Raw genomic sequence first — 69,775 nt, 5'->3', positions numbered from 1 at the left:
AAGTGCTGTAGAGACATTAGCTATGATTATCTCAGCCACGCTGGGAGCCCCTGGCAAGGGGGACTGGAAGAGAAACAGAGGGGGGCAAGTGGCCCTCCGAAGAGCTTGTGTTATCTGGCTCCATTTGAGGCCTTTGTGGGAGTGACTCAGGCTGGAGGCCTCCCAGCTGTCTTGGGACATTCTGGCCTTCCCTTCCAGCATGAAGAACCCCTGTTGTTTTAGGTTCTTCACTTTCCATCTGGGAGGTTCAATGAAATTTACCTCCGTCCTAACCTTGGGGGCTGGAGGGTGGGGCACACGACCAAGGCTTGCCAATCAATGTTCCATCGCCGTAGCAACAGTGATGGGTCTAAAGATGGACACACAACCTGGGGAGTTTCAGCAATGAGGCCAGGGTTTTTCTGGGAATTACTTGGAAAGAGACATCCTTTCTGCAGGATAGCAAAACAATGTAGCTATAAGACCAAAACTAAGGTTAGGCATTTTGCTACCTCACGGAGAGAGTAAACCTGAGAATGAAGCCAACTTAGAGGAAAGTCAGGCCAGGAGATGGAGAGGGCAGCCTCCTGATAATGGTTGAGCTCCTGGATCTAGCCATGCCTGAGGCATGTTAAAAAAAATTTACTTCTGGACTTTTCTGTTACATTAGCTAATAAATTCCCTTTCTTTATTTAAGCCAATTTGGGTTTGGTTTCTGTTACTTAACAACTGAGGATCCTGGGTATGCCCCATTTCCTTCAGGAGAGACTGCATGGAGATTCAGGGTAACTCTGTGTGTGTGTGTGTTTGTCCATGTGTGGTGCCCGTCAGAGTGTGTAGCTATGTATCTCCAGGGGAAATCTGTAAGCACACCTGTGGCTGTGTCTGACTGTAGGCAGGTATGTTTATATCCCCTTCATCCCTCACCCTACCCTCAGCCCACCTGTCCAAGCAGAGCTCAAAGCCTCTCTCCTGCGTCCCAGAGCTCAGGCCTGGTAGCAATTCTCTGGGCATCTTAGTCCCAGAGCTTAGCTTTTTGGGGGCTGTCTTCCTGCCCCAGGGCCCAGAAGTCATCCCACCCGTCCATCCCTCTCCAGTCCCATAGTCCATTCTTCATCTTCTTTAAGTCCCTCCCCCAGCCTGGCTCTGGAGGTGCCCCCAAGCCTAAGCATGGTCACTGCTGCCCCCTGCAGGTCCCAGATGGAAACAGGTGAGGCATGACAAAGGCCTCGAGTCCTCAGTGCTTCCAGCCTCATCAGGGAGAGTTGGGGACATCACCTACTGCTACCCTCCTTAACCTCTTTCCTCCAGGGACGATTCTGGATTAATGCCCAAGCTCAGAGGAGCTGTTGGGGGTGATGGGGAGCTGCTCCATGTCCTGATCCCCTATAAGAGGGTCACAGGTCTCCCTCTCTGCAGCCCCCATCCAACATCTCAATAGAATTTCTCTCTGGGTCCAATACCAACTCCTTACAGTATAGATGGGGAAACGGAGGTCTGAGGGAATGTCCTTCCCAAGTCAGGGGCAGACCCCAGGCTTGAGGTCCCGGCCCAGGTCTCTGCCCCTCTCCACTGAACAGCCCAGCATCAGCATGTCTGCTAGGAGGCAGGAGAGTGGAGCCACACCACGGCTGTGTGCAGGGGCTGATACAGTCACTCTCGGCTATGCCCGCCCTCGTGGACTGTCAATCCTGGGGGTAAAATGGTAAAGTCAATCTGACATCAATGACCTCGGTTCTGATAATAATGGGTTAACCGTGGCATCAGCCCCCCGCACCCATGCTTACCTTGACCTGGCCTAGCTGTCACCATCAAGGGGGTCTGATGTCAAAGACATGAACATCTTCAGAAGTCCCTCCTTTTCCAGACATTATCTTTCTCATTCTTTCCACCTCATCCTCAGCAATACCCTGTCCTGAGTCTTTTCTCCGACAGCCCCTCATGGAAGACGGCACAGAGCGGACTGGCCAAGAAGGACTGGCCAAGTGCCCCCCCTACCCTCATCCCCACCCCCACCCCCAGGGAATAGGAGCCAAGATTAGGGTATCGGCACTGCTGCTTGGCAGCTGTGTGACTTTAGCCTCACCAGGCTAAGGACAAAACCTCTCTGAGTCCTGGCTTTCTCAGTAAAACAGAGTTGATGGCACCTACCTCAAAAATGCTGTTCATTCAACAAATATGAGCAAGGCCCTACCATGCACTCAACTGTGGGCTGGGCCCCAGGAAGAAAACAAGTCTAGGTGACTAGGGGATGTTCTCATGAGTTCTCTTTAAGGAAATGACCATGCAGTAGGCATGTGATAAATAATTCCCTTATTTTCACTGTCTCGAGTCAGTGATTTCTCTCTAAATGTCCATCTGCCCCCATGGCCCTGGCTGCCATCCTCAGCCCAGACAGAACCTCGTGCGAGCTGTCACAGATACATTGTGTCCCCAGATTTTTATCCCTACTTCTGCACCTCTCCTGAGAGATCTAATTCCACACATTCATTTAGTGATTCAACAAATACTTATTTGTTATTTATTCACTGTTCTAGGCACTAAAAATACAGAAGTGAACAAAACAAACCAAAATTCTGCACTCAAGGAACTTACATACATGTCTACATGGCCCACTGCTTTGTGACACACATTCCTTCCCTGTTTCTTGGTCCCTCACCCCAGATATCACACAGGCACCTCAAACTCAAACTCAACCCTTTGCAAAACAGGCTGGCAGTTCCTCAAAAAGTTAAACATGGAATTACCCTTGACTCAGCAATCCCACCCCTAGGTATGTGCCCAACAGAACTGAAAATATGTCTGTATGAGCACTTGTATACAAGTGTTCACAGCAACATTATTCATAAGAGGCAAAAGCGGAAACAACCCACATGACCATACACTGATGAATGAACAAACCAAATGGGGTATGTCCATACAGTGGAATATTATTCAGCCAGAAAAAGGAATGAGCTACTGATACATGTTACAACCAACATGGATGAACCTAGTAAATATTATGTTAAGTGAAAGAAGCCAGACAGGAAAGGCCACATATTATATGATTTTATTTATATGAAATGTCCGGAGTAGGCAAAATAGGCTGTAGAGAGAGAAAGAATGGAGGGTGATTGCTAAGAAGTGTAGGCTTTCTTTTTTGGACTCGTGAATATTTTGTGGACCTAGATAGTGGTGGTTGTACAACTGTGTGATTATACTAAAACCACGGGGTTGTATATTTTTAAAGGGTGAATGTTATGGCATTTGACTTCTATCTCAAAACAAAAATTCAGTGGGACCAACCTGAATGCCTCATGTCCCCACCGAACTTGCCCCTCTGGTGCCTTCATCTTGGAAGATGACACCATACCTACTGTATCCCCCTCAAAGCCCAGGTATCATCCTCACACCCTCGTTCTCCATTATCCCCACATTCTTTGGGGCAGATGCCAAGGGAACTTGGGCATGGGACGGGAGGGTAGGTTGTGGCTGGTGGGACACAAGGTGTACCCATGGACTGTAGGCAGCAGTTGACCAGCCCAGGCACATGCTATGGGGCACAGAAGCCTTGGGGAGGGCTAAGACCAGACTCCAGGCATGAGAAGGACTGAATTCACAGCTGGGACCCATGCTGAGTGTTCAGAGGTTAATCAATCTGCAGTCTGCAGATAAGTCAGGCTGACAATTTGTGTTTTTAAACATTTTTAATGAGGCATTTTTAATGCCTCTTCACAGCTGCCCACTTCTGGCCTCCACCCCCACCCCAACACCTGCCTGCCCTGGGCCTTCCCCTGATAGACATCCTTCTATGGCTCCCCACTACCCTCTATGGCTCCCCATGTTCCTCAGCCTGGCGTTCAGAGGTCTGGATCAGTGGCTGTTCTCACCCTCCACTTCCTTTCCCTTCAGTTCTCTCATTATCCATAGCCTAATCCTAGTGACTCTTTTGCTGTTCCTTTCCTGCCCCAGGACCTTTGACCATACCTTGCTTTCCAGCATGAGTGCCTGGACCATGTAGTCACACAACCAGACTCTACTAATCAAAGTATCTCATTTCTTTGACCATAACAATTGGTTTTGTGGTAGGCCCTTGACCTAACCCCTGCCAGTAAGAGTTGGATCTGGGACTTTTGCTGGAACTCTGGAAAATGATACAGTCTTATGCCCCAGGGATGGCTAAGCTGGTGGGACATCAGCCTGGAGTTGCTGGGGGACATTTTGCCACCATGAGGACAGAGAGACTGCCTAAGAATGAAGCCCAGAGGATGGCAGAGTGGGGAAGGGGAGAAGATCCTGGCTTCTTTGGAGAACCTAAGTGGGACCAACCTGAACTCCCCACCATTTCCCTGTGGAACTTTCTCTTCCTGTGCTCTCATCATGGAGGATCCAGCCAGGCCTAAAGCCTGCTTTGATTTTTTTTTTTTCCAATTATATAAACCACTCAATAGCCCCACCCTTCACTAGGAACCAAAGAAGTCCTGGCCAACTCATTCTTCACTCCTCATTTTTCCTTTGCCTACCCTGTACCCCACCTTTTTCTCATGGAGCCCAACACAGAAATAGGCACAGAGAAGATGCTGTAGAAATGTCCCTGAATGCATTTTTCCCAGCAATAATTTGTATCTATCCTAATCCCTGATTGGTGTGTTCCAGGATTCATATGAAAATCTTAGAAGCATGTGAAATTATCAAGCACTCTGTGTGGAGGTGCACAGGGGGTTAGGAAAGCCAAGAACAGGCTTTCCTGGACTATAGCCCCTAGGCTTCTTTGCTCAAGGTGGTTCTACCACTGTGTTGCCTCTTTCAGGAAGCCTTCCCACACTCCTCTTACCAAGCAGCATTCACAAATCCCACTGGGACTCTCCTGTGAGCTGCAGCCAGACCTCTCTCTTCTCCAAACCAGAGCCCTCCAGGCAGGGACATATCCCAGTACACTCTTGTATGGGCCTGATAGGTCATAGATGACAGCCCACAGCCTATATGCTGAGTTCCAGAGAGCGCATCACCACCCAGGAGATAGTTCTAACTGCAAATTAACCATTTAAAAATATTTTAATGTTTATTTATTTACTTTGTGTGTGTGTGTGTGTGTGTGTGTGTGTGTGTGTTTGAGAGAGAGAGAGAGAGAGGGAGAGGGAGAGAGAGAGAGAGAGAGAGAGAGACCACAGCAGGGGAGGGGCAGAGAGACAGGGAGAGAGAGAATCCCAAGCAGGCTCCACACTCAGTGCAGAGACCAACTCGGGGCTTGATCTCAGACTGCAAGATCATGACCTGAGTCAAAATCAAGAGTTGGATGCTTAACCAACTAAGTCACCCAGGCGCCCCACAAATTAACCATTTTAATTTGAGCCCAAAAGAGTAACAGCTTAGCTCAGCCCACTGGGGCCTCAGGCCCACTTGCTCGCTCCACTTGCCATGGATTTCCCAGAAGAGTGTGACTGATAGAGAACACAGCCTCAGTTTCCCTCCTCAGAGTCTGTTCGGGTTCTCAGCATCTCAGCCTCTCTGCCTCCATCTCAGTAATTCTCCATCTCTAAGTCTCAGGACCTGTCTCTTCATCGGAATGGTTGTGCTCCAATGTCTGTCCCTCTGTCCAGTTCTGTCTCTCTGTCCGTCCATCCCCCATCTTGTTTGTGCCCTTGTCTCTGGAATGCAGGAGTCTGGCTCTTCTCCCATGCTCCCTTTTGTACCCTGCAGCAACCACAGGACCAGACAGACAGCGGCCTTGGGAAGGGGTGGTGGTGGGGGGGTAAGTAAAGAAAGGCCATTCCTCCTCAGGAATGTGCCTGTGTACAATATCTTTAGAGGGGATCTCCCCGCCCTTGTTTTGTGGAACAGCTGGGAACTTGAAACCTGAGATAGTAAGACCAAGTCCAGGCTGGTTTCCATCTCCAGCTGAGTGGTTAGCAAAGCAGTGGGCAGTGGCCAGATGAGGGTGCCAGAGACAGCAGGAGTTGGACGTCTGGGCTTGTGGGTGGGGTTGTGGGGGGGTGGGTATCGTAGGACACCCTGCCTTCCTCTCTCTGCTATACGCTTGGGCAAGTCGGTACCCCTCTCTGAGGATGTTTCCTTTCCAGGATCTCAAGGCCAACTTTGGAAACTTGCAGCTGGATTCAGAGCTGGTTCAGCCTCTTTCTAGTTGTGAGATCCACACTAAATCACTCACTGTCTCTGAGCATCACCAACACTGAGGAGGCCACATCCATTTGGAAACTGAGTAGACTGTCCTTGGGAGGGAGGAAAGGAAGGAGGGAAGTAGGCAGGTCCCTGTTACTGGAAGTATGTGTTCAGGACTGAATGGTGGCTTGGGGCATATGGTGCAGCTAGGGGTGGGGTGGTGGGAGGGGAGGACTGTCCCTTTCCCTCTGACAGGCTGTGACCAACACACAAGAGGGTCCTGGTGCTGGTCCCAGTGCTGACCTGAAAGCAGAAATAGGGAGCCACGGGGGTCACAGTGAGGACAACTGTCTCCCATCTCTTTGGGTGAAGGATGGGCTGGGCCTGGGTGGGCAACCTCTCTTTTCCCTGGAGGATCAGGAGCGCAGCTAAGGATGAACTTTTAAGCCTGTCCTGTGCCTGGCATCATAGCATCAGTGCCTCACTGCAAAGTTCTCAGAGCCCGTGTGAGGTGGGAAAGGAGAAGGCAGCACCAAGTCTTGGGGGCAGGAGGTCTCAGTTCTAGCTGGGACCCACTGCTCCTTTCTGGAGGAGCTCACATGACATTGCAGATGTCAAACTGGTCTGTGAGCAGCGGGGAGGCAGAGGCTGAAGGTATCAGAGGCCTAGGTCCTGGCTCTGACTCCATCTGACCAGCTCTGAGACCTTGGGGGCCAGATGGGGGTAGAGGGAAGGCTGTTTTGGATAACAGAGGCCCTGGAGGGCCCAGAGAGATATGGTCACTGTTTGGCCTCCTGGTCAGCCTGCCCTGGGCTCCAGTCAGCAGTCCTGGTTTGGTCCCACAGCAAAAATGGGGATATGGAGAGCAGAGGGGCAGGGCCCTCAGAATCACAGAGCAAAATGATTCTGCCGGGCATCCCTCAACCCCTCAGCAGGAGCTGAAACCCTTTCAGTGGCCCTGGGGCCTTCAAGAACCCTTTGCAGCATCACTGTGAGTGGACATGATGATCTCCCCACCTCCACACACATGCAGGGACGAACACGTAAGGTAGCTAGCCACTTTAGCCACAGGACATGCACATGTGGATACCCAACCCCAGGGACACACCCAGTAGGCACATGCCCAGACACATGAGAACACATGCATCCACACAGAGCTCTAGGTACAACACAGATACATACACCACACACACACACACACACACACACACACACACACACGTGCTCACACAAGCACACACATGGGTAAGCCCCTGCCAGGCCTGTCTTGGCTTCTGGGACAGCAAGACTGACTTTAAGAAGATGGCCTTTGCACGGTTCCCAGGACAGCCAGACTGCAGGGGACTCCCACCTTACTTTTGCCTCAGCGGGACAGGTCTCAAGATGCCCATAAAGGAGCAGTCATCCCTGCAACCTGAACTGACCTCCAACCTCTGCCTGACATGCCACCGTTTAGGTGCCAGGTGTTCTGAATTTGGAAGTTTCTTTGCTCTGAGGGTCTCAAATATTGCAGGATGCCTCTAATTTAGGTGGGGCAGGTGGAAGCAGGGCCTTTCCCTCTCTGGCCTATAAAATGGGGTGTGGCCTCCATCTCTTAGTAGTGGCCAGCTTGGCTGGGTGGTCAGAATTAAGACTTGGATGTGGTTTGCTGGGGCCCTGGCCTCCAGCGCCACTCACCACTTGAAAGACTGTTAACAGTGAGTCAGTTCCTTAGAACCCAACGGCTTTGCTTCTTGTTCACCATATGACCCAGAGCAAGGCTTCCCTTCTCTACCTTAGTGTCCCCATCTTGACAGTGAGTTATCAGGCTTCCATTCTTTCCGAATAGCATTACAGTTTGTCACGGAGGATGACAACCGATGGAGAGAAAGAGGGGCTCGTTGGGATCCTGGGGGGCATCCCCGAGCCTGGAGAAAAGGCCCAGGTTGGGAGCTGGTGCAAGAGGGTGGCAGTTAGGGGGCCCAGACTCACCCGATGACGTAGACCAGAACCACGAACTGGATCAGGCGGAAGACGACGCCCACCTTCTTGTTGCGCACGAGCACCATTCGGGGAGTGTCATACTCAAAGAAGAAAGCAGACAGCTCATCCTGGAGCCGCTGTGCCATGGTGGGCCAGGCTAGGGGCTGAGAACTGAGCGCCTTGCACAGCCTTTGCTCTTGAGGTGAGACCACCGTCAACGCCCACGTCTACAGTGGAGCTTCTAGGGGTTTCCTGCCCTTAGGAAGGGTAGGGCAAGGCAGCTTGGGGCCAGAGGTCAGGAGTCAGGGGTTAGTTGGAGGCATTTGGATTGAGAAGGAGAATCCTTGGGTGGTCAGAGCAGCTCTTGGCCCCTGGCAGGCAATGGACTGTGGGCCAGCCCTGTCTGTGGACAAATAAATTCCCAAAGATGGATGGGGGCGGGGCTAGTGGGGCCACCCAGGCCCAGCCCCACTGCCCCTCCTGGCTCCGCCTCGGCCCTGCTGAGCCTCCGGAAACAGAAGCTGTTGGCAGGAAAACCACAGGCCACTCGTCACAAGGCAAAGATAAAGCTGTCAACCCCCAACGAACCTGGCAGAACAGAACAGAGCAGGGCCAAGGGCTTGGGTGGAGTGGCCTCAGGCTGAAGCCCTCCCCAAACCGGGGATCCATCCCCATATCCAAACATCCTTCTCACTCTACCTGTGCCCCCAGGTGGGGAGCTCTGTCCCTGGGAGGTTTGCGGCCAGGAGAGCAGAAGAGGACGTAGGACATTTCTGGTCCAGCTACCTGATACTTCCAGAGCCTGTGACAGGACCCCCACCTCTGTCCTTGTAGACCACCTTCCATCCACCTGTCCGAGTCCAAGCCTGGCCTGTGCCCAACCAACCTTAGCATTGGGCTGGCATCTCTATAGCTTACCTCTCCTCTCCCATCACCTGCCCTGTCCTGTCCTAGCCAGGCCTCCACCTCCCTGAAACAAGCAGAGGGAGGCAAGTGCCTAGAAGAGTCAAGGGCCACATCAGTTACACATTGCCATTGGGCTCCCTCAGATGCATCCGGGTAAGCCTAACAGCAGACGGCCTTGGTTAATATCCTTGGCTTTGCCACTAGCTGCCTGTGAGGGCTTGGGTAATTTGCCTCACCTGTCTGAGCTTGTGTCCTTATCTGTGAAATGGGGATGATAATGGATTTCTTTCATAGGTAGAGGCCCTAGCCAGGTGAGTCCCAATAATGCTGAGGACAAAAAAACAAAAACAAAAACAAAAACAAAAACAAAAACAAAAACAAAAACCAGAGGCCACTATTGATCTTGGGGTACAGCCCCTCTGTACCCCTGTCTTCAACCCCAGCTCAGGGCAGGAATGCAAGGCCCCGGGGACTGGGATGGGGCAGAGGCCTCATGTTGGCTTTTGGAGCCAGAGGCCTCCTCCGACCCCATGCCTTGTTTTGCAGATGAAGAAATGAGCTCAGAGAAGAGAAATGAATTGCCCAAGCTCACCCTGGGTGGTACTGGAGGCTTCAGCTTGAAGCAGGAAGGCCTTGCTGGCTGCCCCTCAAACCAGGCCAGGTGTCCTTGGGACTTCCTCTAGAGGTGGGAGTTGGAGGCTGGGTGTCCCAGGGGTGTGGGGCGCTCCCCTGCAGTCCAAACTGCCTCACCCTGAGGGCTGATAAGAGTCTTCTCCATGGCTGGGAAATTAGCTGGGAAATTGCTCTAGTCAGGGAACCATACCCAAGGGCTGGAAATCCCAGGTGTGCCTGAGCAGAGCTGCTCTCTGGATGGCAAAGGCCCCAACCGAGGGCAGGTCCGTGGCCTCTTGCAGCACCCTGGGCCAATCCCCCTTTCAGACAGATCAGTCTCGCCAATCTCAGACTCAACTGTGTGTCCAATGCCACCGTCAAGCGGGGCAGGCCAGAACCATGTCCTGGGATTTTCTAAGCAAAAAATCCAGAGATGCTGGGAGCCAGACCTAAGGGGATCACATCCCCTCGGCCTGGTCTTGATCCCACATAAAAGGGCCTATTCTCTTTCCAGCTGATCCCGTGGCTCTTGGAATAGCAGGTCCCAGGACATGAATTGCTTGTGATGAAGAGCCGGGGTGGATGCTGGCATTACCCGAGCCATCTTTGTATCCCTCTCCTCCCATGATTCCTGGATATTAAGGAGGGCAGCCGGCACTTAGGTGAGGGGAGGAGGAGGGGGCAAGGGAATTCAGGCAGTCATCCTCCAATCTGTATCTGCCCTTTGGATACCATCACCGTGACCTCCTCCACCTCCTCCTCCTTCTTCTCCCCTCTCCCCCGTTCCAAGGAGCCAGCCTTGCTGACAGACAGATGGACCAATGGACAGATGGCTTCCTTTGCCTGGCTAAATTTAGTGGCCGGTGGGGTGCAGAGGGGGCCTCTGCTCATCCTGGAGGCCAGCCCAGGCCCTCAAGGGGTTTCGGCACAAGGCTCCAATGGGTCTCCTTAGCTACTCAGACACCCTTGTTTGGAGCACACACATCTGCTCCTGTTAGAGCCTCAGTTCTGACCCTGACATTCAGAAAACAGACCGTCATGGAGGATTATTTCACTTGAGGTTTTCATATCTAGAGCACGCCCCAAAGAAAAAGAAGTAAAAGCAATTGCATTTCTCTTCCCAGATCTCTTTTTTCCTAGTAACTTTGCCAGAGTAAGAGAGGCAGCTGATAGGATCAATGCATCTTTCACTGGTTCTAAAATGCATCTTTCCATCCAGGACTATGTTTTCCCGCCCCTGCCCCCACTCCAGCATCCCCAGGGACAGACATCTGTGATTGTTCTAGGCATTGTGGGGAGCAGGGGTGGGCAGGGCAGGGGTCAGAGTTTACAGGGGACGTGGTGCTTTCACACTCCACAGATTTTATTTAAAACAGCCCTGTGATGTAAGCACCGAAACCCCCATTTTACAGATAAGGAAACTGAGGCTCTAGAAATTGAGTGCCTTGGCTAAGTAGCTCCCATGCTGGCCAGTGGCTGGAGAGGAGGCTCCCCAAAGTCTGAGAGCTTGGCCCAGAGCCCACCCCGAGACTCCAGTATTTGAGAGCTGCCAGACCTTATAAGCCCAAAGGCCAAGTGGCTGGCTCTGGTATTGGGCCAGACCTTGTAGGGAGACAAAGCAGTGCTGCCAAGCCCTCAGCCCCAAGACAGCCTCCTCTGCCTGGCTAAATTTAGCCGCTCTATGGAGTGTAGAGGGGGCCTGTGTCCGTCCTGGAGGCCAGCCCAGGCCCTCAAGGGGGTCAGCACAGATTCCAATGGTCTCCTTAGCCATTCAGGGTCCCAGAGTTGCAGGGATAACACCTCTGCTTGAAGAGTTCAGGCCAGTCCCCCACACCGGGCCCGTCGGTGTCCCAGGGCTCGCTCAACGCCACTCGACTCCTTAGATGATGGCCAGAACAGGGCCCTGGGCCAGTGTACAGACACTGTCAAGCGGAGGTTGTAGGCGACACTGCCAGGCATTTATGGGGAGGCCACAGCAGGGGTCCTCATGGTTGGCCTCTCCCAGACCTTGCACTGCTTCTCTGGCCTCTTCTAACCTCCCCAGCTGTGGGCCATGACCTGGCCGGAGCCCCTTCTCCCCAGCATCTGAGGCATCACAACCCCCTGGTTCTCCTCCATCCTTTTGAGTCATTTCCTCTTGGTCCCCATCCACTTCCTGCCCCTGGAATATGGGGACTCCTTGGGCCGACCTAGGTCCCTGCCCCCTAAACACTGAGCGCTCCTCGGGAGGCTTGTCTCCTTGCCTCCTGATGTTGCTGCAACTTTTACACCCACATGGCAGCCACGTGCCCACCCACCTCCTCGGGCTCCTACCTCTATCTTTTCTTCTAAATCCAACTGTATTGAGGAGTAACTGACATACAATAAAATGTACCCATTTTAGGCACAGAGTTTGATGAGTTTTGACAAATGCATGTAACCCCCACCCCCACCCCTGTCATCTGTCACCTTAGAATGTTCCCTCCTGTTCTTTTGCTGTCAATCTCTCCCCAACCCCCAGCCAATTACTGATCTGTTTTGTCACTAGATTTGTTTTGCTTTTTCTAGAATTTCATGGAGGTGGAATTGCACAGTATGAGCTTCTTTCACTCAGCACAAGGGTTTTAAGCTTCATCCATGCTGTGGCATATATCAATAGCTTGCTCCTTTTTTTCACTGAGAAGTATTCTGTCGTATGGACATACCACAGCTTGTTGTCCTTCCCCCGTTGATGGTCATTTGGGTTGTGTTCGGTTTGGGGCTGTGATGAGTAAAGCTGCCACAGACAGTTGAGTTCAGTTCTTTGTGTGGACGTTAGGTCATTTTCTGATTTTGTACCTCCATTTCTCCCGGTACGGCCCCAACGAGGTCTCTCCTACCCCTGTGAGGGGTGTAGCATGGGAGGCATGGGAAGCACAACATGGGCCAATGGAGGGGGCAGGAAAAGGCCACGGACATTTTGGCAGCTGCCATCCCTGAGCCAGTGCAAAGTGAGCCGGGGCTTGCCCCAGAACTCCCTCTTGGGTGAGTGGCTGTGAGGTAGGAAACCTCTGTTTACCTTGGCTGCTCCATCCTGACCTGCCAGGCTCCATGCTGTGGGCTGGCAAGGCTGGGTTTGTGCAGGCTCGGGTGGGGGCAGAGGTGAAGCCGGCCTGCCCATGACCTCCAGCAGCTGATGGAAGTCCTGGAGCTGCCCTGTCTCCTAAGCAAGCCCCCAAGCCCATCTTAGCTCCACACTCTGCCTATACATCATGAGGAAATCAGCTACATAGTCAGGCTCTCAGAGTCTTGGGGATCTTTTATCTGTAAAATGGAGCCCTAACCCCTGGCTTGGCCCATCTCAAGGAGCTGGCTGGGCACCCAGGGAGATGCAGAGTATGCAGAGGTTTGGGGATCTGAGAGGTCCTAGTGATGGACCACGCAGAAGGAAGCATCCTGCCCATCCTTGGCTCCAGCTGTGAGCCGTGTGCCAAATCTTGCCCTTCCCCCCACATAAAGTCTAGGAGCTCCTAAGGGCGAGTTCTGTCTCTTCCAGTCATGGCTGGCTTCATGGATGTGTGCTCTAGGCAGGTGCACTGGACCCCATGCTCAGAAAGGCCCTGGTCTTGGTTTTAATGCTCTGCTGTCACTGTTATGAAACTTACTTTTTAAACAAAGGGCTCCGCATTTTCATTTTGTACTCAGCTCGCAAATTCCAAAGTCAGTCCTGTCTCTGGCTCTGTGGGCAGGGCCTGATTTCCCTTCCCAAGGCAGCTGGGCAAAGGATTAGATACAGAAACTTCATGAATGAATCTTCCCTATAGAGGAAGGAAATCAGGGAGATGGGGACGCACAGCTAATTCCTTTTGCAGAGCCCCTGCTCCCAGAGGGCAGGGTCACTTGGGTGAGTCAGGAGTTAATATCAAGCAGCCTCTCAAAGGCTCTTGGACAATGTGAGCTGAAGGAAGCCATGGAGAGGTGCCTTTGAGCTGGGCTTGGAAGGGTCAGAAATTGAAGGCATCCTTGGGGTTCAAGGAGGGCAAGGAAGCAGAGCGAGAAACCTCAGGGAGAGATTCAGGACCCACAGAATAGTCAGGGCTGGAGGCCCCTGATATTTAGGTTCCAGGCCTAGCCCTGCCCCAGACCAAGTCATAAACCCCTCCCAGCCTGTTTCCTCACTGATGACATGTGAGTCTTAACATGTGCAGGGGGTTTGAACACATGCACCAACTATCAAGTGCTGTCCCTGTGAGGAGCAGAGTTGTGTCTCTGCCATTTGGGAGTGGCTGGGGAAGTCAGTGCCTTATCTCAGAGGAAGAGGGCAATCCCTGGCTGGCAATGTGGGAACCCCAGACCTTGACTCTTGTTCCCAGAGGTGAGGTGGGTATAGCTGGTGACAGCTCAGGTAGACCCATGGGCAGATGGTGGAGCCACTCATTAGGAAAACAGATGGTGATGATCCTCCATTGCCCCCGGCACTCAACCTTTATTTCTCTACCAGCTTCACGTCAACAGGTGGGTTCAGGGCCCTCCCACCGTCCCCCACCTCAAGATCTCCCTTCCCTTCAGCAGGACAGAAGCAGAGAATCTCTGTGGGCTAGTGCCCAGGGGAGCCCCGCCTGACTGAGAGAGGGGAGGGAAGAAAGGTGTGGTAAGAGGCCACAGAGCCTGGAGCCCATTTTTCTGCAAGGCAGGCTAAGGGCGCTTTTTGATTCTGGGGACCAGGACAGGGATGTGAGTCTTGATTTACACATAAAAGAATCACTTGGTATACTCTCCAGGAGGGGTGAGGATGTACATTGACCCACTGTTTTCTTCCATGCCTAATTTTTGCCAGAGGGGCAAGAGCCGAATTAAAAGAACATTTATGTCCATCAAACGCTCTTTTCCCATCATCCAACATGATCCACGATGGACACACATTCTTCCAGCAATGAGGGAGGGAGAGTAAGTGCTGTTGGGTAACTAGCCATTCTTAGTGACATCCTTTCAGCTCACGGATATGTGGGGTTGGAGGTGAAGAGTGAGGCCAAGAGTCTAGAAGACTCAGAATCACCCAGCCATGCAGACTGTGGGATGGTGCACACAGGGTTGAGCTGAGAGGGCACAGTGATCAGGTACCCAAGGATGTCTGGGGTCTTAGGCACCAGGGACATGGAGGGCAAATCCAGCCTCTGCTTGGCAGACTGGACAGCAACGAGACTTGGCATGTCTCATTTGCTTAGGACAGGGAAATCTCAGTCTGGGAGTGTCCAGAACTGAGGCAGCCGAGGCAGCCAAGCCAGCTGTCTCCTGGGAAGGGGATCCTTACCCAGCACCCCCGCGCACCCCCCCACCCCCGCCCCACTACTACCATCTCCCTCCCACTGACCCTTCAACCCCCTGCACATATAAACAGTAAGAGGCTCAAACCCTCACGTGCCAACTTTGTGGGAAAAGAGCAGAGTGGAGGGGGGTTGTCTGCCCTCACTGTGCACAGCTGGGCCCAGATGTCCTCCCCTTCACCGCCCCCCATCCCGCTGACCAGGCCCCAGACCAGGCACTAAGTGAGAGGTCAGAGCTAGCAGGAACTCCAGGAGTCCTCCATCAGTACAGAAGCACCAGTGACCAACTAAAATGCCCAGCCTCCAAGCAAGGGGGTGCCTGCTCCAGAATGTGCTCATAGATCTGGGGGTAGAGGCCTCTGCATGTCTGGATCTGCTTCCAGCTCTGGCTTCTGGGCAGGCCCCTCCTAGGCTGCTGCTCTGGAGCCGGAACGTCAGGGGTGAACTTCCCAGGAGAGTCCCAGAGGCATGAGTTGCACAGCCCCCATGCATATGGAAGCGAGGACAGAGACCCTCGGCAGGGCCCAGTGAGCAAGCGGTGAGCGTGATGGCAGTGTGGGGAGTAGGAGTGAACGCTTGGGCATCATCAGGCTGAGGTACGCACTGGAGACTCCACTCTGTTCCCAGCACTCACTTCTTGTCCTTTTCTTCTGGAAGAAAGACCCGAGAGTATGCTGAGATGTATGTGTGACGGTACACAGCCAGACTGGTTCTGTCTGGCCCCTCCCACCCTCCATTTCTCTCGGGACAGCTGCATTCTCCCGCGGTATCAGTCAGGGGACCCAGTTCCACTGAGTCTTCTGATGCCGCTCCACGTATCCAGCTGCTGCCCGGGCACATTTCCCTGATGCCCTCTGGGCCTCCTTCACTCCACATGTTCTATCAACACCTCCAGCCCACTCCAGGGCGTATTTTCCTCTCAGTTTTCAGTTTGGGGAACCACTACCTAGCATGACGACATCCAGAAACTGGTGGCATGAACTCTTTGTTCATCCCACAGACTCAGGCTTGCTGAGTTTACCACCGATGTCTCTCGAGTTCTCTTCCTCCTGCTGCCCCGTGCCTCAAGTCCTCTCAGCCCTGCTCTTAGCCCCCATCTTACCTCACCATCACCCTCCTGCCCCTGGCATCACGTTACAAATCCAGCCTGTCATCCCCTTTGATGGCTCTCCGTTGCCTTCAGAATAAAGTGCAAGCCCCCCTCGCATTCTGGACTCTCCCAGATCAGCTCCTCTGGGCCTCCCTTCCCCTCGGTCTGGCCCTTTGGCTTCTGCCTGACAGCTGCTCAGTCACACCTAGGTATGGCCAAGAGATGGGGCAAGAGGACCACCCCCCCTCGCCTACCCCCTGCGGATGACCCGGCATCCGCAATTCTCCCCAGGACACATCCCTCATAAATCATAGGGAAGCTTATAAGTATCAGGCCTCAGTAAAACTTCCCTAAAAGGCCACCAGGCTGGCTGGGAATGTAACAGGGTCCCCTCTCTCACCCCCGCCCCATCCGGCTTTAGAAGGCCCAAGGGACTCTGCAGCCACACAGGGCAGAGCTGTCTGGGCTTGTGGCAGACACACACCAGGCCACCTCTCAGATGTGGCTGCAGGTGCCCAGCCTGAGTCTTTCCTGTGGGCCCCATAGCCACTCCCTACAGCAGGGTACCGCCCTTTCAAGCCAAGCCTCACCAGAACTGTAGTCAACATCTCAGGTTAATGGTGGAGGTGGAGGTGTTGCCCAGGACCGGTTCGCCCTGGGCTGGGACTCAGTGTCTCCCCCTAGACCAGCTCAACACAGCTCATCAGCCTCCCTGCTTTGACCCTCCCATCTGTCCTCCATGGTTACCCCAGTCCCTTCCATGCTTCTACCCTTCTGTGGCTCACACTGCCATGAGAATAATGCCCAGGGTCCTTACCTTGGCATTCGAGGCCCTTTCCACACTGTAGCCTCACTTCTCTACCCTGCACTCTGAGTCCCAGCCCCACTAGAGACGCCAAGCCATGCTAGCCCAGCCCTTTCACCCCCAAGTTCCATCCTCCCCGTTTGAACCTCTGCTTAGATCTTGTCTCTTCTGGAAATCACCTGCAACCCTTAGCCAGCAGGGATTGCTTCTTGCCTAGCCCTTCCAACCTGCCCTGTCCTGTTAGGTGCCTTCCCTCCTCTCAGGCCAGGAAGCTTCCACCATGTGCCAGCCAGTGCCGAACATAGGCTTTTCCCCATTGGCCGAGAAATTTTCTCACTTCTAAGTTTTCTCAAGAAAATGTGCTGAACTCCTTAGCAGATATGGCTGCTAGGGAAGGCTCTCAGGGAAGACAGAGAAACTGCCCGAGCTGCCAATGAGGCCTGACTTCCCAGGTGAGATAGCGTGATCAAGGCCGGCCAGCAGAATTCCTGGTAGGTCACCTCTGTGCTTCAGCCAGAAATGGAGAAGCCCTGGGCCCCCAAGGGTGGAGTTTTAGGTGACAGTCCTACTTCTCCTTCTTCAGCTCCCTAGGAGTGTCCACGGTGGGTGGGTCAGAAAGAACCGTACTGGGGACAAAATGCCTTGTCTGGCTCCCGCTACCTCACCCGTGGGTCCCAACAAGGCCTTGCTTTGGCTGAGCACCTACTTCCACCTCTAAATGGTCTGGTCACACTATGGACAGACCTGTGGTGGGCCAGCTTCTCCAGAGAAAGAAGGCCAACTTGTTTTAGCCTCTTTAATAAGATAAAATGTTTACAGCGTCTAGGAGGGTTGGCCAGTGTGAGACAGAAGCCGATTGATCGCCTTGGCCCCTATGGAATGACAAGCACGTGATCTATTTATAGCCCTCCCCCCAACTCCAGGCTCCCTCCCCTGGGGCCGTGACACATTCCTGCCTGAGATGACCCTCAAGGACCCAGCTGCTCCAGTGCAGGCCTTGGGCTATAGCTGGGACTAATCCAGACCCTCCCTAGCAATCTGGCCACGGGGCTACTGCCTTGGCTCAAACTCCCGGGAACAGGGAGTTTCTCATCCCTGCCTTCTTCCATTTCTAGGCAGCTCTGGCAGTGAGAAGATGGTGCCTCCCTTGTCCTTGGGAGGTTAGAATCACCTACTCTCTCAGGCTCTTCCACCAGCAGAAGCTGGCAGGTGGATGCCATGCCCCAGCCTCCTCCTCTAAACACTGCCTCCAATGCTGACCCTGCCATTCTTCCTCTATTACTGGATCAAGGCAGACCCAGAGCTGTGAGCTTAGAAACAGAGAACGCCCTCTTCCACCCTCCTACAAGGTAACACCAAAGAGGCCAATCCAGTGTGGTCTGGGATCCTGGAGGTGGTCAGTGGCTGCCCACTCCATGCCTGGGAGACTGCCCTGAGAATATCTGCATTAAGACAGGCTGGGTTCAGAGAAGTCAGAGGCCAAGGCCCAGAGAAGAGCACACTGGGCCTGGCCATGCAGGGTGGATGGCAAGTGAGGAGAGGGAGGCAGCATGGCCCTGAGTAGTGATCCTGCTGGCTGTACCCTTGTAGCACAAGACCCTGCAGGTATCATGAGTCATAGCCACCAGAGCAGAGCCCCTTCTTGTCCTCTACTTGGTGATCCAAGAATACTTCTTTCTCTGTATAGACAGGGAGGTTGAAGCTGGCACCAGCCCATTGCCACCTGGGAGCAGAGGCAGGCAGGGAAGTGGGCAGGGAAACAGGCTAGAGGCAAGCAGGGTGGGGAGGGTCTGGGGCTTCCTACTCACCATCCACGTGGTTCCGGGACAGGTACTTGAGGGCCTCATCAAGCAGGATGACAGGCAGAGATATCTGGAGCACCACTACCCACTGGCGCCCACTCAGTGGGGTCACCTGGAAAATAAGCTGGGGAGTGGGAGGTTTGGTTAAGGGAAGGACTTCTCATGTCCCCGCGATCCACCTGCTTCATACACCTGGGCTGCAATGGACCCTACATAAGCAACTCCAAGATGCTCCTTGAGGTCCCACCTCCAGATCTTTGTCCACTCTGCTTCCCCTGCCAGAAGTGCCCTCCCCTGCCCTTAGCCAAGGACAAAATCCTGTTGGTCCTGTTGAGAAGTGGGAGGCATTCTGTACTGGGGAAGAGCATAGTGTTTCCTCCTGCCCTAGCCTTGGAAAATTCCCCAGAACAAGAAGTCTGGTCTCCACCTCTTCTGTTCCCCAAGTCTGAGGGCTCCTGAAGCACAGGCTGTGTGCACCAAGCACCTTCAGATCTCCCCACTCCCAGTCCTCCAGGCTTTCCATAGCAAAAGGGTCCACAGAGGCCCAGTGACCAACCCAGGGCCAGAAATGTTAAAGGAAGGTTTGGACCCTGTTGCAGAAGGGGTTTGGAGTCGGGTAGAAACTCACGGGCAGGGGTGGCACCAGCAGGATGAGGAAGTGCAGGGCCATGGACATGGCCACAGCTGCCAGCAGCCAAGGGTTCAGCCAGGGTGGCATCCGCAGCAGCGACTGGTTCTCCGAGACGCTGCCAATGGTACAGGATACTCATCTTGGGCCCGGATGGGAGCAGGCCCTGCGGTGGGCACCCATCCACCCATGTGGAGGTGCAGGGAGTGGCCTGAGCCTCAGAATTTCCCTAATTGGGCCTGTAGGCTGGAGTGCTTCTGGGAGGCCAGTGCAGCTGGGAGGGATGTGTCACAGTTGTCTGCTCAGCCCCCCAGCAGCCTGTCCTTAGAGCTTGAACCTCCTTTCTCTGTCCCTCAGACCCAATCCTGGCCCCTCCATTTCTTTAGACCCCAGTCTTGGCCCTCATTGTTCCCTAGATCTCAATTCTGGCCCCACTCATCCTCAAAACCCTCTTCTGGACCCCTCTGATCCTCAGCCCCCACACTTAGGCCTCACCCCCCATCCCTCAACCCGCTCCGGGCCCCTCAGCCCAGCCCACCTGTTGAGGGCATTGCACATTTCAATGGTCACCAGCACAGACAAGGCCATGGTTGTGGGGAAGCGTGACTCGAAGACCTCGCAGTCAATGTCAGCAAAGAGTGGGTTGTCCTCGGAGCACTTCAGGAAGTTCCTCTGAGGGCACCAAGGTGGGGTTGGGTGGGGTTGGGGAGAACAGTGGTCAGGGAGGGGCCAGTGTGGGGGAAGAGGGAAGCCTCACTCCGTCCTCAGCCTATATCTGAGGACATAATACAACCAGTGGGCAGGGTGCTGCCATGGGGTGGGCCCAAGGAGGGGTGCCTACCCAGGATGGGGTCAGAGGTACTACACTGTTCCAGAGAAAGGAGAAGCTAGCATTAGGATGGGGAGGACAGCAGACGGCCCTGGGATCAGAGGGAGGATGCAGGCATTACCCTGAAGGTGCTTGGGGAGCCCTGAATACTGGGGATGCAGGACTGAGGGTGGTGATTACCTGAGACCACAGAATAAATAAATGCCTATGAAAACCAATCAGCCAAATTGTTTGAATAGAATTCACCTTTGGTGGGTAGACAAAGGCTGCATATACTCCTAATCACCATTAAATAAGACTCCACTCATACTTCCCTCCAATTCTGCCACTGAAATTGAGCTCTACCACACTTGCCTTTTGCTTACAACACGGATTAATGAATTGCTAGGTGCAGGCTTACTACACAGCTTCTTCATAATGAAGAAGAAGCTCTCGGGGCTTGATAAGGGAAGTGGCTCTTCCCCCTGCAGTCCCGGGGGAGAGTTTTCTTCCTGTTCATAAACTTTGCTCACAGATTCTTCTGTGATAAGATGCTGAGCTGAGGCCATGTATGAGAACTTCTGGCTTGTTCTCTTTTGCATTGCTTGGATGAGTGTGAATGTTCATAACTGTTAAACAGCTCTGTTCTCTAATAATATAAATTTGTTCTCTGGACTCTCCTCTGAACACAGAGATCTTTTAAGCTAAAGGTTTAGAAACTGGAATCACATGCTGTAAAAATAACCCTCAAAGAGAAGCCTGTAAAATGACCGGCTGTCTGAGCTCCTGTCCAGTAAATACATCCCTGTTTTCCCACACTGCATAAATATGGGTAAGGTGACTTTCAGCCAGAAGGGAACGCTAGCACTTTCCTTTTCTCCCTCATGCAGAATAAAAGATTACAAAAGGCTAAGGCTTGGTCAGATTTCTTATTTTAACAAAGAGATGGAGGTTCTTATCTCATTTAAGTCAGCAGTGGGATTTTCTCCCCAAATCGAGCTCCGGTATTTGGGACAAATGCATGTTTTTATTTGGCACTGATCATAGAGCAAGAAGACCAAATGCCCCTGCCTGTTGTGCCACTGTGGTCAGCACCCCCCCACTCCCCCGCCTTTCCAGATCTCAATGGCCTGTGTACACATGTACATACAAATGCCGTATACACACCTCCCACTCAGGCATGTGCACGCCTAGATCCTTATGCATGTGCAGAGGGAAAAAATACAAAAAGGATCACACTAAGAGGTTTCAATAGATAAATACACTGTCCAGTTTAAACCTTCTGGGTTTTACCTGTGTGCCTCTGCCACATGCGTACATTATGCCCCAGGTCATGGGTCATAGAGTGGCCTCCTGAATTGATTAGAAGGTACATCGGGCTGAAACCTCAGTCTCCTAGTTTCATCATGAGCCTTGTGGTGGTGGGGGCCTGTTTCTTTGGGTGAAGCCAGTGTTCTGCCTATTCCTTCCCTTTGCCTCTCTGGCTATTTCCTATTTACCTTATGCTGCAAGGCCTCCTCTGTGTTTCATTAACTTAATTCATCTGTACATAGCTCTTACTATGTGCCAGATGTTGGTCTAAGCACTTTACAAGCATTGACTCAGTTAATCCTCCTGATAGCCTTATGAGGCTGAGGCAGATCTGTTATTATTATCCATTTTGTAGATAAGGAAACTAACACAGAGAGGTTAAGTAGCCTGTCCAGAGTTACACAGCTGGTGTGTGGTGGAACTAGGGTTTGAACCCCGGGCAGCCTGGATCCAGGCTCCATACTCTGTGCTCTTAGTCACTGCTGCGTTTTTGACAGCTTTCTTCAGGAACCAAGCAGGTGGGGGAGGGGGAGAAGGCTCTAGTCAGTTCTGCTGAAACCAGCATCTGAAGCTGAAAGTTCTACCTTAGGTCTAACCTTTGACCACCTCCAAGTCTCAGAGACACCTGCATTCTCTGCTGCAGCACTTCTCACCTTAAAATGTGAACGCCCACTGCCATGCTCTTCCCAGCTCTTTCCAGAGACTTTGCCTGCTTGGTCACTACTAATTTGTGCCTGGCATACAGTTGGTGCTTAATAGCCATTTCTTAACCAGATGGATAAATGAGAAATGGAATGACCTGAGGACAGTTGGGAAGTTGGCACCAAGGGGACTGGCGACTAATTCGTAGTGGGCGTGGGGTATGTGTCTACCACGACCCCCAGCTGTCTGGCTGGCATGGGTGACCAGGGAGGCAGTAGAACTGAGATGGGGATGAAGGAAAGGGATTATCTGGGGAAAGGTGATAGATCTGATCTTGGACTTAGTGAATACAATGGGCCTGTGGGACACCTCAGAGGAGGTATCCAGCTGGAATTTTGGGACTGGGGCTCAGAAGAAACATTGAGAGCACAGTGGCGGGGGGATCCTGGGAGATTTGAGATGTATAGATAAAGGAGGTTAATTGAGACAATGCTGGAAGAAGGCAGCAGCGGGATGGTGAGCACGCCCTTGCTCTGCATCTTGCTGCTCCCACAGGAGCTAAATGAGCAGAGGTGCCTGAGGCTGGCCCGAGCCTTCTGCCAAGGGCTTGGGGGCACGAGCCTTTGGGATGAGGGCATGGGCCTATGCTCTGCACTGCTGCAAGAAAGGAGAGCCCATGAGCTTCAGGGCTGGTGGGTACAAGAAAAGCGTCCCTGAGCTGACTGCACCTAGATATGAACACTGCGAGAATGCCTGAAATCATCACAGAGCCTCCCCAGGGAGGATGGGGCAATGAGTCAGGTCCCTCTTTTGAGCTCTTCTATCTACAAGAAGGTAATGAAGACAGACACTCTCAGAGGAAAAAGATCCCAAATCCCTGCAGCTCTCAGCTTTACATGAGAATTCCAAAGCTGACATTGCCAGATTCACTGCAAAGGTTCTTTCAAGCAAAGGAGATGCCCAGACAGAGGGTCAGATTGACAGACAGAGCTGAGGGGTCTCCTTGCTTGCTCAGTGCAGAGCTGTGCTGAGCTAAGCCAGCCCTGTGGTGGGCATGTACCAGCTAGGTGACTTCAAGAGGTCAGTGGATCCCTTTCTTGAGAAGCATGTTGTTATAGGGGTGGGGTGGGGAGGGAGAGCCTGGCAGATTCTTCCCTCCATTCTTAATCTCCTTATTTAAAAAGAAAAAGTTAATGTATATTTATTTCTGAAGGGGGGGGAGGGGCGGTGAAGGGGGAGACACAGAATCCAAAGCAGGCTCCAATCTCTGAGGTGTCAGCACAGAGCGCAACGCAGGGCCTGAACTCACGAACCGTGAGATCATGACCTGAGCCAAAGTCGGACACTTAACCAACTGAGCCACCCAGGTGCCCGTCTTAACTCCTTATTGACCCTCCACCTGAAGTTCTACATATCTCTGAACCCTCAATGTTTTGGGGGTTCCCTGATAAAGGCAAGATACTTCTGGGCATTTATGCCCCTTGGCAGCCCCCTAACCAAATGACTGGGAGAAGCAGTAACCGCTTCTCTGGCTCTGGGGCCGGGCTGCTATCTCTAAGTTTCCAGTGGCTTCTGAGCTTGGCTCCTTAGATGGTGGATGTCTATGTATGTGTATGGGGGTAGGGAGGGACAGCCATTGGCCAACCGTGGAGTTCCAGATCCCTTTCCCCTGGAGCTCCAACAACTTGGGCAGTGAGTTCTACCTCAGAAATAACCCCAACAGAGTCCCTGGCCATCCTTGCTTACCAGCTGGTAGAAGGTGACGTGAGGTCCCTCGGCATCATATAGGAACCACCAGGTGGCGGCAGCCACCGTGGCCAGGCCTACGTACACTGCAAGGAGGGCAGGAGGAAGCTGGCTATAGTGGATAGCTGTGGTTTTCTGGCATCCATTTCCCCTTCCTAAAAATGCCCTGAGTTTCTGTCAGGAAACCGCCCTCTCCCTCTCTGAGCCATGTGGTTTATAGCACCTACCCTTAGTGACAGTGGTGGGCCCTGATTGGCAATCAACATCTGCCACACCCCTGGCCATGGTGACTGGCTAGGAGATAAGCAGGTGGCCCAATGTGGGCCAAGAACAGACCTGAGACTTTGATTATATTACTGACGGACACTCTCTCTTCTGCTGAATTGGGGGTTGTAAGAGAGTAAACATGAGGGCTACAGCTGCAGCAGCCATCTTTCCATCTCAAGGAGCACCTGTCCGAGAATGGAGCTGAGGCAGAGCCAAAATAGGCCAGTGATACTGAGGCCTGGATCCAGCCATGCCTGAGGAATGCTCTAGTATTTTCCATTAGATGAGCCCACACAGCTTCCTTTGGCCTATGCCAGGCTGAGTCATACTGTCTGCAGTTTGCAAGGATCCCTGATAGAAGCTCTCAGGAAGCTCCTGAAACCCCACTGAGGGCTGGGGCCCCACTCACCTCCAATAGCCAGATATCGAAAAAACAGCCAGCCACTGATGAGGGCCTCACGAGGGTTCCGGGGCAGCTTCTCCATGATGTCCAGGTCTGGTGGGTTGAAACCCAGGGCTGTGGCAGGTAAGCCATCCGTCACCAGGTTCACCCAGAGCAGCTGCACAGGGATCAGGGCTTCCGGCAGGCCCAGAATTGCCGTGAGGAAGATGCTGGAACCAGGGTCAGAGGCTCTAGGGCCCAGCAACTGAAGAGCCCAGCTCCTACTCACACTCTAGACTGGGAAGCTCACCTACTGTCTTCACAGGAGCCCCACCTCACTTTTCTAGTTCTTATGTGTGCACACAAGTGAGACTTGCATATACATGGCTCTGCTTCACACTGGACCACTCGTGCCTCCTAATCTCAGCTCTGGAGGCTGGATGATTCTGCTCTTTAGGCCTCTCCTGTTTAGGCCAGAGCTCCTCTCTAGGGCATGTACACATGTGGACAATGCATGCCTGAGCACATACAATTTGTTCGCAGACAGAAGTAAAAACAGCACAGGCCATACAATCGCACAAACACAAGCAAACACCTACATGCTTGCCCGGACAAGCAGAGGTGACAGAAGTCACATGTGTCCAAGCAAACATGTGCTCACCATCCCCCACAGGCATCTCTTACACGTGAACCTAAATGTGTACAAATTAGATGCTGGCACAAATCCTCCGTGCTTCTGCTTATGCCTCAAGATGCACAAGAGCACACATGCACATGGCTGCCCACACCTTTCATTCGGGTACACGTGCCATGTTTGCACACACCTGTGTGCACACACTCACACACACACGTGAACACGTTACTGCCCCAGAGCAGCGCTAGTTCTCCCATCTTGGCAACTGTGAGTGTGGGGATTATGGCTAGAGGGATGACAGGGACTTTTTAGGTATCTCCTTGGGGGCCGGGATGCACCAAGGCCTCTGGAAGAATGACAAGGCCCTGCCCTCCTTGAGATGAGGTCCTAGAAGGCCGCCTCCAGGGCAGGGCATGTGTTCCTCTATCCCTACAGCCCCATCCGAGGAACAGGCATTTCCCTTAGTGACCTAGAGCTGGTCCAGAGGGCTGGGAACAAGAAATGCAGGGCCTCACCAGACAACCTCGCCGACATTGGAGGAGATGAGGTAGCGGATGAATTGCTTCATGTTGTTGTAGATGGCCCGGCCCTCCTCCACTGCAGCCACAATTGAGGCAAAGTTGTCATCTGACAGCACCATCTCAGCTGCCGACTTGGCCACAGCTGTGCCGGAGCCCATGGCAATGCCAATCTCTGCTTTCTTCAGAGCCGGGGCATCATTCACCCCGTCTCCAGTCTAGGGGCCAAGGTAGGTAGGACCATGCCTGAGAAACTTCTCTTCCACCTCCTTGACTCCTCTCAACTAAGCCTATCCCTAAGCTCAGGGGATGTCCCCAAGGAAGCAGACAGCTGAACAAAACAAATGGTGAGGTTGAGAATGAGCTCAGAGATTGGGCTGGGGTATGAGGCTGAGGGGGAAGCCAAGCGTTGCAGACAAGGACAAATTTGAAGAGAAGGTCAATTCTAAGGTCAGAGAAGATGGTGAGGATGGACTTGGGGATGACAGTGGGTCACTGATGAGGATAGAGATGAAATTCAGGTTGGATGTGGTATAAAATACAAAGCTGAGGTTAAGGGCAAAGTTAAGGTTAAGTCAGGGATGAGGTCAAGGTTGTGACCCAGGCAAAGGATCAGGTGGGTGTTATAGTTAAGGTAAAGGCTGGAGCCAAGGTGAAGGTCAGGGTCACACTGGACTCAGACTCAAAATTAAAAACTAGACTAAGGCAAAGGTCAAGTCAAAGTCAAAGGCCAAATCAAGGTTATGGCCCACATCAGGAGTGATGTCACAGACAAGGTTGGAGTTGCAGTCAAGGTGAAGATTAGAGGCCACATAAAGTTGAGGTCTACAAAAAGTATTGGGTTGGAGGTCAAGGTCAATGTCAAGGATCAGGTGAGGGTGCAGGTCAAGACTGCAGCCCATTTAGGGCTGACCCAAAGTAAAAATCAGATTAAGATGGTCAAGGGGCGCCTGGGTGGCTCAGTTGGTTAAGCCTCCGGCTTCGGCTCAGGTCGTGATCTCCTGGTTTGTGAGTTCGAGCCCCACGTCGGGCTCTGTGCTGACAGCTCAGAGCCTGGAGCCTGCTTCGGATTCTTTGTCTCCCTCTCTCTCTGCCCGTCCCCTGCTCATGCTCTGTCTCTCTGTCTCTCAAAAATAAATAAACACTTTAAAAAAATTAAAAAAAAAAAAAAGATTAAGATGGTCAAGTTCAAGGTCAGGGACCAAGTCAATATGAAGGTCAAAACTAAAGTCAAGAACCAGATTATAATTATGGTCAAGTCAAGATTGGTGCCCAGCTCAGTATCAAGGTCAAGACTGGATCACAGGTCAGCATTAAAGTAAAGAACTGGGGGCTGGAGGTCAACAGAGGCCAGGTCAGGGGTGAGACTGGGTTCAAGAGTCAGCTGAGTGTTGATGAATAGGTTAGTAATCAAGAATGAGACAAAACAAAAACTGGGCCCAAACAAAATGTCCATCGAAAGGTGAATGGATAAGTAAACTGACTCACAGTGGAATGCTACTCAATGCTTAAAAAAAAAAAAAAAGCAATCATCTACTGATACCCAAAGCCACATGGATATATTTCAAAACAAAGAAGCCACACACAAGAATACATACTATATGATTCCATTCATGTGAAAATCTAGGACAGACAATCTATGGTGGAAAAATGGCCTGTTGTGGGACAGGGTCCTGATGGGGAAGGTACATGAGGGAACTTCATGTCTCCATGGTAATATTCCTTATCTTGATAAAAGTTTGGATGACACCCAAAGGTGTGTCTGCATTTATCAAAACATGTCAAATGAATGCTATGCTTAAGACTTGTGCATTTCATTGCATGTTAGTTTTACCTCAAAAAGGAAAAAAAATAGAACCACAAAGAAATGCTGCTCTCTAGATAGAGTATGCATTCTAAATTATGTGAGGGTGAAGTGTACTGATGCCTGCAATTTACTTTGAAATTTACTTAAGAAAAGCTGGATTGAGGATGGATAGATGGATAGGTATGTGCAAAGCAAATATAACAGAACGTTACTTGTAGAATCTAGATCGCGGATATTATAGATGTTTACTAAAAAACTATTTTAATTTCTTTTTGTGTTTGAGACTTTTTGTAATAAAATGCCGAAAAAATAAGAATGAAGCAGGGGCAGATGTTGTACGGGTTGCTCTTTCCAAGCTCTATGGTCAGTGACCCTCCTCCCCCTCCCAACTCCTCACCACCTCCACTAGGTTCCCATCTTGTGGCCTCACCATGGCGGTGATCTCATTGAAGGACTGTAGGTTCTCCACAATTCGGGACTTGTGTGCAGGTTCCACACGGGCAAAGCAGCACGCTGTGCGGCAGGCCTGGCGTTGCTGCTCAGGGCTGAGGTCATCGAATTCGCGACCCGTGTAGGCCTTGCCCACCACATCCTCTGTGTCCTTGAAGATGCCAAGCCGGCGGCAGATGGCCACAGCTGTGCCTTTGTTGTCCCCTGTGATCATGACCACACGGATGCCGGCCTGGTGGCAGCGTGCGATGCAAGCAGCCACCTCGGGCCTTGGAGGGTCCAGCATGCCCACGCAGCCCACAAAAGTCAGGTCCATCTGTAGGGAGGGCGCAGATGCAAGTGGGGCCTGGGCCCACGCTCAAGCTGCTACCTGCCCGGCCCTGGCAGAGAGACACGTGGCTCCCAGCCCTGGGCCCTGCCCTGGCACGCACCTCGTACTGCGCAAATTTGCTGCAGTCATCCAGCTGCATGTCCTCCTTCCTTGGGGGTGCATCCCGAGTGGCCAGTGCCAGGCAACGCAGCGTGTCTGAGCCGGAGCCCCAATCCCGGATCTTGGCGAGGATCTGCTCCCTGGAGGTGGCGTTCAGGGGTACTGTGCGGCTTCCCACTCGGACTGAGCTGCAGCGCTCGATCACACTCTCAGGAGCCCCCTGCGTCACGGGGGAGGGGAGAGGTAACTCTGTCAGTTAGGACCCCTCCTTTCCCTCTTGCCCAACAGAGGAAGTTGAGGCCCAGAAATGGGAAAAGGCCATCCAAGGGGACACACAGCAAGGCATGGACCAGAATCCATTCTCTGGAAGCTCAGATTGGAAACCAAGGGGGCCCCACTGGGAGAAACCCAAAAGGAATGGGGGGTAGTGGCTGCCCGTGGGGAGGCCCCCTCCCCCCACCAATCCAGAGCTGAGAAGGTCTGCTACAGCATCTGGGGCAGGGGGTGGGAATAGGATTGGCAGTCCTCCTACATGCCCTGTTTCCCTGCCAACCTGGTGCTACCAGGATCCCAATTCTGTAGGGGGGTTCAGCAACGGGAAGCAGGCTGAGCCCTGCCTGGGGACCAGAGACACAGCCACGCTGAGGAGTGGTGGGTGTGGCCCTGGGAAAATGTGACAGGGGTGACAGGCTCCTCAGTAGCCTTGGGGTCTCACCTTGGGTCTCACCCCGGGCCTGGGAATAGCTTCTGAGCCCTTCGTCATACCTTCTCCCTCTCCCCAAAGGAGAGGAGAGTTTTCAAAGTGGCTAAGTTTCAAAGTAGCCTGAGATCGCAATACAGAAGCCTTTTCATTTCAAAAGAAGTTAAAACTTCCACTTCAGCATGAAGTTAGGGCTGTGATTCCTACGTCAGGTTGAAAAGCAGTGACAGTAACAGTGCTATGGGCAGAAGTCTGGATGGGAGACTTCCCTCTCTAGGACTCAGCTGCCAAAACATGAAGCACCAAAGATGGGCACCAACTACCTCAATGCCCCTCATCAGAGGTGAAAGGCTTCCGAGACCTTCCAGCTTGATCCTGCCATTTGGATGGGGAGACTGAGGCCCATGGAGGAGCAAAGGTGACCCCAAGGTCATGTGGTGAGGCAGTGCCTCTCAGCCCAGAGCTGCGACCATGGTGAGGGGCAGGCCTTGGTGCCTAGCCCCGCCTTTATCTCCACCAAGACCAGATCCTGCTCCCAGTGCCCCACGGCAGGCTGACCACCCTCGTTCTGGATCCGCTGCTTTGACCGTGGGCCTCACAGCTCCCTTGGTCTCCCACAGCTGCAGTCACTGGCTCTTTAGAACACTGGAGATCGGATCTCCCAGGGACTCCACATGGGCAGCAGCCCTAGGCCAGTTAGGCAGGCCCCACCTTCACAAACATCTTGCTGCCCTGGGCTGCCAGGCCAGGGCGAGTGGGCGTGCAGTACACTGACATGGACTTCCGGTCCCGGGAGAACTCCAAAGTAAACTCCTTCCGCATCAGCTGCTTGATGACCTACGGGGCCCAGGAGGGTCAGGATGTGAGAGGCAGAGCCAGCAAGTCTCACTGCTTTCTTTCCAGCTGCCCGATCCTACGAAGAGCCTCCTGCTCCCTGTGGGATGGTGCCTATCCTCCTCTGAGCCTGGCATTGGAAGCCCCCATCTCCCTCTCCAGCCTGAGAAATGCCAAAAGGTTGCCCTTCCTGACCATGCTGTGTACGTCCCAACTCTGAATCCTCGCCCACACTCAGTCTTTTCCTCTCTTTTCTTCCTAGCGAAGTCTTACTAGCGTCTGAAGTCCCTTCTCCTCCCAGAAGCCTCCCAAGATTTCGCCTTCCTCTCTCCCTTCTCTAGATGCCCAGAAGCCCCCGCTATGAGGCCTGTGGCCAGAGCTCTCACTCTACTCACCGCATTGCAGGCACTGGCTCGTTCCACTCGGGACAGGGCCTGGAGGTTGGTGTCAAACACGTTCATTTTCTCCACCAGGCAAGTCAGGGCTGTCTCCGTGGCCTCTCCCACCTTCTCATATACGCCCTTAGCCTGGTGGGGCCCAGAGTACAGGGCGTGAAGAGCAGGAAAGCCTCCAGTGGACCCCCAAGCCTCACCTCCCACTCACTCCCTGACCCCTAGAGCTCCCTTGGCCAGTTACCTTAAACCTCCTTTGCATCAGGCCTCTGGACCCTTCCCAGCCCAGCTGACATGAGGTCTGGGTAGCATCCGACACTGATGCTTCCCTTCCCTTCTGACCCTTCCCTGACATCAGTGAACATGTGTTCTCCCGGCCGTCTACCTCATGCTCTGCATGCTCCCAGCCTCCTTCCCCAGATTCCTCTTTCTAAACCCTGCTGTCCGGTCCCTGCTTCTCCCCTCCCATCTTCTCTCCCTGAGGCCTCCTACGCTCCCTGCTGCCCCCATCTTTCATGTGCTTGACTTCCAGTGCCCAGCCTGGCAGTGACCTTTCCCCTGAACTCCAAGCTGCCTGTTGGACTTGGTTCCTTACTGACCCTCAGGCCACCTCCCCTTCCCCCTGTATTTGCCATTCCAGTGACATTCCCAGCCCGGACACCAACCAGGAGCTATCCTCCGACTCGTTCACCTAACCAGTCACCAAGTCCCAGGAGTTTCGTTCCTAATTCTCTCTCCAACCTATGCCTTCTCCCCTTTCCCTGAAGCCCCAGCCAGCAACTCTCCGACCTGGAGGACCACACAGGACTTCCTGAATCCAGTCTTGCCCTATCTGTTCCATCCTTCACATAGAAGCCTGATCTTTCGTAAATGCAGACCTGACCATTATCACTCTCCTGCTCAAAACCCTTTGGTGGCTCACTATTGTCCTCAGCTCGTTATGGGACCTGACTTGGTGTGGTCAAGTCCTTCCCTCAGGTAGGAGTGTCTTCCTGCATGTTCCATTCTACTGCTCCAGCTGCAGTCAAGGGCATTCAATGCCTGCATCACATCAGGCTGCTCCTGACCTATGGGCCTTTTTCGGGCTGTGCCTTCTACTTTAAACACCCTCCCTAGCCCTGCTCCCCTAATTTCTTCCTCTAGGCACCCTGGCACTACAGTCCCTTACATTACAGTCCCCCACAGTCCAAGAGCCCTAAGGCACTTAGGGCACTGGTTCTAAAGCCAGTCTGAGGAAGGAATGGCAGTGGGGCGTTGTGCAGGGGTGGCAGTGCCCCTGGGGTGTGGCACTCCAAAGGGTAAGGGACTGCCAATCCTGGGAGTTCTGAGACTCAGAGAAGCGTCTGTCCTGGGCACCTGGATACTAGGGAGGTCACGAAAGGGAGCTGGGGCCCACCTCATTGTAGTCCAGCGCTGAGTCGTTGCACAGGGCACAGATTGTCGCCAGCTCCACCAGCCCATCGAACTGCCCACAGCTCACGAGCTGCTCCGCCTGCCTCCTGTGGGGCTGGGTCTCAGTACCGGGGCATTTAGCCCGCCCCCTGGGAGGCGCACAGCTTCTTGATCCCGCCCCCAGGAAGCCTCGCCCACTGACGACTCTCGGAGCCGTCCGTCCGGTGTAACCCAGCTCACCAGGAAACCACGCCCACCCACTCTCCCTCGCCCAGCACTCACACTTCGCCCTCCGGGGCGTAAGTGGTGCCGGAGATGGTGAACTCGTGCAAACGGCAGGAGCTTGCTTCAGCTTCGGCTACCACGAACATCTGGGGAGCGGAGAAGCATGCTCAGGCAAGCCCTCACCTCTCTCCTCCTTGGGCAACCGGTCTGAATAAAGCCTGATACCAGGGTGGGGTTCTCTGGGCCCCCAGAAAAGCCACTGGCCTTCCCTCTTGCCAAGGTCTGAGATACAGTGTTAAGGGTAGGGTTCAGGCTGAGGCAGGGCCCCTGCTCTGGACCCCTGACGGGTTTATGGCTGGTTCTTCAATGTTCTGGAAGGAGCGGCAGAAAGCCTGGGTCCTTGCCCATTTTGTTATGCGATTCCTGGCTGAGAACCTGAGCATTAGTTTCTCCACCGGTAACACGAGAAGAGAGTGGGGTCACACTAGAGCTGCCCCTCTCTTCCCCTTGAAAGGATGAGTTCCTGGCCCCCCCGAGGGAGGAAACCCACGGCCTGCTCTGAGGCAGAGACCCTCCTGCCCAAAGGTGTTCCCAGAGAGTGTGCTCTTAGGCCTGCCGGGTCACCCGGCCCCTACCTGTGCACTTCAGGGTCAGGGGGTTCACCCCTCCCAGGGCAGCCCATTTTCTTGTCTGTCAGCCAGCTCTGCCAGGGAGAGCTCTTGCTTTCTGGAAACTGCTTTGCCGTACATTCCCAAGCCAATGGCCAGCTCAGCACCCAGGAGATGCTCACTAAATGCCCCTTCCTTTGAGCTCTCCTCCCTGCTCCTAGGGGGCAGCCCTCCAGCCAGCATAACTCTTGAGAAGTCGTTTCTCAGCTCCTTGTCCAGCATGTACGGCCTCTACAACTTCCCCATAGTGTGTTTTTCAAATCTTTATTTCAGTTAAGGAACCCTCTGTTCAAATGAAGTCCTACTAGAGATTTTAAAGGTCAGGGGCCTCAGGATATAAAGCTTGCTGGTGCCCCTTCCCCTGTGACAACCTCTGACGGGCTTCAAGTTCTCGGATACAGAGCCTGAGTTTCCCAGTGGGCAGATTATGGAGCAGAGGTGAGAGAAGGGGGATGGGAGAATCTGAGAGGGGTGGGAAGCCCACAACCTGCACCATTACCCCACCCACCCCTCTCCCCCATGGGCCTGCTGGAGTCTCAGCCAGAATCCCTGGAGCATGCAGGCAGCAGGCCCAGGATCTGGGACTGAGTGCCAGGAAATGAATAATTCCTGCCCCGGCCCTTCCCAGGTCACTGGAGCTGACATATCTGGTGACAGGCGTTGACTGCAGAGTCACAGTGGAGCAGGACAGAACCTGGCTCAGATGCCAAGGCTGTACTTGACCCCCTCCCGTGTCCTTTATGGTTGTCTACCAAAGCTTGCAAACCCAAACTGCAGGTGAAGAAACTGAGCTTCATAGGCAATGACCTGCCACAGTGATATGTGGGTCCTAGTGACACGTGTCCAGCCAGACTTAGCTGCTCTGCCCCGGGAAAACCTGGATCTGCTCCCCACCATGGGGCAGCCCACAGGCTCTCTCCTCCATCCGCTGCCAAAGAGCAGTCAAGGGGCAGCCCAAAGAGGGAATTCGGCCAGCTGAACGCCACACGGCAACACCGGTGGGGCCCCAAGCTGGCCGCAACCACTCACCCGGCAGACAGACATCTGATTGGTGGTGAGTGTGCCTGTCTTGTCGGAGCAGATGACCGAGGTGCAGCCCAGCGTCTCCACAGAGGGCAGACTCCGCACAATGGCATTCTTGCGTGCCATGCGCCGTGTGCCCAGAGCCAGGCATGTAGTGATAACAGCTGGGAGGCCCTCAGGGATGGCAGCCACAGCCAGAGCCACGGCAATCTTGAAGTAGTAGACGGCACCACGAAGCCAGGAGCCACCATGGGCTGGGTCAGCGAAGTGGCTGATGTTGATGACCCACACGGCCACACAGATCACAGAGATGGCACGGGACAGCTGCCGCCCGAACTCATCCAGCTTGTGCTGCAGCGGTGTCCGCTCTGGCTCCACTGCCGCCATCTGACTCCGGATCTTACCCAGCTCTGTGTGCAGGCCTGTGGCCACTGCCACCCCCAGTGCCTTGCCCGATGCGATGTTGGTACCCTGGCCAAGGGAGAGGTGAGAAGGGCTGCTTAGCACCCTGGTTAGGGCTGAGGACCCCTGACTCCTTCGGGCTGGCGTAAGGTGCTTATCCCCCTACTAGGCTTTTTGTCTCCGTGTCACTTAGTGCTCTCAGACTTATGCAGCTATGTAGCACCAAGCTATCGCTGTCATCTTGATGACAGTGTCAGCTCTATGAAGGCAAGGGCTTGGTTCAGCACCACGTCCCCAGTGACTAGCATGGGGAAGCACCAGGCCAATATTGACGATAGGATCAACCAGCACAGCACAACATCAATCCCCCAAAATGTGATTCATAAAAAGCCAATGTGGCCATGTAGGAGTGCCAAAGCTGACTGTGATCCTAGGTAAATAATCTGTAAATATTTACTGAAGAATCCAGAAAACAAGTTTACGTCCATCTACTCCCAGGGCCCTGGTAAAATCCTTAAGTCCTGATGTAAAGGCTAGCTAGCCTTGAGCCTCTGTGTCCTCTTTGATAAAATGGTCCCACAAAGGAGCTTCTCTGAGGGGGCTAATAACCCGGTACCCCTTCAGACAGGTGTCCTGGGCTGAGGCTGGAGAAAAGGTAGGTGCCAGTAGCAACCTCAGTTTCTTTTCTCTTGTCCTGAGCAATGCAGCTTCTACTCTCCCATCCCCCTGTCCCCACAGTTTGCAGGCCCTTCAGCTAAGGAAATGACCTGCAGTTAGCCAGAGCGTGCACCTCAGAAGGCTGCTTAGTGACAGCTGCTGATGCTGGAGCATGCCTTGTAAAGTCCCTCCCCACCTCAAAGCAGCTTGTCCAAGGCTTCCACGCATCTAGGCAGGCAGTTCTTAAGAACTCGGAGCAAATGTTGTGTTCTCCATTTCTGTTCACTTCTGGGGAAGTCTTCTAGCCCTATAACTTGGTGCCCTGGGACATGGCCAAATGGCCTGACCTATCGTGGCTTCTGTGTTCAGCTTCTGGCTGTTTCTGGGCGGCCTGTAACCTTCGCTGGTTAAGTACCTCTGAGGCCACAGGGCCATATCATTCCCACCATGGCTGAACCCACCACCCTCCCTGAAAAGAACCACCGGGCCCTGGCATCTTGCCTTAGGGGGTCAGTTTTCCCATCTGAGATATGAACTGTTTCTGCCATACTCCACCACTTTGGCAACCATCTTCTCTCTAGAGGCGTCTCCACTGGGAAAGTATAGGCTAGCTCTGTCCCTCTATAGATTAAGGCAGGGTAAAGCCTAGCAGGTAGGAGGAAAATCTCTGGACTCCGAGCGTCTGAGTTCACATCCCAGCTCTGCCATTCACTGGCTGTGTGACCTTGGGCAGTTTACTTACCCTCTCTATGCCTGTTTCCTTGCTGGAAAATGTGAAGAATAAGAGCACTCATTTCAAAAGCAGTGTGAGGAATAAATACACGTAAAGGGCTTAGAATAGTGCCAGGCACACAGCCTTCAGTAAACACAAGCTATCACTAATACCATAAATTTGTACATATTGTCAATAATCGATGAAGTTCTTTTTGTAGGGCTTTAACTGATTCATCTAAATGTTACTGTTTTTATTAGCAGTGTCCAGCCATCCCAGGGACTTACAGAGAATAGCATGTTCTTCTTGTCCTGGTTCACAGCTCTGGGATCCAGGATAGCATCTGTGTGTTTGGTCACAGACACGGATTCACCTGGTTGTGGAATCAGAAATGAGAAGCCTTATGTGAAGACACCCCCACCCCCTGACCTAGCCCCTGCTCAGCCCCAGCCTCCAGGCCTCACCTGTCAGGATGGACTGGTCCACTCTCAGAGTGGTGGACTTGATCTCGAGGAGGCGGAGGTCAGCGGGCACTTTGTCTCCCACTGTGGGGAGAGACTTGGCTGAGTGTGGCTTTAGGCACCACCCCCTAGCAAAGCCAGGAGAGCTGCCAGGAACCAAGGCTGGGGCTGAGAGGCAAGGGCCTGAGCTGTGATCCCTGAGATAGGTGCTGCTCCCTGGCCTACAGTCTCCATATCTGTCCGATGGGGTTTTGGCCAAAAAGCTTTGGAGGGATCCAGCAGCCACCCCGCTCTGTGTATACAGCCAGAAAGATGGGGACAAAGGGAGGGATGGGCTCGCCAGCATCACATAATGAAAAGAGGCCCCTAGTGTACCTGCTACTTCCACGATGTCTCCAGGGACGATGTCCCGGGCGCGGATCCTCTGCACGCCCTTGCGGTCCAAGCGGATCACCTTACCCATCTCAGGCTCATACTCTTTCAGGGCCTCAATGGCACTCTCAGCATTGCGTTCCTGCAGAATACGAGGCAGGTAGGTGGTCTGTCCCCACTGGCCCTACCTGGCTGACCCCTTGTAATGACACCCTTGGGGCCTGGGATACAGCTAGAAGCAGAAGGACCTGCAGCGGGACTCTAACACCAAGTGGCGGTCACATCCAGCAGCTGGGACACCCCAGGGTCCAGCCCACCTCTACCTCCCACCTGCCATACGCCCACGATGGCATTGGCCACGAGGATCAGCATGATGACCAGAGGCTCCACGAAGGCTGTTGTGGTCTCCTCGCCCTCCTCAAAACAGGCCAGGACCTATGGAGTGAGAGTTGGTGAGCTGGGGCTACGCTGTGTGCCGGGGTCTGCTCACCGTTTCCTTCACACCCCGGATCTCCTGTCTGCTCTCCTGTTTTGGGAGAGATCCCCCCAGGGCGCCCTGGGCTTGGAGAGGGCTGCTCTGAGGCTCTGGCTTAGAACACTCAGCTCTTGCAGTTAGTGACTGTCATGGCCCACATCCCACCCAGCCGACTTTCAGGACAAGGGGCGGTTATACAGCTGCCAGCCTGCCCAGCTGTGGTTCTCCAAGTGTGATGCCAGACTGGCAGCAGTAGCAGCATCTGGGAACTTGTTAGAAATGCAATTCTCAGGGTCCATCTCAGTTCCCCTGAGTCAGAAAGTCTGGGGTGAGGCCCCAACAGTCTATGTTTGAACAAACCCAGCTAATCCCATTGCGGACTAATGCCTGAAGTCCACTGGCCAGAGAAGCATAATTTCAGTCAGAGTCCAGGCCTGGAGGCAAAAGACCTGATTAAAGTCCCATTCCCACCTCTTGGCCCAAGTGGGTACTTGTTACTCCCCTCCACGGGTCTCAGTGTGTCCATCTGTACTATAGAGGAGTATCAGCACCCTTTTGGCTAAGCTGTTGTAGGCACCTGCATAGATAGGGTTTTTTTTCTCTGGAGGAGTCCTCAGTTTCTACAAGGACAGTTGCCAGGAAGGCCAGATACAGCTGGCTGGGCCCCCGCTGCCCCGCACTCCATGTTACCTACATGAGGTCTCCTCCCCAGGCCCTGCTGGGCACAGGGCCAAGAGCAGGAACTGTGTCCACTCCCAGGGGGCCATTTCCCTGCATTACCCTTGGGTTTCTGCTGCTCAGCCATCAGTGACAATCACCGTCCCCCCCCCTCCCCACAGCTCCACCCTGGGCCCCTGATCCTACAGGTCCAGGAGGGTTTCAGGCAGTAAAAATAGCGGAAGAGTAAAGGGAGAAGCAGCCACAGAGAAGCTGTAAGAGGTTAAGGTCCAAATTCTTCTGTGGGGCATTGGGAACCATGGAAAGGGCTCTCCACCACCAGGGATAATTTGGCAACATAGGGAGACTTTTTTTTTAATGTTTTATTTATTTATTTTGAGAGACAGCACATGTGTGCACTCATGCATGCGCATGAAGGGGGGAGGGGCAGAGAGAGAGAGAGAGAGAGAGAAAGAATCCCAAGCAGGCTCTGTCCTGTCAGCACAGAGCCCAATACAGGGCTTGATCCCATGAGCCTGTGACATCATGACTTGAGCTGAAACCAAGAGTCAGACGCTTAACCGAGCCACCTAGGTACCGCGAGAGACATCTGATTGTCACAACTGGGGAGTACCACTGGGGAGGCAGGCTTTGAGGCAAGCTGAAGTCTGAGCAAGGCAAGAGGTATGTAGGGGTCCAGGGATGCCCATGGCTAAGAAGACAGACCTGGGATTCAGAGCCTGGGCCTCTGAGCACTGCCCCAACCTGGCCTTCCCTTCCGGGAAGACTGATGCTGTGGGACAGGGGCCTTACTTACGAAGGAGACCAGGGCAGCCAACAGCAGGATGCGCACCAGGAGGTCTTCAAACTGCTCCAGCACCAGCTCCCACAGGGACTTCCCTGAGAACCGGAGTACTAGGTGAAGCCTGGATTCCTTACCAAGTGACTTGCCCCCATTCAGAGCTGGGACCGCCTCAGAGACCACCTGGCCCACTCCCTCCATACCACTTAAAGACTGAGAGCCTGAGGCCCTACAGGCACAGGTGGGTGATACCGGGGGGGGGGGGGGCTCGGCAAAGCCTCACTCTGTTGGGGAGAGGGAAGGCTACAACCTGACAGTGAATGGCCCAAGAATGTTGCCTGGTGGCCTTGCAGCCCACCCTGGCCCAAGCCTTACCTTCCTCAGTTGGGAGCTCTGTGGGATCCAGGCAGTCACAGGAGCCATGAGGAGACAAGAGATAATCGGGTTATGCAGTGGGGCCATGGAGGAGTCTCAGCAGTCCCTCCCCACTATGCCTACCCAGACCACCATGATGGTCGAGAGATATCCCCACAGCTCTCTGAGGTCACAGAATGGATGGTCTGAGCACAGAGGCTTCCATTGCTCCCCTCGCTTCACCCCACTCTGGTTGAGGAAGATCTGGTATGGCATGGTATGGCATGGCTCACCTTGGGACATGGGTCCTTCTAGACCCTCCTCCACTGCACAGAGAAACTGAGCAAACTGTTGAAGAGAAGGGACCCCAAAGGTCACCAGTGAGTTGATAGCTCCCCTACACTGCTCTTTCTCAGACGTCTGCCCAATCCTGTTCAATGTCCTCTATGGCCATGGCAAGGTAGCCCCTCCCTCAAATTTAAATGAATGAAAATTAAGTAAAATTTAAAATTTTACTTGATTTTAGCTCAGGCTACTTCTGACTTACCTGCTCCCCCGGGAGTACTTGGACAAGGTCTATAGCACAGCCAGCCTGCTGAGTCCCCCATACCTGGGGGTTCCCTTGGACACAACCTCAGCAGCCAGCACCCCAGGCACCCTGCCATGGTTAAGTTCCTAGAGGCCGAGTCTCACCTTGTCCCCCCCCCCCCCAAACCCTCCACTCTGGGCAAACTCCATGAAGATCCATCCCACACGCCTGGTCTGTGACCCGTAGAACAGTTTGAGGAGTGATGTTCCCAAACACCACCAGGACCTGCTGTCACTTTACAAGCTCTATTTTTATCTCCTCCATTTCCTGAAGGACCTTTTATTCCAGGGGAGCCGGCTGCCTCAATACCTGGAGTCTTTGAATCTTCCCAACAGCCTAAAGGGAGACAGGGCAGGAATGCTCACCCTGTTCCGCAGGTACAAGAACTGAGATCCAGAGTGGAAAAGCGGCTTGAACAAGGTCACAGAGCAAGTAGGTAAGTCTAGGGGAAGGGACAGGAGCTGGGACTCAAAGGGTGGAGTCCAATGGGCTTCTCCCTCCAAGGGCTGAAGCCAGGCTCTGTTGAGGCCTGAGGCTCCTCCCAGACTGAGCCTCCCTGAGCCCTGCTACTCATTGGCCTGTCTCTGGACTAGCAGCGCTGGCATCACCTGGGAGCTTGTCAACAACGCGGACTCTGAGGCTCTAACCTAGGCTGGCTCTCCCTTCCTCTTCTTCCTTCTTGGCACAGGTCCTTGTATCTGTCCACCTGTTTTGAGCTCGAATACCCGCAACCATTCTCCCTGTGGGAGGCCTCTCCCCAGACCACCTGTTCGGAGGATCTGGGGCATCCGGCAGCTGAACCATGGAGAGTATCAAGCAGCCCACTGGGATGCAGAAATCCAGGAGGGAAACACATAACCTAAAAATACATTTTCTGGTCCTATTTTAGGCAACGGCTGACATTTTCCGTGGAAAATATAATCTCCAGTGTCCTGCGTTGAGATTAAAATCAAACAGACTTTTTCCTTCTGATCTATTTAGCTGAAGTGAACAGGAAAGGCAGGGGGAGGGCCAGGCCTAGTTTTCTGGGCCAGTTCTCCAATCCAGCGGGGTCCTTTAGAGGTCATGTCTGCCATGCCCCAGCCTTGGCACAGAATATTTCCAACCTCATGGCACACCTCAGCCTGCTTCAGCTGTGCTCTACTCAGGAGACTCCCGAACCCCCTGCCTCTGTGGGGATGTTCAGGGTTCCTGACCAATGGGAGCTTATCCATAAGTCTCACTGAATCCCTCCTGCTGTCTCCCTAACCCCTCCCTCTGTCAGGCATGTAGCCCTTAGGCCACCATACTCCTTACGGCATTTTTTCTGGGCAGGGTCAAGGCCTGGGGTTGGGAAGCATTGTCACGGGGCACACGTACCAGCTCGAATTCCCCCCAAGCTGCCCTCTGCCTGCCTCAGTCACCTGTCAAGTTCTCCCCTTCTGCTCTCTGACCCAACATCCAACTGAGGATCCACTCTTTGGTGGCCGTTTGTTCTCCAAATGCTTCTGATTGTCCCCACCTTGCGGGCACATAGTATGCCTGCACTTTCTGGCCCTTGTGCAAGTTACAAAAAGAAGGATGCATGTTAGTTCTGGGCGGGGGCATTAAATTGGTGGCAGGAGACTCTCTATTTAGAAGGGTACTGTGTAGTGGAACTTTCTGTGATGATGGAAGCGTCCTCTAGCTGCACTGTCCCATACAGTAGCCACTAACCACATGTAGCTATTGAGCATTGGGAATGTGGCTAGTGTGGCTGAGTAGGTGAATTTTAAATTTCACTTAATTTTCATTCATTTACATTTAAACAGCCAAACAAGGCTAGTGGCTATAGCATTGGACAGTGAAGATCCGGAGCTCTTTGTCCTTCTGCTACAACAACCAGCAACCCGTGAGACGTGTCTGCTCTGTGAATCAGAATCACAGAGTACAGGAGACACAAAGCCCCCAGACGACCTGCCACTGACATACAGATCTACAGCGTGAGCAAGAAATGACCTGTACTGTTTTCAGCCACTGAGATATGGGGTTTGTTACTGCAGCATATCCTAGCTGATCCTGACTGATACCCCCTTCTCCCCAGACCTGGCCTCTACCACAAGGTTCCCCTTCTAACCTACCCACTGCCCTTGGGGGAGGCTCAGCCAGCCACGAGGTCACAGAAGATGCCCTGCCCGTCCCTGTACATGCAGTGCACATGCTTCTAGTTTTGCCTGAGCAGCTGGCTCCCTGTGGGATCCTGAGCCTCTTTGGAAGATGGGGTACCCACTCCCACCCTGAAGGGCTGCTGTCATTAACATTAGTAAGAACCACATTTACTGAGCACCTATTATGTACCAAGCAGTGCGCCAAGTGCTTTATGGGGTGGGTACTATATGCTGAGCATATAAGAAGGTACTCAACAGCAGAATAATTAGAGCAGAATTATTAGTCTTGGGCGTGCCAAATGCCATGCATCCTCTTGGGCATTAACTCTCTTGTGATGCTCAAACAACCTGAGAAGGAAGATACCATTATTATTCCCCTTTTACAGAGTAAATAACTGAAGCACGGAGAGGTTGAATGACTACTTTATGGTCATACAGCTGCGAAGTGGCAGCTTTAAACTTGGGTAGTCCAGGGGCGCCTGGGGGGCTCAGTCAGTTAAGCATCCGACTTGGGCTCAGGTCATGATCTCGCGGTCCATGAGTTCGAGCCCCACATCAGGCTCTGTGCTGACAGCTCAGAGCCTGGTGCCTGCTTCAGGTTCTGTGTCTCCCTCTCTCTCTGCCCCTCCCCTGCTCACGCTCTGTCTCTCTCTCTCAAAAATAAATAAGCAAAAGAATTTTAAACTCGGGTAGTCTGGCTCTTGACCACCTGCTCAGCACCTCCTGTGCTGACTCCTAAGCTGCTCTGCCTTCCCATCCCTGTTGCACTGCCTTCACTAGCCAAAGTCACCTGAAAAAACTTGGCATCCTATGTTCTGATTGTTAGGCTTGGTGCCCTGATTCCATCGGCTAGCTCACCCCTTCGTCGTGATCCCAGAGCCACTAGCCAAAATCGTCCCTGCCCACAAAGGCTCTGCTGTCCTCACAGGTGGTGTTTTGACGGTTACTAGGCTCCGTCTGCTCAGGCCTGGTCTACTTCAAATTCTAATCCTGCCAAGACCCCAGACAACCCTGGGGCTGTCCCTTCATGTGACCGGGTCCTAGGGCCACGGAGGGAACCCAGGGGCTAGGAAAGCACTGTCCCAGCCTCTCCCCAGGCATCTCTGGAAGATGCTGGTTCCCCCTTGCTATCCTCAGGCTGCATGTGGAGGGGGTGGTGCGCTGAGCCCTCAACAGTGTCAGATGCTCCATTTGTTAAATGGGGAGAATGCCCCAGCCCTGCCCACCTCTTGGTGCCATTCAGCAGGCTGCAGCCAAAGACAGTAACAGGAAGTGCTATTCCCTTCCGCATCCCAGCTGGGCCAGCCCGGTGGCATGCAGTCCCCCATTATTCTTCTGAAATAGTGTACGTGGTGGACTCTCCCAGCCAACCCCTTCCCTAGGTCACTACTGTCAGTGAGCTGGCCCACGCCCCCAGATGCCCAATGTGGGGCTGGCCTGAAGGGGCCTGGAAGTTAGCCTGTGGGCCCTGGAGGACAAAAGGGAGTATATGATCAGAGAAGCTTCATGGCTTGGGGCAAGGAGTCTGGTCCAGAGGGCTAAGTTCAAGTCATGCTCTATCTCTTGATAGTTCTTTGGCTATGGACAAGTCAATTAACCCCCTCTGTGCCTCAGTTTCCCCATCTGCAAAATGGGGATGATAGTAACCACTTCTGAAGTCACTGTGAAGATTAAACAACACGCACGGCACATGGTAAATGCTCAGTAAATATTAGCTATAATATTGGTTATTAAAACGTAAGCTCCATGCCAGTAGTAATTTGTCAAGTGCAGTGTCTTCAGCACCTAGAGCAGTGCCTGGCACATAGAAGGTGCTCGATAAAGATTTGGAAATGAGTGAATGACCCTGCCTCTGTCCTGCTCACAGACCAATAGTGGCTCCCCTTGGCCTGAGGAATAAAGACTGACCTTAGCATGGCCTTCAGGGCCTTCCTGGATCTGCCCCAAGCTGACCTTTCAGAACCTCCTATATCCTGGACATCTGCCAGCCAAGTGAGATGCCTTAGAATTGCCACTACCTTCCCTGGTTTTGCTAAAGCTTCTTCCCCTCCAAAGTTTTGCTTGGGCCATTCTTTCTGTGCAGAGTACCTTTCCGCAGCTCCTCATCTAAACCCCAGCCTTCCAGGAAGCCTTCTTGGAAAAGCCCGTCCACCCATCCCTCTGCTCTTCTCTTACTAGTCATCAGTATTGCGGTCACCCCCACCTGATGGGAGCCCTTCCAGGGCGGGGAGGGAATGAGTCACCCCTGGGTCCATAAAGAGCCTCACAGAATTGTTTACTCAGTCGCCCCATTGTTCAGGTCAAGGCCCTGGGCCCACAGCCTGGAGCCCAGGAGAAGTGGGGTATACGGCCAAGGCTACCCCAGGCTGCATGCATCACCTGCTCCCCTGATCTTCCCTCTTGACTCCTTTTTCTCATCTCAAAACATTGGAAACTGGTATTTCAACTTCTAAATTGTTGATTCCAGCCTGGAGAGGCAAGAGCTCACCAAGGTCTTCCTCAAAAGTAAGTTTACAGGGCAATTATCACTTGCAGAATCAGGGAGACGCCTTCACTGGGCAGACCGCACCCAGTTCACCTGGCCCTGTCCGGGTCTCTAGGACCTATCTAGAGTGGACAACATGGTCCTGCTCTCCAGGGGGCCTTGGGAAGCAGCTCCCCAAATGCAGAGGCCTACAGACTACCTGGCTGATCTGGCAGTAGAAAACCCTGGCAAAGGGTCTGCTTAACATCTATATGCCAGCATGGTGTGGACAGACTCAGTCCTGCCTCAGGGAGCTCCTGGTGTGAGGGGATGCTGTTCCTGGGGTGGGGGCGGGGGAGTGCCAAGGCTGCCCAAGAGGGCCAGTGGGCATGAAATCTAGGGTGGACCTAAGAGACCTGGAACTTCCCATGCCTGTAGGGAAACCACACTTTCCTCAGATCCAAGAATCGTTTCATATCCTGCAAGGCCTTCAGGGGAATCTCAGGATCCCACGTCTGCACTGAAGAGGGCACTGAGGCCAAGGAAGGACAAGTCTTCCTGAGGCCACCCAGCAAGGTGGACCACTCAGACCTCACCCCCTCCTCCTGCCTGGCCCCACACCCCTTGGCCAAGTTTCCTACGGCCACACACATGGGTTTCCTGAGTTCCAGCAGCCAACTGGGGCCCGGGCTGAAGGCAGGAGATAAGGTCACAGCCCAGAAACGACTGGCAATAATCTAAATCTAGCCACCCCTCCCACCTGCAGCTCTGGGGCCGTTGTATCCAGTGTACAGATGGAAGGCTCCAGTTCCTGTTAGAGCCCTTTCCCTAGCTCCCTTGAACAGGAACCACCCCAGACCTTCTGGGATCTTGCCTGACTTCCAAATCACTGGGCTCTCCAGGGCCCTCAGGTGTTGGCCTGCTTGGTAGGACATGCCCAACACAGTCCTGCCTCTTGCCTTGGCTCACATCCAGCAAAGGTGATGGGCAGCCCATTCACGGACACAAGAAAATCAAATGGCTCCAAAATACATGGAAAAATGCCCAACATGACTGGTAACCAGAGAAATGCAAAGTAAAACTATGAGAGGACACTTTTCCATCAGATTGGCACAGATCAAAATGTCTGGTGATGCATGGCAATGGTGCAGGGGTGACGAAACAGGCAGGTCAACAGGTGCAACTTTATGGAGAACAATTCAGCAATAGCTGTCAAAATGTAAAGTACACATGCTGTTTTGCCCAGCAACTCCACTTCTAGGAATTTATCCTTTGGCAATATTGACAAGTGTGTGAAGTGATGTGGGGACAAGAATATGCCTTGTGACATGTGACAGGAGAGGCTATGAACAATCTGAGTGCCCTCCAAAAGCCAGGTGAAGAAATACCAGAAGAGCCACATGAAACCCTGCATAGCTACTAGGAAGCCCCAGGATGCTCCACAAGGCACCATCTCCAAGAGTGATTATCACGTGGAAAGCAGGGGCAGAACAGCACTCACGATCCACTGCCTTTCGTGTGAAAAAGTTCATAAGGATCCAAAGGAGTATGTACACAGCATACCTTGGGAAGGAGACACAAGACCCTAGGAATACTGGGTGGCTGGACAGGTCTGGGGAGACTTTACTGTACCTTTTAACCCTTTGAATGTTGTACTGTGTGTACATTTTTATTCAAAAAATAAACTGAAAGGATGTAGAAAGCCCCCCAAAGAAATGGAGTCCTGGGCACCTCTGGGACCTGCTGGGAAGGGCACACTCTCGAGAGGTGCTGGGCCAGGGGCCTCCTGTGCACTCCCCTGTTGGGGTTTCAGAGGACACATCTGTTCACTGGGGTTGGGAGAGGCTGTGTTCTGTGTGTATGGGGCATTCCCAGCTGGCAGACTCACAGCACTGCTGAGGCCCCATCCCCCAGCTCTGAGGAGGGAGGAGTTAGAGAAGGTAGGAGGACAGGATCCCCAGCCCCTGCTTTCCAGCCTCCCTTCCTCTCTCTACCAGCAGAATTTGCAAACTTCAGGACTTAAGCAAATGACTTCCTTGTGGTTTCCAGCACTAACGACCTTGCAGGTGCACAGACTCCTGGGGCGGGGGAAGTCACTTGTCCCTGGGGTGTTCCCCTCCACCTGTAGGTCTAGCCCACCCCACCACCCAGCTGGCCCAGATCCTGGCCCAGACTCTTCTACTACCAGGAGGGATGGCTTGGTGCACACAAACACTCGCAAGCAACTCCAAGACGTGGATCCTATTATGGCCTCACGAAGAAACCAAGGCACAGAGAGGAAAAGTGGCTTATCCAGGATTGCACAGCTGTGAATGGGGCAGAGCTAAGGTTCAAAATTCTGTCAGCCCAATCCCAGACACGAGTAGACACCACTCCAGGTTACCCAAGAGGGAAAGACCCCCCCAGTGCCCACAGAGACTGCAGAACACAGATGACTCCTCCTCAGCTGGGGCTGGTTGGAGAGAGCATGATGCAGGAAGGGGCAGCTGGCTCCCCTCTCCTAACCTGAGGACTTCCAGAGTCCCGGAATGCTTCCTGAAGAAGAAGCTAATCAGTGATCTGAGGGATCTCTAGGGCCCTATGAGGGCTGGGGGCATTGCTGGGAGAGCTCCTGCCTAATAGACCCACCTCCTAGCACAGCCACCATCAGGGCCCAAGGCCTGTAGAACCAGTGACTCCCTTCTACAGACAGAAAAAGGGAGGCTAGAGAGGGACAGGTATCCAGGACCGGCTCCACCAAATATTATCTGACCTTGGGCAAGTTGTCTAACCTTCTGGTGACTCAGTTACCTCCTCTGCAAAATGGGAATGACAACAGCTGTTTTCACAGAATTGTTTTGGGGAAGAAATAAGAGATGAAAAGTGCTAATAGTGCCTGGCACATAGTAGGTGCTCAGTGAACATTACCTTTTATTATTACCACTATCAAAGCACAAGGGAACCAGGGACCCCATCAGTGCCCCCCCCCCAACTTTTCCTACTTACCACCCCCCAAAAGCACATCCACCTCTTTGTGGACCTACACACCACATCAACATCCTTATCTATCACTTCACACAGATGCTTAGTGGACTGGTCACCCCCAAAGCCCCTCACTAAACAAAATAATATGGGGGAGAACTAAGGCTCCCTCCTTCTTAAGCAGCCTCTCCTCTCCTGGATCAATGAACACATGGGAGCCAGAAAGAAGAGGGATGTAGGCTAGGGTCACACAGGGCTTCTGGAGGCAGAACCAAGGGCTAGGTCTCCAGTTTTCCTTGGGAATCAGGACTCCCAAGCTGGAGGCCACAGGGCACAAAAGAGGCTGTGAAACCCCAGACCTGCTGCCCTGACCCCCATCCCCACCCCCACCCTAGGGTTGGGGGAAAAGTCCTGCTGCCCTGTCCTCTTGCAGCAATGACACCCTCCCTGCCAAGTCACTAATGGAGGATATTAAATAATATTTATCTCCCTAGTTCCTCCCACAGCTCAACTAAATATAGCAACTAATTTTTTTGGAAAAGGATTTCTGCTCCAGAAAGATAATATTTATATAAGAGGTGGTTTTCATAAGCCAATACAAAACCCAAAGCTCCCTTTCTGACAGCTCTTTGTAATTTTCAAGCCATCCCTGAGCAGTAAGACACTCAGGCCAGAGCACCTTCCCCTCTGGCTGGCCGGGATCCCTGAAAGGGTGAGGCCCCAAGTCCTAAAACAAAGTGGGTCCAGGTTGCACTTGGGGGTGGGGTGGGGGTATATTTCCATCTGGATCCCCAAAATTGTGCACAGTACCCTCGGGGTGAATGAAGAGGGTGGCAAGTCCTGACTGGAAGTGACTTGAGGAGGGGACCCCTCCATCTTCCACCTGTGTGCCTGGGCCACATCTGGGTAGTACCTGGTATTTGTGCCTTTTGGCAGATGGAGAATCCCAAACTCCTTAGAAGATAAGAAGAAATGATACCACTTCCACCCAAACAGCAACAGCATAAACGCTCCCTCCCTGCCCAGCGGCAGTCAGGTGCTGCTCCCGGTCACAGTCATGGTCACGGTCACGCAGGAGGGAAAGGCCTATCCTGGCAACTCACTGAGCGAGGCCTTGAATCTGCCACCCCCAGGGAGGTAGGTCTCCCGCCTAAGCAGTTCAAAGCCCCCACCGACTCCCTCCCGCCAGCCACATCCGCCTTGGGTTGCAGAAAGAGGAAGACCTGAAGGTGGGGGGTGGGGGCACCAAGGCTGCCAGCTGACAAATTGCACCTTCTGGGTGTTTATTGAGCCCTCAGGGGAGACCCTCTGGGCCAGCTGGGAGGCTGGGTCTTAGAGTCCCTGTTGGTCCCTGGTCAGCTGAGGTCGGCGAATGCCTTTGCACAATGGGGGCAGGTTGCAGTGCAGGACCGGAACCCAGCGCTGACCGCGGATGGGGGTGGATTAAAGCTTGCGGGAGTAGATGGGGTGGGGAGTGGATGTGGAAAGGCTGTAAGGTCCGGACAGATCCCTGGGCCTGGGGAAGGGGAGCCAGGGGTCAGGTCTCTAAACCCGGAACCCGCCCTGCACCCCCATGCGAAGGTGGCCGCGCAGCCCGTCCGAGTGCCCCAAGAGCATCTGCAGAAGTTTCTGGAGCCCTCGCTTCCGGCCCGCCTGCGGTAACCGAGGGTTGGAACCGGAGAGGTCCGCTCCCCTTTGCGGCGCAGGGGAGTAAACTGAAACTGCGGGTCCCCGCTTCCCTGGCCAGGCCGACGCTCTCACCGTTGGGGCCGTAGCGCTCTCGCGCGCTAGTCACCTGCTCTGGCCTCAGGCCGCCCTCGACCGTCACCGAGAAGCGGCGCAGCACGTCGGCTGCCGAGAGCAGGTGCGCCGCCTCCATGCCGCCCGCCTCGTTTTCTGCGCGGTCTGCACCGTCCAGTCCGCCGCCTCTTCGCGGGGCTACTGCGCTGGGCGCCGGGAGCTCCCGCCCAGGAGAGCGGCGCGCGAGGTCATGTCCGCGCCGGGACCTTTCCCGACGGCAGTGGCTGCAGCGGCGGCGGAGGCCCGCGCCAGGATGCAGCGCCCCGGGCTCCCTCCCCGGGGCGGGGCGGCGTGGAGCCCGCCCCCGCACTCACACCCCTTCCGGCAGCCCTAGGAGCCCGCTGCCTCCCCGCCCCGCCCCCGCAGCGCCCCGGGGCGCAGAGGCTGGGCCGCCAGCCCATTCTGCGGAAGGGGGAACTGAGGCCTCCTGCGGGGAGCGCGCCTAGCGTGTCCGGGAGGGGCCGCAGCCCCTGTCCTCGGGGCTCTGGGCGCCACCAAAGGCCGAGAGCTGCGGCGGGCTGCGGAGCACGATTCTCAGGGCTGTCCTCTTTTGAGCCTTCCTGGGTCCTGGGGGGTTGCAAAACCGAGGTGTCCATAGAATGGCTTCCTATCCCCGAACTTGAATATGCAAAGGAGGACCTTGGGTCTAGAGAGAACCCAAAAGCCTGTGAATAAGCGCAACTACTGCGGAGATTACTTGATGTTTTCTTCTTTTGATGTCTGTGCTTTCTTTATCTCTTCCAAATGGTCAGCGATGCATGGTTATTCCTCATACAACCGAACCTCTAACAATGAACCAGTGTATGAGAAAGAAAATCAGTCTCATTACCTTAGACTCACAGTCTTACCCCAGCAGGAAATGTATCTGCCAAGGTGGGGGTGGGGCTCCCTAGAGGCCTGAGGGGCTGGGGTAGAGGCCTCTGGCCAGGGTCCCAGGGAGAGTGACCCTGAGTCAGGGATGGGGAGGGACCTGGGAACCCCCACTCCAGCGCTCCCTGAGTTCCAGCCTCTCTAAGGGGTGCCAAGAGAAGGAGTTGCAGGTCAGGGAATCGAGCTGTGGGAAGGCAGAAACCACTCACCCCATCAAAAGAAGGAGCAGAGAGCAGTCTACTCCAGGCACCCCCTTCAGCTTAAGAGCCATCCAGTCTCATCCATCTGCCCTCTTACGCCCCACCCCCTCCCAAGCTGGCCTCTGCTGTCTTCAGCCTCTGGGATCCACCTTGGCTGCACAAGGTCATAGATTCCAGATTGAGCCCACCCAGCCAGCTGTTCAAACCCTAAACCCTACAGTGAGTTCCTGTGCAGCCAGAAAGCCTTTCCAGATACTGCAACTGCACACACAAGCCCAAGTTTTCAGCCTGGCCCTGGTTGCTGACCCCTATCCGACCGTGTGTACCCCCCCAGCTCCTGATCTCTCCCTGCCAGGATAGAATGTGGTCCTCCTCCTCTGTCTGATCTTCACTATGCCTCCTTAAGCATTGAGACACTCAGTGAGTGTATGCTTTATCTGCACTTGGACAAACAGCTGGTGGCCAAAGTGACATGGTCACAGGCATGCTGTCCAAAGGGCAGGTCTATCCTCCCCACCTCCCAGCTGCCGGGTACTGAGAACTTCGGTCCTGGCATCTGGGCCCAGCTCTTTCGAACTCTCTCACAGGATAGATGGTTGGCAGAATTTACCGCCTCTCTGGCAACAGACATGCCTACCTCACTTCACCTGAGGAGACCAGGCTGGAGCATGGGGGAAAGGTAGGTCTTCCTTAGAAGGACTCAGACACATGAAAAAAAAAGGGTGTTGCAGTCAGAAAAAAACAGCCAGTGTTGAAGGTGGGACACCTCAGCTGTCTGCCAGGGGTAGTGATTCAATCCTTCAGCATGGCTGGATCATAAGGAGCATGAGCACCAGGATTAGGAAGGTAGGTCAGAGAGACAGGGCTATGATGCTGAGAACCTTGATTGTCCATATAATGGCCTGGATTTTGGACTGAAGGCTTTTTAAGCATTAAGAGATGGAGCTTTTGAAGGGGAGAGCAGAGGCTGAAGGGACCCTGCAATCCTCCTGACAAAAAGTGAGGCAGTGTGAATCAAGACAGACAAGGCTGCAATGGACTGAACCTAGTAATGGATTAGATTCAGTGATGAGAGATAGTGAGGAGTCCCAGCTAACCCCCAAGTTTCTGGCCTCAGTAGCTGGGTGGGAGAGAGGTTCAGCCTTGAGGTAAGGGAGCAGCAGATTGATGTGGGGAGAGGAATCAAGGGGTGTATTTGGCGCCAAGTGGGGTACCAAGGGGTATGAGGGGTCTGGGAGACTCCAGGTAGAGATGTCTTAAGGCAGCTGTGGTTTGGGGCTGAAGAGGGATACCTGGGAGGCAGCCTGAACTGTTCATGTAATCCCCCTTCCCAGCTGAGTGACCAGGGGAGGGCTCTGAGCCAGGAGTCACTCAGCCATAGGCAGGTGAACTGAGCCAATCAAAGTCTCTCTCGAAGAGTTTAAATGTTGAGCCAGAGGTTATATCCAGACCTATGACCATAGGCGCTTGGACTACAGTTAGAGGGCAGGAGTTAACATCATGTGAAGTACAGCAGTGGGAGAGCGGAGGGAAAACCAAGTCTACACAAAGCAAGACATTCAGGCAAGATACCATGTGGTGTCAGAGAGAGGGAGAGAGAGGCAGAGACGGAGACTGCTTAATGGCATCCAAGTTCCTCAGAGCCTCTACCGTACTTCTGCCCTTGGCTCCCCGAGATTCCACAAGGCACAATTCTGTGCACTTTGCATAGACCTGCCTTTATTTGTCACAGTTTGAGCAGGTTTTTGTCTATTGCAGCCAAAGGGCTGTGACTAGAGTCTGGTAGGCTCGGCTTTGAATCTGGGCTCTGCTTCTTGCAGGCTGTGTGGCCTTGGGCAAGGCACTTCACCCCTCTGAACCTCACCTTGTTCATCTGTAATTATTAGGGTAAGTCAACTACTGTAACAAGGTCACTCCAAAATGTGTAAAGACTTAAGCAACATGGAAGTTTATTTCTCGGTCATGTTAAGTCTGAAGCAGGTGTTCTGCTTGGCGGAGTGGCGACACTGAGGCCCAGGTTCCTTCTGCTCTGTGATTCTGCCATCTCCAATGTGGTTCCAAGGTTCCCACACTCACGTGCATCCAGTCAGCAAAAGGAGAAAGAGGAAGGAGGGTGGTGATCAGTGTATGAGGCAGTCCGGGAGGTGAGGACCTCATTTTCTCTCAAGTTCCATTGATCAGAATTCAGTCATATGGCCACATCTAACTACAGGGAGAGCTGGGAAATGTAGTCTACCTGTGCTTAGAAAGAAGTTGGGGGGGGGCCTGGGTGGCTCAGTTTGTTGAGCGTCCACCTCTTTATTTCCTGTCAGGTCATGATCCCAGGGTCGTGGGATGGAGCCCTGCATCAGGCTTGCGCTGGGCCTGCAGGCTGCTTATGATTCTATCTTCCTCTGCTCCTCTCCCCCACTCGTGTGTGCTCTCTCTCTCTCTTTCTCTCAAATAAAAAATATATATATTTAAGAAAGAAGAGAAAACTAGTCTGGTGAATAGGTAGTCTTAGCCATATATGGAGATAATAATGACCCACTTCCAGGATTGATGAAACCCAGCATCCATCCTCCTTTCTTGGTTTTCTTTATGAGAATCTTCCCTGCTCCTCCCTCATTCCTTGTGGTTCCCTTAGAACTGATCCCATTTCCTAGATCTAGGGGTGGCCTTTGACTCTGTTCTAGCCAAGGAGGGGCCTATAACTCCCTGGCCATAGAGACCGATTGGTTCAGGACAAGCATGTGACCAGAAGTCGGCCAATCAGAGCCATTGACTTGGATTTTTATTAGAATATTAGGGAAAATATTGTTATTATGTCCCTAAAGTGGTGGTGAATCTGGTGCAATGTAAGTTTGGTGTTGCTGGCAGCCATATTGCCACCATGAGAGTAGAGTTTTCCTGCCATGAAATTACCACAAAGAGAAGTAGAGAGATGGAGAAAGGCAAATTTCTGATGACATCTACCTGTAATCAGTCCATCCCTAGTTGTTGTTTTTGTTTTTGTTTTTGTTTTTGTTTTTTCAGTTGCGTGAGTCAGTAAATTCCTTTCTTAGTAAGGGCTTCTGCCATTTGGAAATGGCCTTAAAGAGCTGCTATGGGAACTAACTGATGGATATTGGTAAAATATGGTGTCCAGAAGTAGTACGTGCTCAATAAATGGTTCCTAGCATTACTCTTACTCTTATAGCAGTGGGATAGGGACTTGCAGGGGAGATGGAGAAGGAGCAGCCAGAAACGAAGATGAAAAACATGGGACCAACAGAGGAAGGTTTCCCAGATGTCCCTCCTCTGGGCCTTGTCCTAGAGCCTCATTGGCTGGCCTGAGGTCTGTGCCCCAGCACTCTGATTTGCCTCTTGCCTGTCACCTGAGGTGAAGAGTCACCATGTGCCAGGCCCTGTGCTAAGTTCTTTTCCCATATCATCTCATTTAATCCCCACAACAACACTGGGGTAAGTACTACACAATTATTCCCGGCTACATGGGCATATAAAGTGTATGATTACGCAGGGTCTGGTGCTTGGTTAATGCTCTGCTATCATTGTCTTGTAATTCTGCATAATTTTATCTCTGAGCTTACACTTTGTAAATGAAGTCAACAGAGCATGTATGTAAGCCGAGAGGCTATGCCAAATATGCTGTCACATTCAAATATAGAGTTTGTGATGCTCTATGAGCTCAGAATTCTGGTGGACTCATGATGCATGGGAGTTCAGTGAGACTCAAACTGGGTATAAAGCAAGCGTATTATGTCTACAACTGAGTAAGTGGGAGTGCTGACCACCCTGATAGGCCATGCTTTGCCTTTGAACCAGAACTTGCTTCAAAAGCAAAAAGAAGGCAATAGTATCCTAAGAAACACTTCCTCACTCATGATACTTCCCAGCATTTGCCAGCCACTTAAATTAGAAAGGATGCCCTATTCCATGCTGATGGTGCAGAGCCTGCATGGGATTCTCTCTCTGCTCCTCCCCTGCTCACTCTTTCTCTCAAAATGAATAAAACAACTTGAAAGAAAGAAAGAAAGAAAGAAAGAAAGAAAGAAAGAAAGAAAGAAAGAAAGGATGCCATAGAAGAAAGGGGAAAGAGAGGGCAACCCAGAGTTCCCTTTTCTTTTAGTATATCCTTACTCATCTGTAAGCCCAAGGGTCAGGATTCACCCATGTCAAGAAGTGAAATGAAAACAGTGAGTAAGTATTGTGCAGCATTCCCGCTGTTCTGGTCCAAACCACATATATATGCATGCACGGCAGAGTTGCACAGTGGAAGTGTGCTGGGCCCACATATGCACACACCAGCTATGAAATACAATTGGTGTCATTTTAGTGATTGAACATATGAGTGAAATGCTCTTAATTTTGCCTTTAAAACTGGCATTGCACAAAATAAAGATGAATGGTACAATTCAGGCTAATAATTTAAATTTTGCATTTTCCTTAGAAGAGTAAATAGCAAATTAAAAAAAAAAAAAAAACATCATGACCAGTAAAGCAGAGATTGTAGAAGGAAAAGCTTTGTACAATGTATAATGTACAATGGCACATTCCCCCCCTCTTTTTTTTATAAAAAATTTTTCTTAATGTTTATTTATTTTTGAGAGAGAGAGAGAGCAAGGGGCAGAGAGAGAGGGAGACACAGAATCCAAAGCAGGCTCCAGGCTGTGAGGTATCAGCACAGAGCCCGACATGGGGCTCGAACTCACAAACCACGAGATCGTGACCTGAGCTGAAGTTGGATGCTTAACCAACTGAGCCACCTAGGCGCCCCTTCACCCTCTTTTTTAGAGAGGGGCTCCACATTTCATTTTGCACTGGCCCTACAAATTATGTTGCCAGCCCTGTTCTCATTTCCTAGACAAAGAGATGCTCTGAGGGCCTAGGGGACTTGCCCAAGGGCACACAGCTGGATTTCAAACCTGGGCTACTCTACTCCAGAGCCCAGGCTCCTAAACACCCCACCAGTCTACCTACCTGGTAGCCCCTCCCAAAGCACAAGGTGAATGGAGCTTTGACCAGTGGAGAAGGGTGGTCTCCTGCCTGCTCTATTCTTCCTGCCTCCCACTTTATTATCACTGCCTGAGCTCAAGCCCCACCTTCTCTCTCAAGCTTCCTCCCTGGTCTCCCCGCTTCCAGACCTACCTCTGCACATACAGATTGCCTGACTGAGCTGGTGGTTCCATGAGTTCATCCCTCTGCTTATGAACCTTTCTTAGCTCCCAATTACTTCAGGGTAAAGTCCAAACTCTTCAACCCAGCAATCACAGCCCTTTACCAGTTGGCATCTCTAGGTAAACTGGTCTCAAAATTCCTCAAACTGGCCTTGTGCATTCCAGCTCCACCTCTTTGTTCACGCTGTTCCCCTGGCCTGGACTGCTCTCCTAGGCTCCTCTCCCTAAAATCTCTCTCCACTTGGGAAACTCACTTCCTTAGCCACCTCAGTCCTGTGTATTTGCTCTCCTCCCTGCATACTTTTGATGGGCTCTGAATGAGGCCAGAATAAGGCCTCCCTTTCTCCCTCCCTCCCTCTTTGTAAAATATTTAACAAGGACCCAGCATGTACCAGAGACAGTGCCAGGCCCTGGAGGGATGGCCCCTGTTCTCCCTGAGGTCGCTCCCTCAGTCATTAATCCCAACTAACCACACATAGAAACAGACTGTAGGGTGGCCATCAGAGTCTTGACACATGGTCAGGAGGGGGTTCTCTCAATCAGGGAGCTCAGGGAAGATCTCCCAGAGGAAGGAACAGGGGAAATCTGAAGGAACAGGGGAGGGAAAAGTGATCTGGGCTGAGGGACAGCCTGTGTAAAGTAGGCTCTTCTGTGAGGCCTTGGAGGTGCCTGCTGTCTCTGGGCCTCAGGCTCCCGTCTGTCGCATCAGTGCTGGCTGTGGGAGGGACTGAGGCAGTGCAGTCCTTTGAGAAGACAGAGAGGCCAGGGTTGCCCTGCCACTGCCCCACTTTGGTTTGTAAATGGTTTGACTGAAAATGCAAACAGCCCTAGAGACCTGGGAACCTCATTTCCTCTTCACCAGCGTCATCCAGGCCCAGCCAGCAGGTGTCCCAGGCTCCCTATGACCCTGCTGCTGAGCACCAATTCTAAGTCCACTGTCTTATCCTCCTACCTCCACCTACTTGAACAGTCCCCTCTGGAGGGGCAGGAAAGACTGGCTCCCAACTGTTCAGACCGGGAGATGCTCCTGTCTGCTATCTTCTCTCTGATGCCAAGTTCTTTTATTTTGATCTTTTGGGCTTGGGGACCCCATGTAAGCACGCCCACCAGTCCTCCTGGGCCGGAGCCCCACCTGGCCTGGAGCCACTTGTATAACCTCTCCCTTCAGCCTCTCCCTGTGCTCTAAGATGGGGACCTTCACCGTGTCATCTCCCCTCAACCTTGCCTCTAAGAGGGTATCTAGATTTCCCAGCCCACCATTCAGCCGCACTACTTCCTGCCTCCCATGGTTGTCACACGGGGGCCACATCTAGGTCATTGCACACAATAGGAAGTTTCTTGCCTCTGAATCTTTGTTTATTCAGTCGTCCCCTCTGCTTGGAACACCCGTCCATCTTTTAGTGCTGATCCCTACTAGTTCTTAAGGCTTGGAAGCCACTTCTCATCCGTGAGGCCAACAGGGCTCTGGTAGCCCGCATGACCCCATCAGGCTCACAGCTCCCTGGTGTCCATTGTCTGCTCTGCTCCCTGGCCTGTTGATACCCTTGAGGGCAGACGTCTGGTTTGACTCACCTTTGTTCCCAGGAGGTGTCAGGGAGGGTGTTTGCACGACAGAGTTGAGGTAGGAAAACTCCAGAACCTCTTCCTGGAACAGGAGCATACCTGGTCTTCAAGGGCACAGGAAGTGCAGACCTGTCAGCAGCAGGACAGAGCAGGCACCCAAGGGCCCCTCAGCCAGCCCAGGACACCTGGATCGTTGCATTTTGGCCTGAGGGGCCTGGCCTCCTTCCCCTGAATTTACCTCTACAAGGACACCCTGCACAGGGTGGGGGTGGGGGCTTTGGGCCAGGCTGCCAACTCCTCAGCTCCTTAAGACAACTTCCTGTCCTTGCCACCTTATCTCCCTGGCCAGGCTGAGGAGAGGAAGTTGTCCACTTTCTCCCAGTGGTGGGCAGAGACACCCCAGACCTCAGGAAATGGGGAGCATATCATGTGAGGGTATGCCTGCCTCCTTTTGCTGCTGCTACCAGATTTCTCTTCCTAAAAAAGTCATGCTAACTAACACTCTCCTGTTCAAGTGTCTTCCGTGGCTTCCTATGGTCTTTCCCCCAATAAGATCAACTCCTCAGCGGCACCTGGGTGACCCAGTCAGTTGAGTGTCTGACTTTGCCTCAGGTTGTGATCTTGCGGCTCATGAGTTCAAGCCCCACATTGGGCCTGCTGCTGTGAGCCCAGAGCCCACTTGGGATCCTCTGTCTGCCCTTCCCCTGCTCATGCTCTTTCTCTCTCTCTCTCTCTCTCTCTCTCTCTCTAAGAAAGAAAGAAAGAAAGAAAGAAAGAAAGAAAGAAAGAAAGAAATCAACTCTTCAGCCTGCCAACCTTATCTTGTTTTCCTGTCCCCTCAACACCTTAAACTTAATCACATTGGTTTATTTTCTCCTTTCTTGCTCCAAGAATTCCTCTCTTTCTGCATTTGCCCATGCTGTTACCTGTTCTGGGAAACTAGCTCGTTCATCTTTACCTATCTGAACCCTCCTCACTCTTCAAATGCCTTCTCCAAGAACTCCTCCTTGACCCCTTGGGAGTCAGTGACCTTGTACCTGCTGAGTGACCTGTTTGTGTGCCCCTCCATGTTTGCCTGAATTCGCAGTTGCAGCATCCAGCTGTATCCCTCCAGAACAGAAGCTGTATCTGAATCATCTCAAGGTCTCTAGAGGGTGGCCCAGTCCATGAAGGTCATTATAAAGTTGCCCTCTAGATTGAGAATCTCCTGAGGCCTAAGCTGAGTCTATGGCACTCATCATTGCATCTCAGTGTCTCGTACCTGGTTTGGTACCCACTAGACTTAAAAATGTATGGCGGTTAAATGAACAAGGTTCTAGCCAATGCAATAAGAGATAAAAGTAATGAGGTACAAATACTGGAAAGTAAAAGAATGAATCCATGTAAAACAAAACAGGTTGAAAGTAAAAGAAAACATTCATGAGCTGTGATATTCTCACGGTGGGATGTATCAGAGTTAGCATTCCCATAGTATGGAAAGGGGTTTAAGGCCCACCAGGGTCACATGGGGACTTGGGTTCCCGCCTAGCTGTATGCTTCCTTCCTTGCTCCACCGTCTGGCACAAATGCATAGTCTCTCAGCTAGTCTTTGGCAATGCCTATCAGCACCTTGGCCAATGAGGCAAGAGGACCTGCCTGGCAAGGAGGGGGCTCCAGCTGTTCCAGGCCACGTCTGACCAATCTGCCTGCAGGGACTCAGCTGGTAGTGGGTTGTAAGGAGATAAAACACAAAACCCTTATTTGCCTTGTAAATTGTTATACTCAACCAGGCTCATCAGCCTGAGGCACAAACTTGTAAAGGAATTTGGGGGGCACCTGGGTGGCTCAGTCAGTTAAGCATCCGACTTCAGCTCAGGTCATGATCTCTGCAGTTCGTGGATTTGAGCCCCGCATCCCCGCGTTGGGTTCTGTGCTGACAGGCTCAGAGCCTGGAGCCTGCTGCGGATTCTGTGTCTCCCTCTCTCTCTGACCTTTTCCTGCTCGTGCTCTCTCTCTCTCTGTCTCTTAAAAATAAATATTTTTAAAAAGTTAAAAAAAAAGACAAAAGGAAAGGAATTTGGAAGCTGAGACCTGCTCCCTGGTATGGGGAAAGGGCGTTGGACTTAGAGCATCTGGGGGCAAGGCTTGTCTTAGTCAGTCCCTTAATCTGGAGTCCCGGCCTTGCTACTTGTGTGCAGAGAGCAGGGACTGCTGGTTTAGCCTCTCCCAGAGGGTATCCCCAGGCCTGGGGCTGAGCTGCGGGGCTAGCCAAGTCCTCAAGCAAGGCTGGGCCCTCCTCATATCATCCTGGCCATAAGAGTCTGAAAAGGCCTCTCTCCCTCAGGACCCTGGGTCTTTGTCCCAATGGGGGTGGGACAGATGATATCTGGAGCTCACAGGAACCCTGGTGGGAACTTGCTCACACTGCCTACCCAGGACCAAAATCAGGACAAAGTGGCAGGAGACTGGGTCCTGCCCTTGGTTCCCAGGCTAGGGGCTGAGGAGAAACTTAGGTCTTTATCTGTGGGCCCCTCACTGCCTGTAGCTGTGGTTTCCATTGCACTCCCAGCCTGTCCTTTACCCTCTCAGGGCCCAGCTGTCCTGGCTTTGTCTCCTCGGTGTGCTTTTTGGGCCTCTTGTCGGCAGTGCCAGCCTCCACCCCAGTGTTCCCTGTGTGGCAACCAGCCCAGCTCCCTGGGGATATCCTGTCATTGTGGCCCCAAGCCTAGGCATTGAATCCTGCCAAGTCAGCCCCAGTACTCTGGGTTCCTTCCAGATCCCCAGATGGGGACCACAAACCCAGAGAGGTTGGGGAAGTTGGCAAAGGCACCCAGATCTCCCGTGTGGCAGAACTGGGCACCATGCCCAAGACACCTGACGCCTGGGCTGTGGCCAGCCTCCGGGCAGACACATGGGCAAGGCCCGCTGCCCTGTCGCCAGCCCTACAGGTGACCTTGGCGTGTCCTCTACTTCTCTGGGCTCCCTCCCAGACCCAGACCAGGCCCTGCAGACTAAGGGAATCTGTGTGAATGGTGAGTGCGGTTACTTCCAAAGGGGCTGGGTATGCTGGGCATACTCTCTGGATCTTGGGCTGACCCTCTGCACAGTGAAAGTGGGAGCATGGGAGGGGAGCTTCAGCTGGGCCCCATCTCTTGACCTCTAACAACCATTCTCCATGAAAATGACCAAATTTGCTAGTGGGGTTCCATTTGCGTTTAATTCCCTGAAGTCACACCTGCCTCATTTGTGCAACCAAATCAGTCCAGGCCTTCCTGGGTCTTTCATTCACAAAGCCAGCTTCTGGGGCAGAGGGAAGGATGGGATTAGCTGGGGACCTTTGCCTGGGGCCCCTCACAGCACTGTCTGCATTGGGGCGGGGATAAAAGAACTACCTAACAAGAACTGGCTCGGTGCCAGGCACTGAGCTGAGGACACCATTTAATCTTTACAAGCTGCCTTTAGAGCAGGTTCTTTTTGCTCTTCTTATAAAATTTCACAATGGGGTGAGGGTCACAAAATTGGTACCTGGGAGAGCAGGAATGTGAACCCAGGCTGTCTGGCCCCAGAGCCCAGGCTTTTAACCACTGGACTATGGACAGAAAGAAAAAGGTAGTGTGTCGCCTGCCTAAAGTCCCTAGGCAGTGTAAGGCTGGGGTCCTAACCTGGCTCTTATTCAAAGCCCCTGCTTGTGACTACTGACTACTGGCCTGGTGAAAGCCCCGAGGATGGGCCAGGGACCTCCTTGGCCTCCAACAGCACTCTCTCTGGGGTGCCTGGGATAGTAGTCACTCTTGACTGCAGAACGGACCCCACCTAAGAAGTTCACGGGTTTTAGTTTTTAATCCAAGCTCCACTGTGTGACCTTGGGCAAGTGACCTAACCTCTCTGAGCCCCAGCTTTCTCAGCTGTAAAATGGGGAAGATAGTAGTCCTAAGCCCACAGGTCATTGGGAGTGCTAAGTGAGCCAGTGTATGTGGAGTGGCCAGCCTAGTCCTTCTGGACTGCAGATGCTCGGGGCCCATCTTTTCTTGCATTCACTCCCAAGGACCCAGAGCCAGCCTGGTTCTGCCCTGTTCCCCAAGACACACCCCTCCAATCCAATTGTCTGTGACCTGACCAGGAAGCTGGCCAAGGGCAATACCCACCCAGATCCTGGAGGCAAGAGGCCAACAGGCGGGAACAAAGAATTTTCCATGGCTTCATAGTTAATGAGGAACTGACTCTCTTTAGGGCCTCAATTAGTCTTTCACCCTCCTCTCCTTCCCCTAAATTTCCATCATTGGTGATATTTACATTGGAATTCTTCCCGGGACTTCAGGAACCCAGTATGGGTAAATGGAAAACAATACAGAAGAAGAGATAGGTGTATTTTTTAAAGGTAGCATTGGCAAGTTTGCATTCTTGGTTTTAAAACACACGACAAAGCAGCAAGTATCAAAACAAAATAATTTTGTATTTAAATCAATTCAATTAAGCTTCTGTCAATTGTAAGACACTGCAGAAATGCAAAGATGAAGACATGGTCCCTTCCCTCAATAGGGTCATGGCCTAGGGTGATATATACCCAAGAAGCAGGTACCTAAGGGTATACAGTAGATAAGAGCGTGCTTTCAGGAGATAGACCTGGGATTGAACCCCGCTAGTTACCAGTTATGGGATCTTGGGCAAGTTACTAAATGGCTCTGAGTCTTAGTTACACTATTTGTAAAATGGGAACTTAAAAAAGGCCCACCACAGTGGACTCCTGTGAGTTTCATTGAGAAGACACATGGCATTGTTAGCTACCCCACAAAGGTGTCCCCTTTTTGCTAACAGAGCCCTGACTTTGTTTCAGGTAGCAAAGTGTCCCAGTGTAGTGCGTGAATCATGAATGGTTTAAGCCAATCACAGTGATGTCCTTCTTCTTTGCCAGATACTGGTTTTCCCAGTTCCCTGGCAGCTGAGGATGGGTACGTGACTCATTTAAGGCCAATGAGGTGTAAGGGGAAGTCGGCAGGGGGCTTCCTGAAAAAATACAGAGGATGAAGCCTTTGCTTTTCCTGCTTCCTGCCTGTGAAGAGTTGGGATGCTTGGAACTGCAGCATCCATGACCATGAGGCATCTTGCTTGAGGATGTGAAGCCCACATATTGAGGATGGCTAAGTAGTAGGATATTGGCAGGGGAGGCATTATCGAGCTATAGAACAGCCTGAGATTAACCATCTACCTTTCTTGTTTTGAGAGATGATTTTAAGAGCCCTTATATAAAGCAGTTGGGAAATCTGTTATCTGCTCCTTTCAGCTGAAGGCACCCTTTGATACAGGATCTTAGCACCAAGCTTAGCACATGGTAAGCATTCAATAAATGCTATCTGTGACCTTACAGACAAGTCACAGCATATTCCACATTCACTTACACGTGCTCTGTAGACAGAGAGGGAAAGAGGAAGGAAGGGTGTAAATGGTGTGAGTGACTCCACTTGCCTTGCCATTCAGTGGGTGAATCTGCTGTCTCCTGAGTATCTCTCAGGACCTCAGGATGTAAAGATGGCCTTGGCTGTGGGATCCACTGGAGAAACCAAGATTATTCCAGGCCTGGCAGGAAAACTAGCAGGCAGGAATCACCAATGAGTGATGGCACCTGGCTCCCCACCCCTTCTAGAAGGGTTTCAAGGGTAATTTCAGTCATCTTCAGTTTTTACCTTATGCTCCAACTTCGGAATGGTGGCCTTGTTTTTGAGTCAGAACTGATGGAGGTGCCTGTTACCCCAGCGGATGGAACAGCTGGAGAGAAGCCAGCAGACCTAGGAGCTGACTCCTTCTCCAGAGGTTTCCCAGGGAGAACAAAGAAAGGAAGAGGGAGAAAGACAGCTCACTTAGAACCTAAGTGATTAATTACAGTCTTAATTTATGAATGAATGCTGTACCCCACAACAGGCCTACCTGGGACTTTATGTGACATCCCAGTTTACACGGGCTTTGGAGGGAAACAATTTGACATCTCAAGAGCTGGACTCCTTTCACATGAAATTTCTGTGACGATGGGGATGGTCTGGGACTTGTGATAATGGGTGGTACCCAAGTAAGATAAATCCCATTTGGTATCTTGGCCCCCAAACCTTTCTGGCTAGCTCCCTGGGTTGTAAATACTACAAACTGGGTTTTTTATTTCTATTTATTTTATTTATTTTTTAAATGTGTATTTATTTGTGGCTGTGTGTGTGTATGAGAGAGAGAGAGAGAGAGAGAGTGCACACGCGCACACGGGGGAGGGGCAGAGAGGGAGGAAAGAGTATTGGAAGCAGGCTTTATGCTGACAGCAGAGAGTCCGATGAGCCGCTCAAACTCACAAACTGTGAGCTCATGACCTGAGCAGAAATTGGACACTTAACCGACTGAGTCACCCATGTGCCCCAGGTTTTTATTTTTATTATTATTTTTTTAAACAGGAGGTGGTACAGTGTAGAGGTTAAAAACACAGATTCTAGGGGCACCTGGGTAGCTCAGTAGGTTAAGCCTCCACTCTTGATTTTGGCTCAGGTCATTATCTCACTGTTCCTGAGATCAAGCCCTGTGTTGGGCTCTGTGCTGTTAGCTTGGAGCCTGCTTGGGACTCTCTCTCTCCCCCTCTCTCTGCCCTTTCTCTGCCTGTGCTCTCCTTCTCAATCTCTCTCTCAAAATAAATAAACATTAAAAAAAATCCACAGGCTCTGCTCTCTGTTTTTCTGTCTGAGAAATGGGAATAATACTAGAAAACCATCTCAGCTGGTGTTATGTAGCTCTGTGAAGTGAGGTGTCAGCCCTGAGCATAGGGCCCAGCATAAAGAACTGCACCAGGGGCCCCTGCAGGGTTCAGTCGGTTAAACGTCTGACTTTGGTTCAGTTCATGGTCTCGCAGTTCATGGGTTCGAGCCCTTCATCGGGCTTTGTGCTGACAACTCTGAGCCTGGACCCTGCTTTGAATTCTGTGTCTCCTCCCCATGTCTGCCCCCCGCCCACTCGCACTCTGTCTCTCTCTCAAAAATAAATAAACGTTAAAAAATTTTTTTCAATTAAGAAAATAAAGAACTGCTCCAGATGTCTTAAGTGTTAGTGGTGTTGCCCTGCCATCATGCAGGAAAAGGCACTTTGAGCACAGATAAAGAAGGATGTCCTAGGCACCACACCTTCTCTGCAAGGTGTGCTGATGAATCGCTGCCTTAGGGAGGAGGGAAGGAGGCTGTGGCTCTGTCCCTTGCCCCATAAATGACAAAACTGTACAACCCGGGATATCTGACCTGGAAAGAGCCTCTGAGTCATCTCTGCCCACCTCTGCCTTGCACAGGTGAGACATGAAGCCTGGAAAGGTCAGGGACTTTCCCAAGGTGAAATAGTGAGGCCAGGCAAAGGGGAAAGGAATCCAAGTATTGAAGAAAACAGGTAATGTTATCAGCAAGAAGATAAATGAGGGCAAATGAAAACAATGCACTTTGTGTGATGACGTTTTTGGGTTTTTTTGTTTTTTGGTTTTTTTTTGTCATAAATACCAAGAGAACAGCCACAGAACGGGAAGCACATGGGGTGGCAGCAGTTACACACTTTTGCTCACATATGGCAGTGTTGGGATCTGGCACCAGCTTGACCAGTGCCCATACTGGAGGGACAGCCCATACCCTCAGATGCATATGCTGCATGTGGTTATTGGGGGAAGTAGAGAATCTCCCTTGCAATAAAAATGCAATGTAAATCTATTCGTGCAGCTTGAACTGGTGACAGACACTCCCCCTTTGGACTGGATGCCCGATCGGGCCCAGAGTCTTCTCAAACAGCCAAGGCTCCCAGAGTTCTGTGGCCAGAGGTTATGCTAGACCATCCCACACTGTCCCACCCTCTTGAGGCTGACCAGATTCCTCCAGCTCTGCCCTCCGGGAGAACACGTTAATTTGCGTGAGTTAACGATGGGAATGAGGCAGATACCTTGTGCCCCTAACAACTTACCTGAGACCCCTGCCCTGTCCCTAGCTCCCTGACTCCCCTTAATTGTGCAGCCTGAGAGTGCACAGTTCGTACCTCTTCAGCAGGCTGAGGGGAGCCGGGGCCAGCCAGAGCCCTCCAAGCTGGTGGAGTCTTGAGTTGGTCCTGAACCACCTCCACCTGAGCACCCCCGACCCTGCCCAGGGCAGAAGGACACCTCCCCATAAAAATCTTTCTGAGAGGTACCTGGGTGGCTCAGTCAGTTAAGTGTCTGACTTCGGCTCAGGTCATGATCTCACAGCTCGTGAGTTCAAACCTCACATTGGGCTCTGTGCTGGCAGCTTGGAGCCTGGAGCCTGCTTCAGTTTCTGTCTGCCTTTCTCTCTGCCCCTCTGCCACTTGTTCACACACATTAAAAAATTTAAAAAAAAATCTTTCTGAGGTGACAGTCCCCAGTAGAACTGGCTGCCTTCCTGATGGGGTCTTAGGCTTACCAGGAATCAAAACTCCCAGATGTCTGTTAGTGCAGGATACCCTAGCAGCCACATAGGCCCCATCCAGGCAAGGCAGTGTAGACACCTCCAGCTTTACCTTGGGAGAAATATGCACGTTGGCGTAGAATAGGGTTTGGAATTAGGCAAGGGCCTTAGGCTGCCAAGGTCCAGCTCTCGTGGCCTGGTCTCTGGGCACACATGCCCTGTTCTGGGTCCCTGGCTACCTGTGCAGCTCAAGCATGTGCAATAGGCACCCTCCATCCTGTGTGGGGAAGCCGGGGCCCTCCAGGCCTGTGGAACTCTGGCAGGGCTGAACCATTTGGATAGCCTCCTGGGTGGAAGGATCCCATCTCCAAGGATCTTTCAGAGGTGGCACCTTGAATGTGGTGACAGTCAGTCCCCATTTGGACTGCCTGACTAATGGGGTCCCTGGCTTCTCTAGCAGTTGACTCCCAGGAATCTCTTGCAAAGGGATACCTTGGCCAGCTGCCCCCTCCTGTCATTGCAAGGCAGTGTTGTTGCCTCCAGACTAGCATTCAGTGGGAATTTGTGCATTTTTATAGGCTGAAGGCTTCTAATGAGGCAGATGCCAGGTACCTCCAAACAGCCTACTCCTGTGACCCAGCCTCTCTGTATAGTTGCCCTGTCCCAGTCTCCCAGCTACTCTGAACAGATGTGTCACCTGTGCCTTATCAGTCCACATTTCTCCACTTCTTTCTTCTGGGACAATATATACCTTTGTGCAGGTTTGGACTCAAATTAGGATGATGTCCTGTATCTCCGAGTGTCTGCTCCTGTGACCCTGCCTCTCCCTGCAGTTATCCTGATTTAGGTGCCTGGATCCCTTGGCCTACTGGGCCTGACTGCTCATTCTGACCCTGTCCGTCAACCCTGGATAGCTAGGGCACTCCAGATGTGTGGGGCTTGAGCTGAGACCCAACCACCTGCAGAGCTCTTGAGTTGGAGGGAGCTCACCTACCAAAAATCATTCTGACATGACAGCTTTAAACTTGTGACTGTCACTCACCATGTAGACAGGTTGCCTGATAGGTGGCAAGCTTCTTCAGAACTCAAGGCTCCCAGGTGTCTCCTTTGGCTGCTAACCAGGCCAGTGGTCAGGCCCTGACATGACAGGGCAGTTGGAGTCCTCCAGATCTGCCCTAAGGGGGAATAGGCCCAATAGTATAGGTGAAGTCCTGGAAAAATGTAGATGTCAGGTACCCCCAATAGTTTCCTCCTGTTACCCAGTCCCTCCCCACATTGCCCTGTTCCAGGTTCCTGGCTTCCCTGACCTGTGCAGCTTGTGCATGTGCAGTCTGTACCCTGTGAGCTGGCTGCAGGGGGACACTCCAGGCCTGTGGAGCCAGAGCCAATTTCCAACCACCTGCATGGCTTCAAGGGTGGAAAGAGCCACACTCTGAATAACTTTCTGTGGGCTATTTTACACCAGGGATTGTGAGGCCTCATTTGGACTGGCTGTCTCTATGGAGCCCAGGGCTTCTCCAGCAATCAAGGCTGCCTAGGTGTCTCTTCTTGGAGGTTACCCCTAACTGTCTCATGGGGTCCCACCCTGCGAAGGCAATCCAGATTCCACCAGCTTTGCCTTCAGGGAAAATATGCACATTTGTGTAGGTTAAGTCTTAGAATTAGGCATATGCTAGCTACACCCAGTTGCCTGCTACTGTGGCCTGGTCTCTCCTTACAGCTGCTCTGTTCTAGGTCCCTGGCTCCCCTGACCTATTCTGCCCATGCATGTGCCACTGCACTGTGTCAGCCAAGAGTTGAGCGAGGGCTTTCCAGTACTCAAGGCTCTGAAGTGTTTCCTTAGTAACCTTCTACTCTGACTATTCCTCTTCAGTCACTTGTCCTTTTCCATATCCATGGTTATCTAGACTTGGGGTACCCAGGTACGTGCAGTTAGCATGAGTCAGTTGGCCTCGGGCTGCAGGTGCACTCTAGATCTGTGGAGTGCTAGCTTGACCCTAACCACTTGAATGGACTCAGGGCACGGATATCTTTCTAAGTCTACTTTTTTTTAATGTTTATTTTTATTTTTGAGAGTGAGACAGAGCATGAGTGGGGGAAGGGCAGAGAGAGAGAGAGAGAGAGAGAGAGAGAGAGACAGAATCCGAGGCAGGCTCTAGGCTCCGAGCTGTCAGCACAGAGCCCGACGTGGGGCTTGAACTCACCAACTGTGAGATCAAGACCTGAGCTGAAGTCAGATGCCCAACTCAATGAGCCACCCAGATGCCGTTCTGAGTCTACTTTTTAAAATGGGCGTCTTTTATTGGATATGAGAAGTCTTGGAATTAGTCATATGCCGGGTACTTCATATAGTTTGCTACTGTGACCCAGCCTCTCTCTACAATTACCCTGTGGGACCATGCTGCCCAATGATAGCTGACAATATGTGCATGTGTTGGCCTCTTAAATTAGCTAGTCTAACTCAGGCCAGTCCCTGACACTTTTGTGGCCTCTAAGGTAGAGAGAGCCCACCCCCAGAAAAATCCTAGGCTTTGTTTTAAATAGGGGACCATTGATTCCCCATTCAGACAGCTATCTGATGGGGTCCAGGCTTTTCCAGTAATTCAGGTTCCTAGGTAGCATGCAAAGGTGGCACAGGCCAGGGAAGCCAGGGAACCTGGAACAGGGCAGTTGAAGGGAGAGACCAGGTCTCACAACCTCTCTGGAGTGACTAGCATCTACCTACTTCTAAGTCTTAGCCTACATGAATGAACATGCCCCCCTGAAGGCAGAGCTGGAGGAATCTGGACTGCCTTGTCAGCTTGGGGCCAGGAAAGATGGCCTGGGTAGCCTTTACTAAAAGACACTTAGGAAGACTTAGTTGTTGGAGAAGTCTGAGACCCCTTCAGGCAGACAGTCCAAAAAGAGACAGACAGTCCTGTTTCAAATTTAGGCTCAGAAAGATTTCCTGGGAATGTCCTCTTTCCATCCTGGAGGTTCTGTACGAAATTGAGGACTGGCTTGAGCCCCACAAGCCTGGAGGGTCCCTGCCAGCCAAGCCCATCTGACAGAGTGTACTCTGTACTTGCATGGTCTGTGCAGGTCATGGGAACCATGGACCTGGAACTGGCAACCTCTCAGGGAATCTAGGTTTCATGGGCAGGCTCTTGGGGGCCATGGAATCTGCCTAACCTATAAAAAATGCACATATTTACTGTGAAGGTAGAGATGGAGGCATCTGGGCCATTTTGCTAGGGTGGCACCAGGCAGGCTGACAGGGGTGTCTTCACTAAAAGGGACCTGAAAGCCTTAACGACCGGTAAGCCCAGGACCCCATTAGAGAACCAGTCCAAATTGGGACTGACTTCATGCTAGTTTGAAGCTGAAGCCTCAGAAAAAAATTGGGGGGCGGAATCTCTCCACACAGGAAGCTGTCCTAGTTGTTGAGGACAGGCTGAAGCTCCACAGGCCTTGAGGGCCCGAAATGTCCAAGGCTGGCTTCAGGGCAAGGGCTATCCCAGGTCCTCCAGATCAGGGCATCAGAGGACCTGCAGCAGAGCAGCTGGAAGGGGAGGCTGACATATAGGAGCAAACTGTGTGGGGCACCTGGCAACTGCCTCACTGCAAGTTTTATCCTGTTCCATAAGAGACACCCAGTTTGAAATGCTGCCTTAAAGAGGTACTTGGGGGGCGCCTGGGTGGCTCAGTCAGTTAAGTGCCTGACTTCAGCTCAGGTCATGACCTCACAGTCTGAGTTTGAACCCCTCATGGGGCTCTGTGCTGACAGCTCAGAGCCTGGAGCCTGCTTCCGATTCTGTGTCTCTCGCTCTTTCTCTGCCCCTCTCCCACTCACACTCTGTCTCTCTCTCTCACACACACAAATAAATATTTTACAAATTAAAAAAAAGAGAGAGATTTGGGAGGTGTGCCCTGGAGGCTCTACAAAATTTGAGGACTGGTTTATGCTCCACCAGGTTGGAGGACCCAGGCAGACAAAGGCCAACTGATATAGCACAGACTACCCATGTCGGGGAGGCTAGGGTATGGGAAGATGGGGACCTAGAACAGGGAAGCTGGAGTAAGAGGCTGGGTCACAGGAGCAGGTTCTTTGGGGGTACCTGATATCTGCCTCATTTGTAGCTTTGGTTGATACGAATGCACATATTCCCCCTGCAGGCCAATCTAGAGGCAACTGCACTGCCTTGTCAGCACTAGGGAGGAGAACTGACCTGAACAGGGCAAGTGTCCTGAAAAGATGGGTCTTGGGAGTGGGCTGTTGGGGGTACAAGGCACTTGCCTATTCCAAGCCCTATCCAACACAAAAGTGCATATTCTCTTTAAAGGTACAGGTGGATGGATGAGTCTGGTCTGCCTTGCCAGGATGCAGCTTGTTGGGATACATACGTATCCTTCACTGAAAGATACCTGGGAGCCTTGATTATTGGTAAGCCCTGGACTCCTCAGGTAGCCGTTCAAAATGGGGACTGAGCTTGGCCAGTTGAAAGGTTCCATCTCAGAAAGATTTTTGGGTGGACAGCTCCCTCTGGCCTGGAGGCTATGCAGGTGGTTTGGGACCAGCCTAAGCTCCACAGGCTTGGAGGGCCTCCTAGATACTCTCAGCAGGTTGATAGGGTGTTTCTTGCCAATGCATGAGCCATGTAGGTGAGTGTAGCCAGGGGTGTGGTATAGGGCAAGTCTCTCTGGAGAGGCTGGTTCACAAGGAGTGAGCTAGTGGGGACACATGGCACATGCCTATTTACAGGTGCTAATCCACATAAATGTACATATCCTCCAAAGGCAGAGCTGGAGGAATTTAGAAGCCCTGCAAGTGCTGGTTCTAGTGTGCTGACCATGGTATCCTTAATAAGAGACATCTGGGAACCTTCATTGATGCAAAAACCTGGGACTTCAGCAAACAGTAAGCACTGTTTGCGAACTGACTGCCACCCATCTCAGTGGCTGCCTCAAAGAGAATTTCAGGGGGTGAGCACCCTTCATAGTTAAGGCAATGCAGGTAGTTGCAGATAGGCCCTATATCCGTAGGCCTGTAGGGCCCTGGCTGCTCATGGGCACTTGACAGGGTGTGTCTGTACAGGTGTCAGTTTCACAGGTCAGAGTAGCCAGGGACCTGGAACAGGGCAACGTTAGATGAGGTCCGGGCATATAGTAGCAGACTCTTGGGAGTACCTGGCATATGCCTAAATCCAAGTCCTAACCTACACAGATGCACATATTTTGCCTGAAGTCTGGTTTTGGGGGGGGGCACCTAATGCTCAGACTGCTTATGTCATTGCCAACAGTGTCCTTAACACTGGTTCACTGTGGGAATTACTCCAACTGTTTTCTAACTAATATGAGTTTGCTCCTTGGTGAGTTACAGGTAGAGACTGC

At 52.5% G+C, this 69,775-nt stretch overlaps 2 protein-coding genes across 6 annotated transcripts in view; both read right to left on the bottom strand.

The window, feature by feature from the left end:
• Positions 1-8,970, bottom strand: part of P2RX1 (purinergic receptor P2X 1) — a 16,417-nt gene extending 7,447 nt beyond the window's left edge. The window contains exon 1 of one of the 2 annotated variants that reach the window (XM_042966849.1): positions 8,050-8,970. In XM_042966849.1, the coding sequence (XP_042822783.1) occupies positions 8,050-8,186 (137 nt within the window). In that variant the 5' untranslated portion in view covers positions 8,187-8,970. The remainder of the gene's footprint in view (positions 1-8,049) is intronic. The other variant, XM_007076169.3, reaches the window with a different exon arrangement.
• A 3,044-nt stretch (positions 8,971-12,014) lies between these two features.
• On the bottom strand, positions 12,015-48,486 carry ATP2A3 (ATPase sarcoplasmic/endoplasmic reticulum Ca2+ transporting 3). 4 transcript variants are annotated; one of them, XM_042965721.1, is made up of 21 exons: positions 48,188-48,486; positions 38,308-38,325; positions 37,948-38,030; positions 36,329-36,433; positions 36,002-36,140; positions 35,630-35,710; positions 35,453-35,538; positions 33,401-33,865; positions 31,761-31,849; positions 31,483-31,585; positions 30,090-30,221; positions 29,572-29,697; positions 28,162-28,380; positions 27,711-28,046; positions 25,471-25,691; positions 24,349-24,551; positions 23,673-23,758; positions 19,704-19,837; positions 19,166-19,283; positions 18,544-18,661; positions 12,015-15,487 (listed from the first exon to the last, which is right to left on the bottom strand). In XM_042965721.1, exons 1-21 carry the CDS (start codon positions 48,303-48,305, stop codon positions 15,471-15,473), a joined length of 2,997 nt encoding a protein of 998 aa, XP_042821655.1. In that variant the 5' UTR covers positions 48,306-48,486; the 3' UTR covers positions 12,015-15,470. The 4 variants fall into 4 exon arrangements, with proteins under 4 accessions (XP_042821655.1, XP_042821654.1, XP_042821658.1 ...); XM_042965720.1 differs by having other exon boundaries at positions 12,016-15,490; XM_042965724.1 differs by lacking the exon at positions 12,015-15,487 and adding an exon at positions 16,216-18,192.
• Between the last annotated feature and the right edge of the window lie 21,289 nt (positions 48,487-69,775).

This window comes from Panthera tigris, chromosome E1 (genome assembly GCF_018350195.1).
Source record: "Panthera tigris isolate Pti1 chromosome E1, P.tigris_Pti1_mat1.1, whole genome shotgun sequence".
Lineage (NCBI taxonomy): Eukaryota > Metazoa > Chordata > Mammalia > Carnivora > Felidae > Panthera > Panthera tigris.
This window is presented reverse-complemented; position numbering and strand designations above follow the sequence as displayed.

Excerpts from the sequence above, each read along its gene's own strand:
- ATP2A3 (XM_042965724.1), bottom strand. The coding sequence starts at position 48,305 with ATGGAGGCGGCGCACCTGCTCTCGGCAGCCGACGTGCTGCGCCGCTTC. Across the intron at positions 36,141-36,328 it reads CCATCGTGGGCGTATGGCAG|GAACGCAATGCTGAGAGTGC; the intron begins GTGGGAGGTAGA and ends CGTATTCTGCAG. Across the intron at positions 18,193-18,543 it reads GTCCCGGAACCACGTGGATG|CCTGTCTTAATGCAGATATT; the intron begins GTGAGTAGGAAG and ends CTCTGAACCCAG.